We start from the raw sequence: 72,089 nt of genomic DNA, 5'->3' as shown, positions 1-72,089 counted from the left end.
AGTTGTTCAAAATTGAACTTTGACATCTTACAAGAAGAATCAAATATTCCTGGTGGTGCTCTTCTTTATCTATAATTACCTGTACAGCACCCAACTTATTGTTATGAGTAAATGGAGATGTTTTCATTCAAGTACCTGTTAAATCTTAGTTGAGCCTTTTCCATCTCTCAGTTCCAGTGCCAGACTTGGAAAGAGGGGTTGAACTCATTGTATAAGAGTCAATTGATTTCACATTTGTTCTTTCCTACTGATATTGTAAGTTTGTATTTGTCTTCTTTCTTTATTATTCCCTTAAATTGCAGTGGCCACATTGGTTATGGAAATATTGCTTGAAGGTTAAAACCATTTCAGAGTTGTCTTCGTGTTTACATCATGTGGTATAGTGCTTTGCACAGAATTCAAAATTATCATATGAATAATTTTAGAAAAGATTAAGTGCTAAAATAACTTGTCAAAATTTGCTTTTTGCTCATTCTGACAGGTCTACCCACTGTCACAATACTCAAAAGACCATTGTTTCTGTGAAACTCATTTCCCAGGAAATGATGTAAGACAATGGGACCAGGAATGGTGTATTCATCGGCCTTACCACTCTTTCCATCATCCTGATTCAGCTGGTTTACTGAGCAATAAACTTTTGGAGACTATTTTGTAGTGCCCACCAGGTGGTAGTAGTTTACAAATCCTGGCAAGGTTCGCCAGAAGTTTTGCTATGCTCTGAATCAGCCTCCAATATAGGATGCTATTTCTCTGATAGTATTCACTATTACCACAATGACACACTTGCAAAATAATTTTTACTCCTGATCCATACATTGTGTACTCTTTTTGTTTACAGACTTTATTTGCCAGAAATGGAATTCTTCCACTTACAAACACTACAACTTTTCAATTGAAATTGAAGTTAAAACAGCAATTTGGCCACTTTAAACTTTTTGTCACACCTTTGAGACATTGCACTAACTTGGACAATTAGGTTATGAGAAATTGGATTACTATTCCATAGTGTAGGTAGAGTACATCTGGAATTTAAGATCCCTTGTTGATCTGTGCTGTGACTGAATTCAGTTTACACTTTCAGTAACACAATCAAGGCAAAATTAATAATGAGCTTGAGGAGATGAAGGAGGGAGAGGAGGATTGGAAGGGAAAGAGGGAGAGGGCTACAGCTGGGATACACGTGAATGTATAAAATTATTTAAAAATAAAAAATTATTAGTAAAAAAATAATGAGCTTGAATTTCAAGAATGATGAATTGATTCATATCAATGGGGAAAGAACTATGGCCAACTGATGCATGCACTGAAGGCGAAGGAAATTTGGAATAGGTAATAAAACGTGTTTATAATTCCATATGACCAGATACAGAAATAAGGAGTAAAATTGTCATCATATTTTCTCCTAAACTTGATATGAATGTTTTGTGCATGTATCAATTTTATCTTCCATCTTATTCCCTTATCAAGTACCATAATAAGTTGACTTTACAACATAGTATTTAAGTACTTTAAGTAAGCTTATGTCATATAATTTAAGCTAGAGGATATCAAGAAAAAAATGGGGCTATGGAGATGGCTCAGAGGTTAAGAGCACTGGCTGTTCTTCCAGAGGTCCTGAGTTCAATTCCCAGCAACCACATGGTGGCTCACAACCATCTATAATGAGATCTGATACCTTCTTTTGGCGTGCATGTGTACATACATACAGAACATCATATAAATAAATAAATAAATCCTTTTTAAAAAAGAAAAAATAAACATCCCTTGAAAACTTAACTTATTCATCAGCATATTTTCAGTTTTGTACCAGATAATTGTGTCACATTGAAGAGAATTATGAGCATGGGCTTTCTATACTTGAAGATTAAATGTGAGTTAAGAAGATCTTACGGGTGCCACAGTTGCAAAGGGTAGATTTGCAATAAGTAATTATATGCATAACTTTGACTGGGCCATGGGGAGCTCAATATTATTCAAAAAGTATTCTGGATGTTTACATGAGGGTGGTTTGGGATGAGATTAACATCTAAATCAGCAGACAGAGTAAAGTATGTTGCCCTTACCAAAGTCCAGGAAATGCAGACAACTTAAGTTTCCCTCAAATAATGAATACAAAATATAGTACAGATAAACAATGGAATATTATTCAACCTTGGAAGATGAATGAAATCCTCTTCTTTTGGATAACATGATTGGAAAGAAAAATTATTTTGCTAAATGAAAGAAACCAGGCAGAAATACAAGTACTACACAATCTTGCTCCAATGTGGTATATAAACAGATGGAACTTAGACAAGTTGGAGATAAAACAATCACTACTAAAACTCAGGGGAAAAAGTGGAGCTCAAGAGTTAGGAAATGAGCTGAGCATGATGGTACACACCTTTAATTCCAGCACCCAGGGAGACAGAGACAGGGAGATCTCTGTGAGTTCAAAGCCAACCTGATCTACAAAGAGAGTCCAGGACAGCCATGGATACACAGAGAAACCTTTTCTGAAAAAAATGTTGGGAAATGTCTGACTAATGGATATGAATCATAGTTAGACAGGGAACAAAATGGTTTTGAGGTTACCATGGTGATTAAAGATAATCAATGCGTGTCATGCATTTCAAAAACTCTAGAAGAAAGAATGTTGAAAGCTTAAAAATAAAGTATTAATGAATATTTAAAATAATGTTTAACATGTGAAATGTATTGTATGTATAAAATATATTATGCATATAATATACACATACATGTAATTATAGCATATAAATTATGTTATACATATAATAATTTCTATTATACATATAATGTATAAAACATTATATGGTACCTCACTAATATGTACTACTCTTGTGTTTGGAGAATCATTTAAAAATTTAAAAGTAGAGATCTACCTCTGCTAAGAGCCTCAGCTTCTCCTTCAAGTCCACCTCTATCCATCTGGGACTCAGTCTCTTGGGGCAGACCCAGGGTCCCCCAATTCTTCTTTGCCACCCACCTCAACCACTCTTCCTAGATGTATCCCATTCCTTTGTGACCCACAGAACTGCATTCTACCAGGAATCCCACAGCCACCAGACTCAGATAAGAACTATATATGCTACCTGCACCCTTTTTCCCCTCCCCAACTCTGTTTGCCCTACGGTATTTTTTTTCTGGACAAGGTTTCTCCATGTAGCCTGGGTTGTCGTGGACTTGCTTTGTAGATCATGCTAGCCTCAAACTCACAGAAATCTGCCTGCCTCAGCCTTCCTGAGGGCTGGAATTACAGGTGTGTGTCCCTCCCAGCTTTTAGGGTAGTCTTACTGTGGCCACAGATGCATGTTTTAACCTCTCCTACCAATCTATCTTTTTCCCTTCAGACCTTTTACAATCAATGGCCTAGGCCAGGGCATCACTAGTTCTACTTCTGCCATCCTTTGTGGAGTCAGACCCCAAGTTCTACTTGAGAGACCTCCCAAAAAATAAAAAAGAGACCTCCAAAGTCAGTCTCTCTTCCTTGCCTGCTAGCCTATTACCTACTCCACCCATTGAACTAATCAAAGACCCATGTGGTATGAACTTTAAAACTCAGTGTGGCCCCAAGACTGAAAATCAAGCATCATTCTTTTTCTGGTTATAGTCTGTCAGACTGGAGTAACAGCAAACAAAGACTATAACACGCAGAAGTTAGCATCCAAAACATATAATGAACTGAAAGCCTGGATATCAAGAAAACAAAACAAAACAAAACAAAAACCCAAATAAAAAATGGGGTATAATTAGAGGCCAAACTAATGTCTCATTTCAACATCTTTTAACATCCTGACTCCAAGTTCAATTGCATTCTTGGGTATTAGATGTTAGAAGTTCAGCTTGTGAATTATGGGGGGGGGGGTCAAAATTTGGCCCTAAACATGGGCTTTTTTAGTGAAAAATATTCAGAAAATAAATGAAGACACAAGAAAGCTTCTGGGTGTGAATGCTCTCAAAGCCCAAGTTGATCAACATGGGAAGAAAATACAGGCCAAGAGAGTTCTGTTGCTCAGTACAGAGCTGGATGCCTGACCACAACAGTGCTTTGTTATTAGGAAGTTCCCACTGTTCTTACTATCAGAACTCTTATAGGTAAGAGTGGAATAAGGTACAGATCTGGGATTTGAAACTACTGTAACAGATATAAAGGCCATACTCCTACTTCTAGAAAATGCTAACAAGAATTAGAGTCCATACAGAGCAAAGTAATTAAAGGCTGCTTCTGAATCTTATGTATGAGCAAATTTTGAAGCCTGGAAGAACTCTACAGATAGTAAATGAAGTCAGATTGGAAACAGCATTGAAGTATAATTTTCAGAAACATCAAAAGCACAATGTTCTCATGAGTACTAACAGCATGCATGTCTGCATAACAGCATCCAGAAACTACAGGGGGGTAATATTGGGTTGAAGGAGAGTGGAAATGCCAGAACCATGCATTTTCAGTAAAAGAGAAAGTGTCAAAATAAAGTTGTTAATTAACTATAAAGCTGGCTAATGATTACATTGTTATAAAATAGTTGTATTGCCCTACAGTATGGGACAGAGACCATCTGTAGCTTCCTCCTAGTCTCTAGAAGTTAATATTTAACTTTCAAGAAACTTTGGTCCAATCAAAAGTAAACAGTGAACCAAAAGCATTTTATTATACTAAGGATGTTACATGCAATATGATATCTAAATATAATGTGGCTTTTAAATTTTCAAACCGATTTGATTAAATTTACATATGCTAAACAAGAAAATGGGGTATAGAACTAAACAAGGACCATGCATGGGCTGAATTTAGGCCCCCTAAAAAATGGACAGCTTAGTCTTCATGTGCATCTTCAAGTAAAGAAAGCAGGGACTAGATTTGACATGGACTCACTTGCTAGCTTTTTGATCACTACCCCCTGGCGGGACTGCCTTACCAGGCCACAGGGGAAGATGACACATTCAGTCCTGTGATGAGTTTGGGTGGACAGGAAGTTGGGGCTCTCCTTTTCTGAGGAATAGGGAAGAAGAGAGGAGGGAGGGATGGTGAAAGGGAAGGAGGGAGGGAGACAGGCAGGAAGGAAGGGAGAGTGTGACTGGGAGGTGGGGTGGGATGGGGCTACAAACAGGATGTAAAGTAAATTTAAAAAATAAATAATTTTATAAAAAGAACTAAACAGAGAGTTCACAAAATATGAAACACAAATGGCTAAGAAACGCTTATACTAGTTAGAAAGGTCAAGATCAATAAAACAACTTACAGCCCATGATGGAGAGGATGCAGGGAAAGGGTAACACTTATCCATTGCTGGTGAGAATATGAACTTGTACAGCCACAATATAAATCAATGTAACAGTTCCTTTATAATCTGACAATAGATCTACCTCAAACCCCAGCTATATCACTCTTGGGCATATACACAAAGAACTCAATATTCTATTCCACAAACACTTGGTCAGCCATGTGCATTGATGCTCTATTCACAATAGTTGGGAAATAGAAACAATATAAATGTCCTTCAACTGATGAATGAACAATGAAACTGAAGTACATACACACTATGTAATACTATCTAGTTGTAAAGAAAAAATGAAATAATGAACTTTGCAGATTAATAGATATAATAAGAAAAGATTGTGTTGACTGAGGTAACCCAGACTATGAAAGAAAAATGTCTCATGTTCTCTCTCATTGGAGGCCCCTAGCTCCACATCCTCAGAGGTACTTACATAGCTTGGAATAACTAAGAAACTAGGAAAGTAAGAAGGGACCATTGCCAGGATAGGGAGGTTGGGGAGCCATAGAGAGGGGAATAATAGGATACAATTAATCTGATAGGGAAAATGGGAAAAGAGGGTATCCCTAGGAAGCAGGAAGGAGGTAAATATGTAAGAAGGAGGGAGGAAGTAAAATAGCAATAAGTATGTATAAAAAAGCATGAGGAATCATACTATTAACTACCTTTAAAACCTGTAATGCATATAATTGTGTTTATAAATGCACATACATAGTTTTAGTCTTTATTAATTTTTACTTTTTATTTTTATTAATTATAGTTTATTCACTTTGTTTCCCACCTGTAGCCCCATCCCTCCTCCCCTCCCAACCCACCTTCTATTCCTTTTCTGCACCCATGAACCTCCCCCAATCCACTGATAAGGGAGGTCTTCTTCTCCTTCCTTCTTACCCTAGTCTATCAGGTCTCATCAGGAGTGGATGCACTGTCTTCCCCTGTGGACTGGTTAAGGCTTCACCCCCCGCCCCGAGGGGAAGGTGATCAAAGAGCAGACAAATGTCAGAGACAGTCCCTGCTCCTTTTATTAGGGAACCCACTTGGACACTGAACTGCCATGGGTTACATCTGTGCAGGGGTTCAAGGTTATCTCCAAGAATGGTCCTTGGTTTGAGGAACAGTCTCAGAAAAGAACCCTATGCCCAGATTTTCTTGTTCTGTTGCTCTCCTTGTGGAGCTCCTGTCCTCTCCAGGTCTTACTATTTCTACTTCTTTCGTAAGATTCCCTGCACTCTACCCAAAGTTTGGCTATAAGTCTCAGCATCTGCTTTGATACACTACTGGGTAGAGTATTTCAGAGGCCCTCTGTGGTAAGCTCCTGTCTTGTTCCCTGTTTTCTCCCTCTTCTGTTGTCCATCCTCTTTGGCTTTCTGAATGAGGATTGAGTGACTTACCAAGAGTCTTCCTTCTTGATTAGTTTCTTTAGGTGTACAAATTTTATTTAGTATGATTATTCTATATTATATGTCTACTATCCACTTATGACTGAATATATACTGTGTGTGTCTTTCTGCTTCTAGGATACATCACTCGGGATGATCTTTTCCAGTTCTCCAACCATTTGCCTGCAAATTTCATGATTTTCTTGTTTTTAATTGCTGAGTAGTATTCCATTGTGTAAATGCACCACAATTTCTGTATCCATTCCTCAATTTAGGAGTATCTGGGTTGTTTCCAGCTTCTAAATATTGTGAATAAAGCTGCTACAAACATAGTTGAGCAAATGTCCTTATTGTGTACTTAAGCATCTTTTAGATATATGCTTACGAGCGGTATACCTGGATCTTGAGGTAGCACTATTCCTGTCTGAGAAAGACCAGATTGATTTCCAAAGTGGTTGTACAAGTTTACATTCCTGCCAGCAGTGGAGGAGGGTTCCCCTTTCTCCACAACCTCTCCAGCATGTGTTGTCACTTGAGTTTTTGATCTTAGCCATTCTGGTGGGTGTAAGGTCAAATCTCAGGGTCGTTTTGATTTGCATTTCCCTGATGACTAAGGATGCTGAGCATTTCTTTAAGTGTTTCTCTGCCATTTGATATTCGTCTATAGCAAATTCTCTGTTTAGCTCTATACCTAATTTTTAAATTGGATTACTTGATTTGTTGCTGTTTAACTTCTTGAGTTCTTTATATATTCTGGTTATTAGCCCTCTGTCAGATATAGGGTTGGTGAAGAACCTTTCCCAGTCTGTAAACTGTCATTTTGTTCTGACAACATTGTCCTTTGCTTTACAGAAGCTTTTCAGTTTCATGAGGTCCTATTTATTAATTGTTGAGCTTAAAGCCTGTTCAGAGGGTGTTCTGTTCAAATTGTCTCCTGTGCCAATGAGTTCAAGACTCTTCCCCACTCTAAACCTCTTCTAAGAAGTTTAGAGTGTGTAGTTTTATATTGAGATCTTTGATCGACTTGGACTTTAGTTTTGTGCAAGGTGATGAGTATGGACCTATTTGCATTTTTCTAAATGTAGACATCCAGATAGACCAGCACCATTTGTTGAAGATGCTATCTTTTTTTCCATTGTATGGTTTTGGCATCTTTGTAAAAAACCAGGTGTTCATAAGTGTGTGGGTTTATTTCTGGGTCTTCTATTAGATTCCATTGATTCACCAGTATGTTTCTTTGCCAGAACCATGCAGTTTTTTACTACTGTTGCTCTATAGTACAGCTTGAGATCAGGGATGGAGAGGATCTTTCATTGTAGAGGACTGTTTAAGCAATTCTGGGTTTCTTGTTATTCCATATGAAGTTGAGAATTTTTCTTTCAAGGTCTGTAAAGAATTGTGTTGGTAATTTGATGGTAATTGCATTGAATCTGTAGATTGCTTTTGGTAAGATGGACATTTTTACTATATTAATCCTGCCAAGCCATGAGCATGGGAGATCTTTCCATCTTCTCATATCTTCTTCTATTTCTTTCTTCAGAGACTTGAATTTGTTTTTCATACAAGTCTTTGATTTGTTTGGTTAGGATCACGCCAAGGTATTTTATGTCCTTTGTGGCTATTGTGAAGGGTGTTGTTTCCCTAATTTCATTCTCAGCCCTTTTGTCTTTTGCGTACAGGAGGGCTACTGACTTTTTGAGTTAATTATGTATCCAGCCACTTTGCTGAAGGTGTTTATCAGCTGTAGGAGTTCCCTGGTAGAATGTTTGGCGTCACTCATGTATAATATCATATCATCTGATAGAGTGATAATTTGACTTCTTCCTTTCCAATTTGTATCCCCTTGATCTCCATTAATTGTCTTATTGCTCTATAAACGACTTCAAGAACTATGTTGAACAGAAAGGGAGAGAGTGGGCAGCCTTGCCTTGTCCCTGATTCCAGTTGGATTGATTTAAGTTTCTCTCTGTTTAGTCTGATGTTGGTTATAGGCTTGCTCTATATTGCCTTTACTATGTTTTGGTATGTGCCTTTCATCCCTGATCTTTCAAAGTCTTTAAATATGAATGGGTGTTAGATTTTATCAAATGCTTTTTCAGTATCTAAGGAGATTATCATGTGTTTTTTTTTTTCTTTCAGTTTCTTTATATGGTGGATCACATTGATGGATTTCCATATATTGTACCATGCCTGCATACCTGGGATTAAGTTGATTTGGTCATAGTGGATGATAGTTTTGATGTGTTCTTGTATTCGGTTTGCAAGTATTTTATTGAGTATTTTTGCATCAATGTTCATAAGGGAGTTTGGCCTGAAATTCTCTTTCTTTGTTGGGTCTTTTTGAGGTTGGGTACCAAGGTGACTGTGGCTTCATAGAATGAGTTTGGTAGTTTTCCTTCTGTTTCTATTTTGTGGAATAGTTTGAAGAGTATTGGTCTTAGCTCTTCTTTGATGGCCTGGTATAATTCTGTGCTGAAACCATCTTTCCCTGGGCTTTTTTTCAGATGGTAGATTTTTGATGACAGCTTCTATTTCGTTAGGGATATAAGACTATTTAATTGATTTACCTGGTCTTGATTCAGCTTTAGTAAGTGGAATAAATCAAGAAAATTGTCCAATTCATTTAGATTTTCAAATTTGTGGCGTATAGGCTTTTGAAGTAAGACCAAATGATTGTTAGAATTTCCTCAGTATCTGTTGCTATGTCCCCCTTTTCTTTTCTGATTTTGTTGATTTGGATAGTTTCCCTCTGCCTTTTAGTTATTTTCCCTATGGGTTTTTCTATCTTGTTGATTTTCTCAAAAACCAGCCCTTGTTTCATTGATTCTTTGAATTGTTTTATTTGTTTCTAATTGATTGATTTCAGCCCTGAGTTTGATTATTTCCAGCAGTCTACTCCTCTTTGGTGTGACTGTTTCTTTTTTTCCTAGGGTTTCTAAGTGAGCCATTAAGTTGATTGAATAAGATGTTTCTAATTCCTTCTTGAAGGCACTTAGTGATATGAACTTTCCTCTTAGCACTGCTTTCATTGTGTCCCATAAGTTTGGATATGTTGTGCCTTCATTTTCATTGAATTCTAGGAAGCCTTTAATTTCTTTATTTCTTCCCTGACCCAGCTGTCATTGAGTAACAAGTTGTTCAGTTTCCATGTGTGTGTTGGCTTTTTGCTCTTTCTTTTTTTATTGAAGTCCAGCTTTAGCCCATGGTGGTCAGATAGGGTATAAGGGATTATTTCAATCTTCTTCTATCTGTTGAGGCTTACTTTGTGAGTATGGTCTATCTTGGAGAAGGTTCCATGAGGTGCTGAGAAGAAGGTAAATTCTTTTGTGTTTGGGTGAAAGGTTCTGTAGATTTCTGTTATGTCCATTTGATTCATGACCTCTATTAGAGTCATTGTTTCTCTGTTTAATTTCTGTTTTTGTTGAGCTGTCCTTTGTTGAGAGTGGGGTGTTGAAGTCTCCCACCATTAACGTGTGGGGATCTTTGTGTGGTTTAAGTATTATTAATGTTTCTTTTACAAATGTGATTGCTGTTTTATTTGAGGCATCAATGTTCAGGATTGTGATGTTTTCTTGGTGGAATTTTTCTTTGATGAGTATGGTTACCTTCCTTATCTCTTTTGATAAGTATTCATTGAAAATCTATTTAATTAGTTATTAGAATGGCTACTCTTCCTTGCTTCTTGGGTCCATTTGCTTGGAAAACCTTCTTCCAACCCTTTGCTCACAGGGTATGTCTATCTTTGTGACTTAGGTTTTTTTCTTGTATGCAACAGGTTGTTGGGTCTTGTTTATGCATCCATTCTGTTAGTCTGTGTCTTTTTATTGGAGAATTGAGTCCACTGATGTTGAGAGAGATTAACGACCAGTGGCTGTTAGATCCTTTGATACTGATTTTAGCTGTGGTAGTCTGTTTGTGTGCTTGGTTACTTTTAGTTTTGTTGTAGTGACGTTAGTTATTTGCTGTGTTTTCCTGAGAGTAGTTTTCTTGGGTTGTATTTGTCCTTTTAGTATCTTCTGTAATGCTGGATTTATGTGTAGGTACTGTTATAATTTGTTTTTGTCATTGAATATCTTCTTTTCTCCATATATGATGACTGAGAGTTTTGCTGGGTATAGTAGCCTGGGCTGACATCTGTGTTCTCTTAGGATCTGCATGATATCTGTCCATGCCCTTCTGTCTTTCATAGTCTCTGCTGAGTAATTAGGTGTGATTCTGATGGGTTTGCCATTATATGTTACTTAGCCTTTTTCTTTTGCAGCTTTTAATATTTTTTTCTTTTTTCTGTACACTTAATGTCTTGATTATTTTGTGGTGGGAGGTTTTTCTTTTCTGGTCTAATTTCTGAGGTGTTCTGTAGTCCTCTTGTATGCTTATAGGCCTCTTCTTTAAATAGGGGAAATTTTCTTCTATGATTTTTCTAATATTTTCTGGGCTTTTGAATCTTCTTTTGCCTATATTCATATTATTCTTAGGCTTTGTCTTTTCATGTTGTCTTGGATTTCTTGGATGGTTTGTGTCAGGAATTTTTTAGATTTATTATTTTCTTTGACTGATACATCAATTCCTTTTATTGTATCCTCCACACCTGATATTCTTTTTTTCCATCTCTTGTAGTCTGTTGGTTATGCTTAAATTCTTCCTCTCCATGATTTTCTCCATTTTTGTTTTCTTTAATTTTTCCAATTCTATCTTCAGATCTTGAGCCGTTTTATTGATTTCCTTCACCTGTCTGACTGTATTTCCCTTTTTTCCTCCAATTAATTACTTCAGCTGTTTGTTTGAACAATCCTCTGTTTCTTTTATTTCTTTCAGTGACTTAATTATTTTCCCTCTGAAGGCCACAAACTGTTTGACTGCATCTTCCTGTATTTCTTTATGGAGGGCCCTAATCTGTTTGACTTTATCTTCCTCTAGTTCTTTATGCATTTCATTTGTTTCCTCAATTAACCTCTTCATAAGCATAGACATAAGGTCACCTTCTTGAATTTCATTTATGTTAGGGAATCCAGGGCTACTTACCCCTGGATAACTGGGTTCTGGAGATGCCATATTGTTTTTCCTTTTGTTGGTTGTGCTTTTATGCTGGCTTTCTCAGGTGTTGGCTGTTAATTTATGGTGCCTGCTGGAATCCTGGGGTGAGGAGAATCCCCTCGGCAGTGTTCTGAAGGAGGCCTCATCAGCTTTTTGGGTATGGTCAACTGAATGGCAGGACTCCTCAGGAATTGTCACAGTTCACCTCAGGTGTATGGTCCAGTGTGATAACTGTGGTGTTCAGGAAGGCTCTCCTCTCATCAGGAGAAGTCCTGGAGTTGGCTACACTGCTGCTGGTTTTCTTGCTCTGAATTTAGTGAGCTGCTGCTGCTGTTTTTATGCTGTGTTTGCTGGGCTCAGCCTTCTTGAAGAACCAGGGAGCCCTCTGGTATGGTAAGTTTAGTTATAGATAACTGGTCGCACCTCAGAGCAGTATCTGAGGGCTGCTCCAGTGGCTCTCAGGCTTCTGTAAGTCTGCGGTTTGAGCTGTGTGTCCCAGTACCCTAGCAGTAGTCAATGGCAAGTGAGCATGGCACTCATGCATGCAGTAGGAGACCAGAGCCTAGAGCCTCTGGCACCCAGAAACTTTTCTGGAACTGGGTGTTCTCAAGTTGGACCTGATGTTTTCCCCACAGTGGAGTTTCCTCCCAACAGGACACCCAGTCTGTGGTGGGGTCCACAGTTCCGTCTGGGATGGCAAGTAGAACATGGAGGCCTGTGGCTCCACCTTGCTGGCAACTAGGTACCTGGTTGCCTGCAGGAATCTGGGAACTTTTCCAGAGAACTTTCTGGGGGGAGTGTCGGCTGAGTGCTAGACCTGCTGTTCCCCACACTGGGGTTTCCACCTGATAGAGAAACTCAGTCGCTGGTGCCCTGGGGCCCTCAGTTCTGTCTTGGATGGTGAGTCTGTCTCTCAGGCAGGTCTCTGGGCTGGCAGCTTAGCATTCCACTCTGGGCTGGCCGCTGAGAGCCTGCTGAACCCTGCGTCCTTTTCTAGGGATTGTCTGGGTGACCTGAGGTTGGTCCCGATCACTTCCTGAACTGTGGGGTTTTCTGTTGACTGGAAATCCCATTCTCTGGTGTTGTGAGCCCACAGTTCTGTCTGGGACAGTGATCAGAGCATGCTGGTGTTTGGCTCTAGGCTGGTGACAGAGCACCTGGTAGGACCCTGGAACTCTTCCTGGGTGACCTGAAGCCGATTGAAACCCATGCCATGGAGTTTCCTCTCCCCTGGGAAACACAATCGCTGGTGTTTTAGGTCCCAGAGTTCTGTCTGCTGGTCACTGTGCAGACCCTGTTTGTGCTGCTGGTCAGAAATTGTCCTCCTGGCACCGCTATCTTGGATCTCCCTCATGTACACAGTTTTAATGAACTTTTTCATCTGGGCTGATGGTGGTCCCTCAAAGAGCCAAACAAAATCCCCAATACTGAACATGACAAGCTCTATTTTGAGTTTGTTGGTCAGGGTTATCCAAGAGACTTTCAAAACACACAGCCTATTTCTGTTTCCCTTGGTTGTCCCCAGAGGCAGAAGGAAGTCTCTATTGCTAATGATGCCATGAACTTTAGAAATAGAGCCAATGAACCCCTGTCTGAAACTGACTGGAATTCTCCCTTCAAGAGGACTAGCTTTCATGAAACCAGAAGGGGCCATTCAAACTTCCCAATAGTTTTACTCAGCTATGACACCCATGAACCACATCAATGATTAGCAAGGCATGATAACCCTAAAAGTACAGTAATAGTATACACAGTTTCTAATTGTAAATAAGACCTGCTCAACAAAAGAAAACCATGCCTGGTACTGGAAACCTGGATAACTACTCGGTGCTAGTGAAGTCATGGTTATTGGAAGAGAATCTATAACCACGTTATTAAGCCACTATAACCCCTAACAACAACAACTCATAAATATTTGTTCTTATACCTACAGATACTGCAGACCTCACCCCTTGACAATAACACTTTTCTATGTAACAGAAAGAGAGCATTGCAGAAACCCATGACAATAAAAATCCAGAGTTTTGGTGCCAAAGTTTAATAGATATATCTACAAACCACTACCACACCAAAAGCTCTGGTAGCATTAAGGTAGAGGGCATGGAAAGATTGTAAGGGTCAGAGGATCAAGAAGTTTTCTGTGAAACTGTGTCTCCTAGAAGTATCAAAAGGTATACCTATGAAGTCTCATCCACATGACTGCCCAAATGTGAACTGTAGACATGCTAAAGTGAATGAGAAAAGCCCTTTTTGCAAGGAAAAGCCTTGCAAAGACCTATAAGTAAGTGAGGAAATCTTGGACAAGAAGGAGTGGCCTTCACCAGAGAAGAGCACACCAGTTGGATGCCCCTGAAAAAAAAAAAAACATACATACAAGTAACATTATACATAAGTGCATGCAGTAACAATTAATGAAAGAAGCCATGAAACTGAAGGAGAACAGGAAGAGGTATTTTAGAGGGTTTAAGAAAGGAAAGGCGGGAAAGAAATATTATAATTATAATCTCAAGAATAAAAGCAGTAAAAGAAATGATAGAAAGAAATGTATGTACACATTGTGGCTGGAGAGATCACTCGGTGGCTAAAAGTACTGGATGCTCTTACAGAGGACTCAGGTTCAATCCTCAGTACCCATATAGCAACTCACAAGCTTGGGTAACACCAGTCCCTGAGGAACCAATGCCCCCTTGTGGCTTACATAGGCACTGCATGCTCATGGTGCCCAGACATACAAGCAAGAAAAAAAAATATTAAAAAAGAATGAATGGCACAGCCAGGCCTAGTGGTGCATGCCTATAATCCCGGCACTCAGGGAGGCTGAGGCAGGAGGATCTTTGTGAGTTTGAGGCCAGTCTGGTCTACAAAGCAAGTCCAGGACAGTCAAGGCTACACAGAGAAAAAAAATGGCACCTGTTTTGTAAGATATATTCATTTTTAGAGAGACTCTTGTATAATTTAATATTATAAAACCATTTTTACATTCGTTAAGTTTTTTCAGCCTTCAACAAAGTAAGTTTCACTGTCACATATTCATACACAGGTATCAGTATACATTGTCCTTATTCATCCCCTTAATGTTTCCTGCTGTGCCCCCAGCCCTGCCTTACTGGTACCCTTTTCCCTCCAAGAAGTTCCCTCCTTCTGTTTTTATGGATACACACACACACACAGACACACACACAGACAGACACACACACACACACACACACACACACACACACACACACACACATATATATATATTCATTATCCCATTTAGACCTCTTCTCTCCTCTCATACTCTCCTTCTACTTTCATGGTCTATATACGTGTGTGTGTGTGAGTGTGTGTGTGTGTGTGTGTGTGTGTGTGTGTGTGTTAAATCTGGATTCTGAATATAAAAGAAAACATGCTATTGTTTCTATTTGAGTTGCCTTGGATTCAAAAGCTTCAGTATGATGTCTTTGTTCTAGGAACAGAGGCCAAATGGAATGAAAGTTTAGATAAGATACAACTGTATAATAATTTTCTAATAGTTCTAAATAAGAAGAAAGTCCCTTTTCTTTCCTAATTAATCATCACCAATATTCTTAAAATGTATAACAGATAAGTTGATTAATCACTTTATTCTCAGCTAAGCCAAGGTGACTTCTTAAATTCTCTCATAGTTTTTGCAGTTATTTGTGTGCACTCATTGTGCATCACAACACTGCTTTCTCACATGGGTAATTCCTTCTATTATTTTGTTTTAGGGAATGCTGCTTGGTTGGCATAGACTTCTTTCCCAATATTCTTGAACTACACAGGACTGTATACTTAATAGAAAGCTTCAACAATTAACATAATGAATGCATGTCGACATTAATTCAGTAGTGTGTGTATGAAGCTGTCAACGCCTCTTGCCAATTTTCTCCATGCTAAGAGAATTTTTCATCCTGAAAATGTGTCTGTCAGCGAACATAGTGTACTTTAGCTAAGAGAATAAAAGCTGTTCATTTAAAAATCCATTTGAAATTCTTTAGTTATTAGTTTGTGACTCATACTCCATGCCAGGTGTCTTTGGTAATAACAGCTACGTTCTGCTTTCATTCACTCTGAAAATTAGAATTTGCATGCTAATGAACACTGATTTCACCAGCAAGGAGCACTTTAACATTTTCTGCTTGCAATTATCATCCTCTTTTATCTCCTCCATCTTTCATTTGTCTTCTCCAAGTACCTACTGGTCTGGTCCTTTTCTGCAAATTTCCATGTTATTTTCAGCCTTCTGTATGTCTTTGCTTTTCAATAAATGACAGATTCTCTGAAGTTTTCATATAATATTTGCAGTATGGTGTTACAAGCAAAACACTTTGAAAGAATAGAAAAGGGGCTCTTCAATCAGTTTCCTGTTGCATGTCACAAAGACCCTAAGAATGAAAAATTGGGGGCTGACAGGAAGAAATTCTGTTTGTGTGAAACTGTTCAAATGTCCTAATTCTCAGCTTTACCCTCAGTGCAAGAATGGTTCCAATTACAGAAGAAGGTGCCTAATGGACTCTAATCAGCTGTAACTGTTGCATTTCAAAGACAGTCTGAATTAATGAATACACAACAGATGAATTTTAAAGTGGGTATGTGGTTTATCCTTAAGGGATTAAAAAACTGATGATACTGAATGGAGAGATAGACAAAACAGGCGTTGTGAGAGAATTACAAGTGAATTATTGTTCATGAAAAGAAATTCAAAAATCTTACCATTAATTACTGGTTCCTCACTGAAACCTGTTTAGAGAATTTTTTATTGCTATAGGCAAGCTTATCTCTCCTGTATGTTTTATTTTAATAAGATTTGGTTCATTTATTTTTTGATATATTGAGGATTAACATTTTCAGAAATGGTCAAGCAAGAAATATCTGCAATGTTTCCTAAAGTCGGGACCAGGGATGGAGGAAGAGGAAAGGAGAAGACACAGAGTACCACCAACAAGCATCAAGATTCTGAAGCCTCTAACTCTCCTGTACATTCAGTCGTTTAACTGGGTATGGAAAATCTGATTATTTTTAAAGATCATACTGTTCTTAAAGTCAGATGAAAATTAGACAGCAGTGCTTTTGAATTAGAATCATGCTTTCCAAAATAAATTTAAATCTAGAACTGTTATACAGAAAGCACCTACCATCTATTCACAGAAAGATGAATACCACATTTGCTACAGATAATCATGTTCAACTTCATTTTCCAGTATTGTCAAAACCTAAAAAGAATTAGAAATTAATTGAAACTTGTCTTTGACCACTAGCCAAATATGGCAAGGTGGAGAGAATGTCAGGTTACAAGAAGGGCTATAGTGGGCTGGAGATATATCTCAGTGGTTAAGAGCACTGATCTTCTACAGGTCCTGAGATTAATTACCAGCAACCACATGGTAGCTCACAATCATCAATAATGGGATCTGATGCTCTCTTCTGTATGATGTTCTCTTCTAGCCTGCAGGCTTATGTGCAAATAGAGTGCTCATACACATAAATAAATATATTTTTTATGGAAGCTTGTAAAATGCAATCTTTAGAGCAAGACACGCCAGTATAATCATGAACTTGCAACAGCTGAGAACAGCTGCAGTGGATCTTCAGAAGATTGCACCTATCTGCAGTCATAAATGTATGGAGGAGGATCTTACAGGGTTTTCTGCCTCACTGCAGAACTATTTGCTACTTACATATTTGCTGCAGACAGCTCTGATAAAGCTACATGGATCACAAAACTAACCCAAATAATATCATCCTTTGAAATTGACAGATAGAATTGAAGTAGACTGATAGGAATGAGAGGACAATAAGGAGGGTAGATGGGCACAAAGTTATCAGAACACATTATATGCATGGATGAAATTGTCAGATAACAAAATTAATCAATACAAATTCAAAGAAACCCAAACCTATAGCTATAGTTTGTCTTTGTAAATACTGTTTTTGAATTATTGTAGCATATTTTTGATTCAGTGTGTGAGCCTGAAATCTGTTTTGTTTTCTTTTTTCTTTTTATTTATATATTTTTATTATTAGTTACACTTATTAACTCTGTATCCCAGCTGTATCTCGCTTCCCTCATTCCCTCCCAATCCCACCCTCCCTCCCTGATCTCCTCCCTGCCCCTTTCCAAGTCCATTGATTGGGGAGGACCTCCTCCCCTTTCATCTGATCCTGTTTTATCAGGTATCTTCAGGACTGGCTGCAAAGTCTTCCTCGGGGCCAAGCAAGACTGCTCCTCCCTTGGGAGATGGGGAGGACAAAGAGCCTGCCATTGAGTTCCTGTCAGAAATATTCCCTGTTCCCCTTACTATGGGAAACGAATTGGTTACTGAGCTACCATGGGCTTCATCTGAGCAGAGGTTCTAGGTTATATCCATACATGGTCTTTGGTGGAGTGTCAGTCTCGGAAAAGACCCCTGTGCCCAGATATATTTGGTCCTTGTGGAGCTCCTATCCTTTCCACTAACTCCCCCCTTTTTCATATGATTCCCCGCACTCTGCCGAAGGTTTGGTTATGAATCTTAGTATCTGCTTTGATACACTGCTAGGTAGAGTCTTTCAGAGGCCCTCTGTGGTAGGCTCCTGTCCTGTTACTTGTTTTCTCCTATATCCAATGCACATCCCATTTGTCTAAGTGAAGATTGATCATCTTACCCTGGGTCCTCTTTCTTGTTCACGTGTATAGATTTCATTATGTTTATCATATCTTATAGGTCTATATGAGTGAGTATATACCACGTGTGTCTTTCTCCTTCTGGGATACCTCACTCGGAATGATCTTTTCTAGATCCCACCATTTGCCTGCAAATTTCATGCTTTCCTTGTTTTTGATTGCTGAGTAGTATTCCATTGTGTAAAAATACCACAATTTCTGTATCCATTCCTTCATTGATAGACATCTGGGTTGTTTCCAGGTTCTGGCTATTACAAATAAAGCTACTTACTACAAACAAGGGTGAGCAAACGTCCTTGTTGTGTACTTGAGAAAATTTTGGGTATATGCCTAAGAGTGGTATAGCTGGGTCTTGAGGAAGCAATATTCCTAATTGTTTAAGAAAACGCCAGATTAATTTCCAGAGTGGTTGTAGAGTTTACATTCCCACCCGCAATGGCAGAGGGCTCCCCTTTCTCCACAACCTCTCCAACATGTGTTGTCACTTGAGTTTTTTATTTTAGCCATTCTGATGGGTGTAAGGTGAAGTCTCAGGGTTGTTTTGATTTGCACCTCCCTGATGACTAAGGACGTTGAGCATTTCTTTAAGTGTTTCTCTGCCATTCTATATTACTCTATTGAGAATTCTCTGTTTAGCTCTGTTCTCCATTTTTTTAATTGGATTGCTTGATTTATTGGTTTTTAACTTCTTTAGTTCTTTATATATGTTGGATATCAGCCCTCGGTCAGATATAGGGTTGGTGAAGATCCTTTCCCGTTTGTAGGCTGTCTGTTGTTTTGTTCTGATGGCAGTGTCTTTTGCTTTACAGAAGCTTTTCCGTTTCATGAGGTCCCATTATTGCTGGTTTGGAGGATTATCTTGAACTCTTTGTCCTCCTGCCTCCACCTTCCAAATATTGAGATAGTAGGTGTATACCACCAAACCTGGCTTTTTACTACTCATAGTTAACTGATTTTTATTCCTGGATAGTGATTTCAAATTGTGCCGTTACTAAATAATCTTAGCTTCTTAGATTCTTAGATTTAGATTAAAATATCTTAGCTTCTTCTTGGAGCAAAATAGGGTCATCTCTCATTTCATAAAAGTACCTAGGTGAATCTTATAAATTATAACATGAAAGATACAGTCTAATGTATGTGTGTGAGAGAGCTAGAATGAAGAAACATCTTGAAATACAAATACAAAGACATTTGGAATGGAATCATTTTCCTTTCTCAGTAAATCACAAATACAGTAGCAGGCATCGGCATTGCTTCAAGAACATTCCAGCTTTAAAAAAAATAATATTCCAGCTGAATTCAAAGCTAGGGCCATCCTTTTCAACAACAACAAAAAAAATTGCCTATTTGGTATGCATGAATGCCTCTGAAAGTTTCTAATAGCAAATGCAAGGGTTGTTGCCATGGTGAATTTTTAATAACCTCTTGCTCATTCGTCCTTTTTTTATTTTTTTATTTTTATTTTTTGGACAGAGATATTTCTAACTTAGTACTGTCAACTGACTGGAAAACTTAGCAAAGTACTGATTTTGGTCTGTAGACAGCTATAAATATGAAGTATAGGCATTAATACAGAAATCATACTAAAATATTTAAATATCTTAAAAATGCTGATTTGCCACATGGAAAAGAAATGTAAGGAGACATAAACAAATATAGTGTGGGGTCTTGGAATAGACAAACGTCAAGAGACACAAATGCCAAAACTAAAAAACCAAGATGCTCCACTCTGTAATAGTTAGACCCTAACTGCTTTCAGTGGTTCTCAGTCTTCCTAATGCTGTGATCTTTTAATGCGATTCCACAAAATTATTTTCCTTGTTACTTGAAAACTGTAATTTTGCTACTGTTATGAGTCATAATGTAAGTATCTGATATTTAGGATATCTGATACACAACCCCCAAATAGGTCATGACCCACAGGTTGAGGACCACTGGTATAACCTAACACAGTGACTTATGGTGGCTTCTAAAATAATTAATAGTCCCTTCTACAAAATAATTGGAGCTTAATTCTTAAATATCCCTGCTACTTTATTCAAATTGCCTACTTTCAGGAAGTACAAATGGTGCTATCAAAAGTTCTGATCAATGAGATAGTAGTGTGCTGCCTTCCTCTTAGCTGTTAAAACATAACTCTCAACAGATGCTCTGTGCGGCAAGGCTAGGTAACTTATTTTTAACTCCATTTCCTTTCAAATGCTCTTACTTACTTGCTAGCTCACTCACTCTTGCTCTCACTCTCTTGCTCTCTTGTTCTCTCCCCCCAAAAAAATTCCCACACTATTTCTGACCACAGTATATATTCTTCAATAAAGTTTGTATCATGAGCATGGGAGATCTGGATCTACCACTCCCATGCAGTGGTATGGGCAACAGAGATATACCTTCCTGCTCCTTCAACCCTCACCACCTGCAACAGGCAGAAGACCTGCCCCTGTGGCCATGAGAGAAGGAGAGCTGACCCTGCTCCTCATCAGCTGTAACACTCTGCAGAGTGGGCCCTGCTGCTCATCTGGGCAGCAAAGTAAAGCTGACCCTGGTGGAAAGGAGCACAAGCTAGACAGTCCCGAGGACATGAGCGTGAGGGGGCTGGCCCTGCCTCTTGTCTGCTGTGCAGTGACATGAACGAGAGAAATGTCCTCTTCTACTCACTCCTTGCTACTTGACTCTGAGGTAATCAGAGGGCAAGAGTTGGTCCTGCCCTTTACCTTCTGCATTACTCCAGAAAGCAGGCCCTGCACCTTGCCTGGGCAGCATAGTATAGCTAGCTTTGGATGTGGGGATTGTGAATGAGCTGGCTGGAGAGGGCATAAGCATCGAAGAGCCAGCCCTGTGAGGTGGCACTGATAAGGGAGAGATCCCCTCTCCTCCTTTTTGCCTTCACCACCAGCATCAGGCAGGAAAGCTGGCCCCAACAGGGTCACGAGAGCCAGAGAGCTGGCCTTGCCTCTCACCTGCTGCAGCGGTTGGGTCAGTGGGCCCTGTACCTCACATGAGCAGTACAATAGAGCTGACCCTGTTGGTGGGGCTGTGAGTGAGCTGGCCCCAAGGGTGTGAAAATAAGAGAGCTGGTCTCCCAACTTGTCTATCATGTGGCAGCATGGTCAAGGGAGAGATGTAATCCTCTCCAACTATCATCCCTTTCCACCTATGGCAGGCAGGAGAGATGACCTTTGGAGTATGAAAGTGGGAGAACAGTCATGTCTCTCCCTAGTGACAACACTCTGGAGAGTGGACCCTGAACCTTGCCTGGGCAGCAGTACAGAGTTAGCCCTAGATGTGAGGGGTTGCTGGTGAGTCAGTCCTGAGGGCATCTTATAAAAGAAGGGGGAGATGAAAGACTTTGAAGGGACAGGAGCTCCACAAGGAGAGCAACAGATCTAAAAAATCTGAGCACAGGGGTCTATTCTTAGACTGTTACTACAAAGAAGGACCACGCATGGATCAGCTCAGATATCTCTAAGACACAAATTCCAGGACTTTGGATTGGCCCATTCCAACATCTACTACATTGAGGAATTGCTAGAGTTCATAAAAAGGGATTGCCATACAAAATCAAAACTACAAGATATGCATGACATACGGCAATAACAGGATATCTGAAAAGAGTCCCACTGAGGTTCCAGTATTGATAGGGTAGCAGAAGCCAGAGCATGATGTGAAATTCACAAAGAACACATAAAAAGTCTTTAAAAGATAAATAAAATAGGTCACATCAATTCTAGTCTGGAAAACATTTTTATTCTTACAGCCTGGGCTCATTTTTTTCCAACAACCCTCAAAAGGACATTATATAAAAACAAAGAAATCTAGATGAAAATTATGGAGGAGGGAAAAGTATTCCATGCCACTGATGCAGCCATATTTTTATGATTATACTCTATGTGTATTTACTATCAAGGACTGTAATGAATTTTTAAAAGTCCTACACCCATTTTCAGGGCATCTCCATACACACGTCAAACCTCAGCCACCAAGGCACTCCATACCACATAGAATACAGCTATTATGGGAACATCTCCCATAGATGCTTTGTTTTCAAGTAGCTAAGCACTTGGTTCATGTCCTACCTACAACTACAGTCTTCATCCAGATTCTAATAATATTCTTCACAGGACAAGAAAAATACTTTCCAGAAATTCATATGGAAATGAAAACGATACTAATAACCAAAAAATCTTAACCAGAATGAATAAAGGTGAGAGATATTATACTATCTAACTTCAAACTATACCACATATCTATAGTGATGATGACAGCATAGTACTGTCTTAGCAGACATCTAGACCAATAGAACTGAATATATGGCCAAGAAATAGATATATGCACCTGTAACAACCTAGTTTTTTTAAGACATACATTGAAAATAAAAGATAACCTCTTCTCCAAATGACACTCAAAAAAAAAAAACCCTGAATATTCACATGCTGAATACTTAAAATAGATTTAAAACTCTTACTGTTCACAAACATCAATTCAAAGCCCAAAGATTTTCATATAAGACCAGAAATTCTAAAAATATTAGAAGAATACATAGGTAAACCCCTTCAAGATATAAATATATTCAAGAACTTTCCAAAAAGAAATTTAATAGAATAAGAAATATCAAATGATATTACATAGAATTTGAAAGCTTCTACATAGCAAAGGAAACTCTTCAGAATAAAAAGACAACATATAGAACAGGAGAACATCTTTGCTAGCTACACCTCTGGGAAAAGGCTAGTATCCAGAACACATTAAAAAAAAAAAAACTCTAAAAATAACACCACTCTAAAACCTGCTATTGATAAATGTGCTAATGAATTGAATAGACAGTTCTTTTTTTTTTTTTTTAATGCAGTTTATTCAGGAACATTGAACAATCCTCGGACCCCGGGGAAAGCCAGCCCACAGCTTAAATAGCCTCTGGGTAGCCAACCCAGGCGTGCCACGGGGGCAATGCAGATAGGTCCACATACATGGAAGCAAGCCAGATCCTCGGCCTTAGCCAAATGTGGAGTTGTTCGTGACAGAGAGCACTCACCATCGGGAAGGTGGAAGGCGGAAACCAGCTCCATCTTTAAGGCATAGCATTCCGCAGCTCTCTACAGTTCCCCATTTTTGTTTTAGACGCATCAGGCAAGAGTAGAGGTCTGATCTCTGATATTAGAAATAAATTGGGACTTTGTACAGATGTTCATTTAGGTGTCATCCACCCAAAGAGCATCAGACCCGGAATAGACAGTTCTTTAAAAGGAGAAAAGTAAAAGAAAAAAGAAACACAGATGGCCAATCAACATTTATAAAAGCATTCAACATTTTAGCCCCCAGGAAAATACAAATTAAAACTATTTTGAGATTCTCTTTTACCTGAGTCAGAGTGACTAACATCACAAAAACAGCAACCCATGTTGGCAAAGATGTGAGGAAAGAGGGGACTTCAATCAACTCTTGTGGTGATGTAAATTAGTTTTCTTACCAAGAAAATCAGTATGGAGTTTTCTCAAAAATCTAAAAGAATCTGAAAAGACAACTATGATGTAACTAAGCTATATCACTCTTGGATTTCTACCCTAGAGATAGTGCACATCTATGTCTATTGCCGAACTAATCATAATAACTAGCTAATGTAGGAAGGTCCAGGCTTCTGTGGATGGTACTAACCCTAGGAATGTAGGCCTGGGTTTTGTAGGACAAATAGCTGCACATACCAAGTCAAACAGGTCAGTAAACAGGATTTTTTTTTCATAAATTTTGCTTTAGTCCCTGCCTACCTGTTCCTCCCCGAATTCCTGCTTTGATGTACTTCAATGATGGACTATAATCTGTAGGTTAAAAAAAAAAAATAGCCTTTTCCATCTGGTATTGTTTTTAGTCAGTGTTTTATGACAACAACAGAAAAAAAAATTAGAACAAGTAGCAACTAGTGTCAGAGTTCTCATATTATTTTCATAATAGCCCTATGAAGTAGGAGTCATATATTTATTTTGTAAATGAGGAAAAAATACCATAAATGGCCTAACAAAGGTTACCCAGCTAGTCTAAGGCAGAACTAGCATTAAAACTCTTCTTGTCTGCTTAAATAGTAATAAAATTCTTTGTGTGATCAACCTTAGTGAAGATACTAAAACTTTTTGTATGCTTAACTGTATAATTCCTAGTAAAATTGAGTTTCAGCAAGAATCCTCCACTGAACACAAGACACTAAATGTGAAACTTTGAATCACATATCTTTACTTCTGGATGATTCCACTACTGAGTCATTACTCCAGAAGACAGTCCATTAAGGCTTATAAGGATCAATTTGCTCCTTAAGATTGTGATAATGACTAGAGCCCACACATCTTTGCAAAGTTGTTTCCTGGAATGGAAGTTCTTCCTGCCTTCTATTTCTGAATATAGATTATTCTCTAAGTTCCATGACTTGAAGTTGCTTTTTTGTTTGTTTGTTTGTTTTTGTTTTTGTTTTCCTGGCTCGCTGTAATGTCTCTCTTCTCTCTTTATTGCATCCTACTTTTCTTTATGAAAACATTCTCTTTTAAACTTGTGATGACTCTATATTCTTTCTTTTCTGTCAGCATATTGGAATATAATGCACAGTTCATAATTGCTTACTAACTATTCTTCAGTATAAACTAAAGTTATATAGTAAAAATTCTAATTAGGGTAAAACTGTTAGAAATTATCAAGCAAAAAGTCCCTATATGCAAAATATATAGAGAATGATAAGATGTACATTAAAAAAGTAAGTTTCCAGGTTTATGTTTTGTACAAGAAAAATGTAAGTAGTATTTTTTTAATTTATTTTTTTATAATAATCACAGGTTATTTATTTTGCATCCCAGCCATAACGCCCTCCCTCATTCCCTCCCAATCCCACCCTCCCTCCCCCATCTCCTCCCTGCCCCTTTCCAAGTCCCCTGATAAGGGAGGACCTCCTCCCTTTTTATCTGATCCTGGATTATCAGGTCTCTTCAGGACTGGCTGCAATGTCCTCTTCTGTAACCTAACCAGGCTGCTCCTCTCTCAGGGTTGAGGGGTGGGTGGGTCGAAGAGCTCACACTGAAGTCTATACACCTAAAGAAGAAAACAAGAAAAAAGACCCGGGGTAAGATGATCAATCCTTACTTAGAAAGACAAATGGTAAGTAATTTTTAAAAAGAGAATTATTGACTAATAGGTGATTTAAAAAAAAAAACATACAGGATAAGAATAAAATGAAAAGAAAGTAAAATAAATAAATAAAAAGAAAGTAAAAAAAACTGTGAAAAAAATAAAAATGAAGGTAGTACAAAAGTTTTCAAGAGAAAAAAGTTAGAAAGTTTTCCTTTATTTTTAATGTTATTGAAGAGCACGTGAGTTCATTTATAGGATTTTTGTAAAATTAGCCTTAGTTGCAAGATTGCACACACATATAAACTTAACCCTTTAGAGGCTGTGGTATGAGAGGATTATAATTTCATGGTCAGTCTACTCTGAACACAAAGACTTTATATAAAACAAACAAACAAACAAAAAGTCTTAGTATCAATGATACACATATGGATCTAGAAATTGATCTTAACATTTAAAAAAATTTATATATTAATTACAGTTTATTCACTTTGTTTCCCAGCTGCATCCCTCTCCCTTATTTCCTTCCAATCACACCCTGCCTCTCTCATCTCCTTCCATGCCCCTATCCAAGTCCACTGATAAGGGAGGTCCTCCTTCCCTTCATCTGACCCTAGATTATCAGATCTCAACAGGACTGGCTGCATTGTCCTCCTGTGTGGCCTAGCAAGGCAACTCCCCCCTCACGGGGAGGTGATCAAAGAGCCAGACACTGAGTTCATTTCAGAGACAGTCCTTTTTACTCTTCCTAGGAGACTCACTTGGAGACTGAGCTGCCATGGGCTACATCTGAGCAGGGGTTCTAGGTTATCTCCATGAATGATCCTTGGTTGGAGTATCAGTCTCAGAAAAGATTGCCTGTGCCCAGATATTTTGGTTCTGTTGCTCTCCTTGTGGAGCTCCTGTCCTCTCCAGGTCTTACTATCTGGGGAGATAATCTTTCATAAGATGCCCTGCACTCTACCCAAAGTTTGGCTATAAGTCTCAGCATCTGCTTTGATACACTGCTGGGTAGAGCCTTTCAGAGGCCCACTGTGGTAGACTCCTGTCCTGTTCCGTTTTCTCCTTCTTCCAGTGTCCATCCCGTATGTCTTTCTGAATGAAGATTGATCATCTTACCCAGGGTCCTCCTTCTTGCTCAGCTTCTTTAGGTGCATAGATTTTACTATATTATAGGTCAGGTATCCACTTAAAAGTGAATATATACCGTGTGTGTCTTTCTGTTTCTGGGATACCTCACTCAGGATGATCTTTTCTAGATCCCACCATTTGCCTGCAAATTTCATGATTTCCTCATTTTTAAGTGCTGAGTAGTATTCCATTGTGTAAATGTACCACAATTTCTGTATCAATTCCTTAACTGAGGGACATCTGGGTTGTTTCCAGCTTCTGCTATTATGAATAAATCTGCTACAAACATGGTTGAGCAAATGTCCTTGTTGTGTACTTGAGCATCTTTTGGATATATGCCTAGTAGTGGTATAGTTGGATCTTGAGGAAGCACTATTCCTAATTGTCTAAGAAATTGCCAGATTGATATCCAAAGTGGTGGTACAAGTTTACATTCCCACCAGCAATGGACAAGGGTTCCCCTTTCTCTATATTAGCCATTCTGATGCTTGTAAGGTGAAATCTCAGGGTCATTTTGATTTGCATCTTTCTGATTATTAAGGACATTGAGCATTTCTTTAAGTGTTTCTCTGGCATTCTATATTCTGCTACAGAGAATTCTCTGTTTAGCTCTGTACCCCATTTTTCAGTTGGATTACTTGGTTTGTTGCTGTTTAACTTCTTGAGTTCTTTATATATTCTAAATATTACCCCTCTGTCAGATATAGGGTTGGTGAAGATCCTTTCATAGTCTGTAAGCTGTCATTTTGTTCTGACAACATTGTCCTTTGCTTTACAGAAGCTTTTCAGTTTCATGAGGTCCCATTTATTGATTGTCGACCTTAGAGCCTGTGCTGTTGGTATTCTGTTCAGGAAGTTGTCTCCTGTGCCAAAGAATTCTAGGCTCTTTCCCAATTTTCTTCTAACTGATTTAGTGTGTCTGTTTTTATGTTGAGGTCTTTGGTGCACTTGGAGTTTAGTTTTGTGCAGGGTGATGAATATGGACCTATTTTTTTTTTCTACATGTAAACATCCAGTTAGACCAGCACCATTTGTTGAAGATGCTGTCTTTTTTCCATTGTATGGTTTTGGATTTTTTGCCAAAAATCAGGTATCCATAGGTGTGTAGGTTTATTTCTGGGACTTGATTAAATTGATCCAACATTCTGTTTATCTGCCAGTATCATGTGTTGTTTTTTTTTTTATTATTATTACTTTTGCTCTATAGTACAGCTTGAGATCATGGATGGAGATACCGCCAGAAGATCTGTTGTTATACAGGATCATTTTGATAATTTTGGGTTTTTTGTTTTTCCATATGAAGTTGAGAGTTTTTCTTTCAACTTCTGTAAAGAATTGTCTTGGTATTTTGATGGGAATTGCATTGAATCAGTAGATTGCTTTTGGCAGGATGGCCATTTTCACTATGTTAATCCTATTGATCAATGGGCACTGGGATCTTTCCATCTTCGGATATCTTTTTCAATTTCTTTCTTCAGAGACATAAAGTTTTTTTAGAACAGGTCTTTCACTTGTTTGGTTACTTTATGTCTTTTGTAGCTATTATGAAGGGTGTTGTTTCCCTAATTTCATTCTTGTCCCTTTTGTCTTTAAAGGAAGGCTACTGATTTTATTTATTTATTTTTTTGAGTTAATTTTGTATCCTGCCACTTTGCTGAAGGTGTTTATCAGGTAAAGGATTTCTCTGGTTGAATTTTAGTGGTTTCTCATGTATACTATCATATCATCTGCACATAGTGATACTTTAACTTCTTCCTTTCCTATTTGTATCCCCTTGACCTCCTGTAGTTGTCTTATTGCTCTAGGTAGGACTTCAAGTGCTATGTTGAAGAGATACAGAGTGAGTGGGCAGGCATCCTTGCCTTGTGGGTGATTTCAGTGGGATTTATTTAAGTTTAATTTAATTAGCCATTTAATTTGATGTTGGCTATAGGCTTGCTGTATATTTTCTTTACTATGTTTAGGTATATGCCTTGTATCCCTGATCTCTCCAAGACTTTAAACATGAATAGTTGTTGGATTTTGTCAAATGCCTTTTCGGGATCTAAGGAGATGATTATGTCTTTTTTCTCCTTCAGTTTGTTTATATGGTGGATTACATTGATGGATTTCTGTATATTTTTTTTGTTTGTTTATTTTCAATGCAGTTTATTCAGGAACCTTGAACAATCATCTGACCCTGGGGAAAGCCAGCCCACAGCTTAAATAGCCTCTGGGTAGCCAACCCCAGCGTGCCACGTGAACAATGCAGATAGGTCCACATACATGGAAGCAAGCCAGATCCTCAGCCTTAGCCAAATGTGGAATTGTTTGTGACAGAGAGCACTCACCATCGGGAAGGTAGAAGGTGGAAACCAGCTCCATCTTTAAGGCGCGGCATTACGCAGCTCTCTACAGTTCCCCCTTTTTGTTTTAGACACATCAGGCAAGAGTAGAGGTCTGATTTCTGATATTAGAAATAAATTGGGACTTTGTACCGATGTTCATTTAGGTGTCATCCACCCAAAAAGCATCAGACCCGTCCAATACCTTTTCCTCAGAGGCGGGACCTGAGGCATCAACCCGCATGCAATCAGACATGCTCTTCTCTGGGTCCAAAGCGGCTGACCCTGAGTGCAGTGCTTAGCCTCGCATCCTGAGCATAACATTTTAGCTTTTTATGGTAGCCAACCATGCTTGTGGGAAGACTGTCCTGCTTCAATGGCTGTAAAGGCCTGAATGGTCATGGCTGCATTAGCCTGTTGTGAGACTCTGATCTTACGTATATACCACAGGCAAACCAAGGAGACCAACACCTTAGAAGGCCTGCTAACGCTCCCATGCCCACCCATTCCTTCAGATGATTCATGGCTGCAGCAATCCATGATGATAATCCTGTGGCTAGTCCTGTGTCCACTCTGGTAGAATTTACCGTGACAATGGCCACTCTCAGCTGCTCCATCGTAGTATCGAATTCTCCAGTCCAATTACCTAAAATATAGCTAGACAATTGTTTAGACAGATTTGCAGCACAGGAAAAATTCTCATGTATGCTAGTGACACAAAGTCCATTATACTTTCATTGACAGCCAAGTTGAGCAATTTGCCATAGGGTATCAATTTGCTCCTGCACGAGGTCAATCCTCTGATTGAACACCATCAAGTCTCCTTTCAGTTGAGCATTAATTCCTTTTTGTACATCTAAGGCATGAGCTACATTGGCTAAAAGATTATTCAGGGTCTGAGTAGTCTGCACAGTATGACTCATGGCTAATTCCGTGGTGGTAGCTCCAACAGCCGCCAATGAGATGGCAGTAACAATGGCGGATTTCTGTATATTGAACCACCCTTTCATGCCTGGGATGAAGTCTACTTGATCATGTTGGATGATAACTTTTATGTGCTCTTGGATTCAGTTTGCCAGTATTTTATTGAGTATTTTTGCATCAATGTTCATAAGCGAGATAGGTCTGAATTTCTCTTTTGTGTTGGGTCTTTGTGTGGTTTAGATATCAAGGTGACTGTGGTTTCCTAGAATGAGTTTATAATGTTGTTTCTGTTTCTATTTTGTGGAATAATTTGAAGAAAATTGGAGTTAACACTTCTTTGAAGGTCTGGTAGAATTCTGTGCTAAAACCATCTAGCCCTGGGCTTTTTTTGAAAGGGAGACTTTTGGTGACTACTTCTATTTCCTTGGGGGTTATAGGACTCTTCAATCTTCCTACCTGATCTTGAGTTAATTTTGATAAATGGAATATATCAAGAAAATTGTCCATTTCAATTAGATTTTACATATTTTGTGGCATATAGGCTTTTGTAGTAAGATGTGATGATTGTTTGGATTTCCTCAGTGTCTGTTGTTATACCCCCCTTTTCATTTCAGATTTTGCTGATTTGGATAGTTTCTCTCTGCCTTTTGGTTAATTTGGCTAAGGGTTTGTCTATCTTGTTGATTTTCTCAAAGAACCAGCTCTTGGTTTCATTGATTCTTTAAATAGTTTTATTTTATTCTAATTTATTGACTTTAGCCCTGAGTTTGATTATTTCCAGCTGTCTACTCCTTTTGGGTATGTCTGCTTTTTTTCCCCTAGGGCTTTCAGGTGGGCCATTATGCTGCTTGTGGGAGCTGTTTCTTCTTGAAGATACTTAGTGCTATGAATTTTCCTCTTAGCACTGCTTTCATTTTATCCCATAAGTTTGGGTATATTGTGCCTTCATTTTCATTGAATTCTAGGAAGTCTTTAATTTCTTTCTTTCTTCCCTAACCCAGCTGTCACTGAGTAGCAAGTTGTTCAGTTTCCATGTGTATGTAGGTTTTTTTGCCATTTCTTTTGTTGTTGCCGTCCAGCTTTAGTCCATGTTGGTCAGATGGAATACAGGGAATTATTTCAATCTTCATGTATCTTTTGAGGTTTGCTTTGAGACCAACTACGTGGTCTATTTTGGAGAAGGTTCCATGAGGTGCAGAAAAGCAATTATACTCTTTTTGAATTTGGGTGAAAAGTTCTGTAGACATCTTTTAGGCCCATTTGATTTAAGACCTCTGTAAGTGCCTTTATTTCCCTATTTAGCTTCTGTCTGATGATCTGTCCCTTGGTGAGAGTGGAGTGTTGGAAGTCTTCCACTATGTAGGTGTTGGGACTGATGTACAATTTAAGCTTTAGTAATGCTTCATTTACAAATGTAAGTGCTGTTGTATTTGAGGCATAGATGTTCAGAATTGTAATGTTCTCCTGTTGGATTTTTCCTTTGATAAGAATGAAGTGCCCCTCCTCATCTTTTTTGATTACTTTTGGTTGAAAGCCTTTATTTGATACTAGGATAGCTACCTCTGCTTGTTTCCTTCGTCCATTTGCTTGAAAAACATTTTTCCAGCCATTTACTCTGAGGTAGTGTTTATCTTTGTTGCAGAGGTTTGTTTCTTGGATGCAGCAGAATGTTGGACACTGTTTCTGCAACCATTCTGTTAGTCTGTGTCTCTTTTTTTTGTTTGTTTTTTGGAGAGATGAGTCCATTGATGTTGATAGATAAGAGTGACCGATGAATGTTAGTTCCTTTTATTGTGGAGTTGGTGATCTTACTGTGATTCATTGATTGTTTTCTTTTAATTTTTTTGTTGTGAAGTTAGCTATATCCTATGTTTTCTTCGGTGTAGTTGTTTTTGTTGGATTGGAGTTTTCCTTCTAGTATCTTCTGTAGTGCTGGGTTGCTGTGTAGACATTGTTTAAGTTTAGTTTTTTCATGGAATATTTTGTTTTCTCCATGTATGTTGATTGAAAGCTTTGCAAGGTATAGTAGACTGGGTAGGCATCTGTGGTCTCTTAGAGTCTGCATGACATCTGCCCAGAGCCTTCTGGCTTTCATAGTTTCTGTTGAGAAATCTGGTATGATTCTAATAGGTCTACCTTTATATGTTACTTGTCCTTTTCCCCTTGCTGCTTTTAATATTTTTTCTTTATTCTGTAAGTTCAGTGTTTTGATTATGATGTCACTTGAAGACTTTCTTTTCTGGTCTAGTCTACTTGGTGTTCTATAGGCCTCTTGTATTCTTATGGACAGCTCTTTCTTTAAGTTGGGAAAATTTTTCTTCTATGATTTTCTTGAAAATACTTTCTGGACCTTGGAGCCTGGAATCTTCTTTTTCATCTATTCCTATTATTCTTAGATTTCGTCTTTTCATGGAGTCCTTGATTTCTTGGATATTTTGTGTGTGGAACTTTTCTGATTTTACTTCTTCTTTGAGAGAAGTATCAGTTCCTGCAAGTGTATCTTTAGCATCTAAGATTCTCTCTTTCATCTCTTGTATTGTATTGGTGATGTTTACCTTTGTGTTTTTTGATCTTTTCTCTAAGTTCTCAAGGGTTTTCTCTGTTTGTGTTTTCTTTATTAATTCTAATTCTGTTTTCAGGCTTTGTACTGTTCCTTCATCTATTTGAATGTGGATTCTTGTCTTTCTATGATGGCTTCTATTTTTTTTTTGGTTGTTGTTGTTCGTTTCTTCTTCATATGCCACTAATTTTGCCTCTCTTTGTTTCGCTGTATTTGCCTGTATTTCTTTGAGAGCTTTGTTAGTTTCTTCTTTATTTTCCTCCACTTTTGTGGCTATTTCTTTGAGAAATTTGTTCATCTCCTCTTTATGTGCCTCTATTTGTGTGGCTGTTTCTCTGAGAGAGTTGTTCGTTTCCTTTTTTTGTGCCTCTCATAACTGGATAAGCATCGCTTTAAAGGCATTTTCCTGTGTTTTGCATTAATTGAAATATCCATGACTTTTGGGGTTGCTGGTGAAGCCACGATGTCCTTATTTTTGTTGGGTGTGTTCTTATGCCAACCTCTGGCCATCTGCTTATCTGTAATATTCACTGTTTGTTCTTGGAGTCTGTACTTCAGATTGGTTCCATCTTTCTCTGGTTTCTGGCTCATTCTTCAGGAAGATTACAGAAGTCCACTGGTTTGAGAGTGTGTGTTGGTATTTCAGCTGTACCAATTTCAGAGTTTCAGATTCTCTGCCTCTCAGATAAGGTGTGCATTGGTTGTCCCCTCTTGGATCCTCTAGAATCTGATCTTTTGTTAAAATGATAGAGCTGTCTTGATTCACTAGTCTGTATTAATGTGTTTAAATTTTTTTTCATATAATATACTTTGATCCCTTATCCTCACCTCTCTACCCACCCAATGTTATGCTCTTTTTCTCTTTTCTCCAAACAAAAACAATATTTAAAAGGTCTTTATTAAGATTTGTTTACTGGGAACATTATCAATATGTGGCCTCAATTCAACAAACTAATCTTTGAATAGCTTTCACTGTTAAAGGTATTACTTTTTTAAAAAAATTACAAATTAACACTGATTTAGAGGCTTAAAACAATATAATATCATTGTTCTCAAACCACAGGTACATGTGTAGAATGACCCAGTTGGAGTGGCTGGAGAGACAGTTCAATGATTAACAGATTACCTATTACTCTTACTGAGGATCTCAGTTCAGTTCTCTGCACACATTTCAGGAGGCGTATAATCACGTATAACTCCAGTACAGATCCAGAGCCCTCAGCTGGCCTCATCAGACACCAGCATATATGTGCCATATACTCACTCAGGCACACATACATATACATATACAAAAAGAAATCTTAAAAAAAAATGACTGACTTGACTAGCCAGGGAAATAGGTAGGATAACTGTAGATCTTCACCTTTCTGTCCTCTCCTCTAAATCCAATCCTCCAGTCTCACTGGCAGCTCAGTAGCAGACCCTCTGCTGCGGCCTCCTCATGATCTCTGCCCCCCATCTCCAGTAGTTCATGCATATCTTCTCTTTCAAACTTCTTCACTACCCATACTGTTTTCAAGCCCTTGCCACCATCAGGAATTCCGTGGTAAAACATCAACGGAACCTGCAATTAGGCCAGCAAAGCATATAAGCAAGCTTCTGATCTTCACTCTCCCTCCTCCTCTCCATATCCAATTTCCCAGTATCATCTTCAGCTATGTAACAGATTATAAGGTGTGGTGTCTTCTCACTTGTTTTTCCCATTCCTATGGAGCCAAGAAGATCCTGTGGACTCCTTCAGTCCCCCTCTCCTAGCCCATCTCAAAGTCTAAGTGTCAGCTCCCAACAGAGAGAAACATATTTACTATGAAACTACAGTGGCCAGAGCTAGCAGGATCCCAGATTTTTCACACCCACCTAAGAACCAAGGAGAGCAACATAAACCACGGAACAAAGCATCCACCCAACAGATTCAAGGCCAGATTATCAGTGCCTAAAATTACAACCTTCCCAAACCCAGATGCCAAGACACCAGTGTAAAAACACAATAACAGCCAGGGCAATATGCTACAAACTAGCAACCATAACACAGCACGTCTTGAGTAGTCCATGTAGCTGGAGCACAACTAAACGGCCTTATAACAGCCTTTATTAACATGATAAAGGTTTTTAAAGAGGATACAAGTAAATCCTTTAAGAAGTATATGAAAACACAAACAGTGGAAAGAAAAAAAAACAACTAAGACATGAAAGTGGAAACAGAATCAATAAAGAAAACCTAAACTGAGAAATATCTGAAAATAAAAAAATTAAGAATAACAGTAACCTTAGAGGCAAGCTTCACCAACAGAATTAAAAAGATGGAAGAGAGAATCTTAGGCACTGGAGACACAATAGAAGAAATGGATAACTCAGCGAAATAAAATGTTAAATCTTAAAAAAACGAAAAAACAAAAACAACAACAAAACAAAAAACTCCTGCCACAAAACATCCAAGAAATTTGAGCTATTATAACAAAACAAAATTAAAAAAAAATAGGTAGGGAAGAAGGAAAAGAGACCTAGATGAAAAGCCCAGAAAATATTTACAACAAAATTATAGGGCAATTTTCCCTAAAGAAGGAGATGCCTATCAAAGTACAAGAAGCTATAGAACACCAAATAGACTGGACCAGAAAAGAAAGTCACCTTGACACATAATAATCAAACACTAAATGTACAGAATAACAGAATATTAAAAGCTGCAAGGAAAAATGATGATGTAACATAAAAGCAGACTAATTAGAATTACTCTTGACTTCTGAATGGAGAAACAAAAAGCCAGAAGGGCCTGGAAAGATGGTTTACAGACCCTAAGAGATCACAGAGTATCACAACTATATAAGAGACTATTATAACAAAAAAAAACTTTCAATAACCATAGATGAAGAAAATAAGTGCATTTCATGAAAAAAAATTAAGGAATACCTAGCTACAAATCCAGCCCTACATAAAGCTATAGAATGAACACTATAAGAATGAACACTAAGGAGGTTAAGCACAACCAAGAAAGTACAAGAAATAAATAATCCTAGACCAGTAAATCAAGAGAGGAGAAATACACACACACACACACACACACACACAAACTTGCATGCACATGCACAAAGTGTGCACACGTATACACACAGAAAGAGAAATACAGAGGGCTTTAAGGGAGGGAGAGAGAAACCTACCACAACTACAAAATGACAGAAATTAACAACCATTGATAATTGATATTTCTTAATATCAATAGTCTCAATTCCCCAATAAAAAGAAACAGACTAGCAAAATGAATGCAAATATAGGATCCACCTTTATGGTTTCATCTATAAAAGCTCAGAATTCTACCAGACTTTCAAAGAAGAGGTGATACCAAAACGCTTGAAACTATTCCTCAAAATAGTAACAAAAGGAACATTGCCAAAATCTTTCTGTAAGGGCACGGTTACCCTGATACCTAAGCCATACAAAGACCCAACAAAGAAAGAGAAATTCAGACCTATTTCCTTTATGAGCACTGATGCAAAAATACTCAATAAAACACTTGCAAACCAAATCTAAGAAAGTATCAAAAAGATCATCCACTATGATCAAGTAAGCTTTATCCCAGAGGTGCAGGTTCAACGTATGAAAATCCATCACTGCAACCCACCATATAAACAAACTGAGGAAAGAAAAAAACATATAATCATATATTGTATTAGATGCTAAAAAGGCTTTTGACAAAATCCAACACCCCCTTCATGTTAAAAGTCTTGGAGAGATTAGAGATTCAAGGCACATATCTAAACACAATAAAGGCAATATACAGCAAGCTAACAGCCAACATCAAATTGAATGGACAGAAATTTAAAGCAGTTCCACGAAAATTAGGGACAAGACAAAACTGCCATAGCTCTTCAACATAGTTCTAGAAGTTCTAACTAGAGTAATAAGACAACTGAAGAAGATCAAGAGCATAAAAGCTGGAAAGGAAGAAGTTAAAGTATGTCTATTTGAAAATAATATGATAGTGTACATAAGCAACCATGAGAATCCCACTTACTTTAGATCCAATTCTGGAGATATGCTACACCCTTCCCCTTAACTCTGTGAGATGAAGGGGTAAACCACAAAGTTTGTGGAAAGGAAAGTTCACATACTTCTCAAACAAAAATTAAAAAAAATAAAAAGAGCTAATAACTGTACACACTGCACATGAAATGAACAATCCCCTTTTGACAGTGCCCAAATTTCTCCGGCTTCTTGGGCTCAATCATAGTCTAAAGTTAAGAAGCCAGCAATAGTGTGAAATCACAGGCATCATTAAGCATGTAGAGGGGCTCCAGCACTTGGAAGATGCTCAGGTACAGTCAGTATCCTGACACTCTTTCCCTCTCAATAAGACTCAGGCTGCTTTGGCCTCATCTTCTAGCTCATTGAGAAAATGATCTTGGGCATAGAAGGTATAACCATAAATAGCTAATATCAGAAGGCCAATGCCCAGGAAGGTAACGATGTTCTAGGTCCACTGCCATAGCAATGTTTTCTGCCACTGTAAAAGTTTTACCTGTCACATAAACTGTTGTAGAGCAGGGGTCAGTTTCTCCCATGACAGGTTGATGCCCTGAGCGAACTGGACATTTCCACTCTTAGCATCCAGAGGGTCACCAGCTCCAGGGGCCTCCTTGTTGCTGCTTCTTTGTATTTTATTTTACACACACACACACACACACACACACACACACATAGGCACACAGGCACATGTGGTGTTTAAAGACACTGATATCAGCACAAGACAATCCAAGATCCAGTTCTCAGCAAAAAGGATATTTATTTGCCCCAGAGGGACAGAGGGCAGGGAATAAGAAGAAAATACAGGAGATAGAGGACAAAGGAGAAGAAGGAAACAAAGGGGAGGGGAGGGGAGGGGGATGGAGTATTTATCTCAGAGGGAGACAAAGGACTGCCTCTGGATAGAGGAGACGGATGTGATCAATAGGCAAATGACAGTTTATAAAGGCACAAGAGGAAACCCTGTGTTAAGACGAGGTATTTAATTTTAATTGGGCATGTTACGTAAGTGAACCAAAGGGGTCTTTTGATTGCTGGACTTCAATACTTTTGAAAGCTGGACCTTGGTAATGAGACTCAGGAGGAGGAAATGATCAAATAAGGAAACAGACCTTGGTGGCGAGCTTTAAAAATATAATCTAACAGTTTTTAGCAAGGCAGAGAAAATGGGGGAGAAGGGCAAGTTCTGGCAGAGCCGTTGTTCACCATGCTCAGCTGGCTAGTCACTTCAGTGTTTATGTGTTTCTTCTTTCACTTTTGTTCCTTTAGCGAACCCTGACCAGTACACCTTGTTTTGTGCCCCAAGTACCGCAAACAGAATGAAATATGTAAATCTAATACTTTTCTATCTCTTAATAAATTTTTAAAATTCAATCAATTGGTAATATATGTAAAACACAATACCCAGAGCATGGAACATGTCCTGTCAGCATTATTGTTATGTGAGAATTCCATTTTAACAGGCTTAAAATATTTTTATTGTCCTTTCTGACATTAAAATCACAACATGCATAACATGATTCAAGTGACATACTAACTAGTGTAAAAGAAAGCAAAAATCATGCCTTCCCTATGATTTGTTGTTCTTATATGTAATTTTAAAGTGATTTAACAATTTTAATGGGCAAAGTGGCAGAGCTTCCTTGAACAGTTCTATTTTCATCTGATCCAAGACTATATAGAATGCTTTTTAAATAAGGTCCACGATACGCAGTTGTTCCAGTTGTATTTTACTCTTGTAATACTGGAGTCTTATTGATGTAATGGCTATATAGACATATATAGGAGAGGCATTGACAGTTATATTACTTTAGGTTTGTGGATGTAAAGCACAACTGTTACTATGATGCAATTATGAGATAGTTTATTTAGGACCATATATATAAATGAACATGACACTGGAATATAGATTTATGCTACCTTGAAATGGCATCTTCCACGGTAGAGGTTACATGAACTTCTATAGTCACAGAACAAATTAAATTTGATGTATTTACCAAAATGATAACTTGATTATATGGATTATAGCAGTAAAAATACCTCTTCTATAAGTTTAAGATTTTATTTTAAAACATCCTTAGCTTTAGATTTAGTAAAAGCTAGTTGTCTTCTAAACAGAACAATGTTTCCCAAAACTTTTACCTAATATATGCAGAGCTATTAGAACAAATATGGACACTGGTAGTAAAGGTTTCTTAAGGGTAGTAAATATTTCTGGCTCTTTATCCATACCATTTCACAATCCCAAAGTTTAATTCAGCCAGTCAGTCTGCAGGATGTTTAACACCCATGTGGATTCTTCATTTCATTTCTCAATCTTTTAGTGATCTGGTACAGACTATCACCTTCCCACCCCCAAGCAACACCCTCACCCTCACTCCCTCACACACAGTCGCATGAGACAGGAAATTGTATATTTCTTCTTCCAGTTTGCTAGGGTTTGTGTAAGCTTTTTTTGAGGCCTTGTTCAGGTGAAAATAATACTGTTGACACTTATCAAATCACTATTGATTTCTTCCCCTGGTAGAAATCAAATCTTGTTCTTTCTGGGAGAACCTGGTCAGCCTTCTGAAGTTAAAACTATGTATCTCATGCAAGCATAGTATTTCCTGCAGTCATTCTCAAACTGCCCACAATTCAGCTTTCTCCACCCAGGTATGATTCCACACAGATTTTCAGTATAGTAGCTGTTATTTAAATTTGCCGATTCTTCAAATCTAGGGAAAACATTGTGATCTCAATTGTCTGTTGGATCTAAAAATAATTATTTTCTGTTTGATCACCTGTTAAAATATTATGAGAATGGATGCCAGTTGTTGGTGGTGTGCACCTTTAATCCTAGCGCTTGGGAAGCAGAGCTGGAGGGAGAGAGAGAGAGAGAGAGAGAGAGAGAGAGAGAGAGAGAGAGAGAGAGAGGAAATGACACTCAGAAACTACTTACATGACAGGCTGGAAACTACAGTTCCAAAAGGGACTGTGAAATAGTGGTATTTAATTTGGCCTCAGGGTTTCTCCAGGAATACTTAGAAATGAAGAAACAAATGATACCAAATAAAGTAGAGAGGTTATTAAGCACCAGTTTAGGCAAATCCAGGTTTAAAACATATAGCCTTTATTTTGTCATTTGGTGACTTTGATCATAACACTTTTTTATCTTGAAATACTAGTATCCATCAACTGTTCCTGAATATTTCAGCATTAAATATATTATACAAAAAATAATGTAGAACAGGCACAGGTTCAATCAACTATAATTAGGAAAACTGAACGCAGAAGTATTTGGTGATGAAATGGAAGTGTTGGGTTAGATAGTATGAAGAAATGATGGAAATATGATTTTGTAGTTAAGAAAAAGTATTTCCAGATTAAGATCACTAAGATTTGACAGTTTACAATGACAATTAGAAATTATCCAGGTGAGATACTGGTGTCAGGTCTTTAATACAAGAGAGTAGCCATATGTAAAATTTAATTATTAAAGCAATAGGAAGAACACTGCAGCATGTTTCATCAGAGTGTTATAGACTCTATGATAATACTGGAGTCCATTACTAATATTTTCCTGGAAAATTGTCAAAGGTTTTCAGATCATTTCCTGGTCTCCTGTATAACAGCCATGTGGCCTTTGGGTGATTCACTTAGCTCTTTACCAAGAAAAATGTCTTAAAGAGAAGTAAAATTCAAATTATTTTTATTGAATTCAAGTAATCTTTGCCAGGCATTGTTAATTTTATCTGTAAATGAGTGTAATGATGTTCTGCCCTGCACATGTTAGAGGATAAGAAACAGATCTTAATTCTTCCCAGCTTTTGGGTCTGAGTTTCTAGTATTCTGTTTCATTGGCTTTCTTCTCTATTTTTAGTTTCAGTGTTTTTCTACTCCAGGAAGTGCCACTATAACATATAATAAGGTTTGACCTTTATCCTTCCTTAAGTCTCTGGAGCCAAACTAATCTATTGTGAGCATATAAAGAAAGGGAAGATTACAGTAAAAATACTTTGTTTTGTTTTTAAAAAAGACTGCAATACCATAAGCCCAAGTAAGAACAGGAAACACACACAAACAATTAGACTTCATTAAAATTAGGAACTTTTGTGCATCAAAAGATGCTTTAAGAAAACAACAACAACAAAAACACTAAAAGGCAGAAAATATTTTGTAAGTATAGATCTGATAGGGAATTAATATCTAGAATATATGAGAATTCTAGAAATAGATATTTTCCTTAAAAGGAGAATGGGGAAGGGATGTGAGGGGGTAGAGGAGGAGAGGAGGGGGCTGCAATCAGGATTTAAAACGAACGAACGAACGAATGAATAAATAAATAAATAAATAAATAAATAAATAAATAAAATTAAAAAGACATACAGAAGACACCCTTGCTTAAGTACAGACTATATATTTGACAAAGTCCAACACCCATTCCTGTTTAAAGTCTTGGAGAGATCAGGGATACAAAGCACATATCTAAACATAGTAAAGGCAATATACAGCAAGCCTATAGCCAACAACAAACTCAATGGAGAGAAACTTAAATCAATCCCACTGAAATCAGGGACAAGTCAAGGCTGCCCACTCTCTCCATACCTCTTCAACATAGTACTTGCAGTGTTAGCCAGAGCAATAAGACAACTAAAGGAGATCAAGGGGATACAAATTGGAAAGAAAGAGGTCAAAGTGTCATTATTCACAGATGATATGATAGTATACATGAGCGAACCCCAAAATTCAACCAGAGAACTCCTCCAGTTGATAAACACCTTCAGCAAAGTGGCAGGATACAAAATCAACTAAAAAAAAAAAAAAAAAAAAAACAGGAGCCCTCCTATATATCAAAGATAAAAGGGCTGAGAAAGAAATAAGGGAAACAACACCCTTCACGATAGCCACAAACCACATAAAGTACCTTGGGGTGATACTAACCAAGCAAGTGAAAGACCTGTTTGAGAAAAACTTCAAATCTCTGAAGAAAGAGATTGAAGAAGATTACGGAAGATGGAAAGATCTTCCGTGCTCATGGATTGGTAGGATTAACATTGTGAAAATGTCCATCCTGCCAAAAGCAATCTACAGATTCAATGCAATTCCCATCAAAATACCAACTCAATTCTTTACAGACCTTGAAAAAAAGATTCTCAGCTTCATATGGAGAAACAAAAATCCCAGAATCTCTAAAACAATCCTGTAAAACAACAGAGCATCTGGAGGTATCTCCATCCCCGATCTCAAGTTGTACTACAGAGCAATAATAATAAAAACTGCATGGTATTGGCATAAAAACAGAAAGGAGGATCAATGGAACCGCATAGAAGACCCAGAAATAAACCCACACACCTATGAATACTCGATTTTTGACAAAGAAGCCAAAACCATTCAACAGATAAAAGACAGCATCTTCAACAAATGGTGCTGGTCTAACTGGATGTCCGCATGCAGAAAAATGAAAATAGATCTATATTTATCACCCTGCACAAAACTAAAGTCCAAGTGGATCAAATACCTCAGCATAAAACCATATACTCTAAATCTGTTAGAATAAAAAGTGAGGAACAGCCTAGAACTCATTGGCACAGGAGACAACTTCCTGAACAGAACACCAACAGCACAGGCTCTAAGATGAACAATCAATAAATGTGACCTCATGAAACTGAAAGGCTTCTGTAAAGCAAAGGACACCGTCATCAAAACAAAACAACTGCCTACAGATTGGGAAAGAATCTTCACTAACCCTTCATCTGACAGAGGACTAATATCCAGTATATACAAAGAACTAAAGAAGCTGAAAAGCAGCAAACCAAGTAATCCACTTAAAAAATGGGGAACAGAGCTAAACAGAGAGAATTCTCGACAGAGGAATATCTAATGGCAGAGAAACACTTAAAGAAATGCTCAACCTCATTAGCCATCAGGGAAATGCAAATCAAAACGACCCTGAGATATCACCTTACACCCATCAGAATGGCCAAGATGAAAAACTCAAATGACAACACATGCTGGAGAGGTTGTGGAGAAAGGGGAACCCTCCTCCACTGCTGGGGGGAATGTAAACTGGTACAACCACTCTGGAAATCTATCTGGCGCTTTCTAAGACAATTAGGAATAGTGCTTCCTCAAGACCCAGCTATACCACTGCTAGGTATATACCCAAAGTTTGCTCAAGTACACAAAATGGATACTTGCTCAACCATGTTTATAGCAGCTTTATTTGTAATAGCCAGAACCTGGAAACAACCCAGATGTCCATCAACGGAGGAATGGGTACAGAAATTGTGGTATTTCTACACAATGGAATACTACTCAGCAACCAAAAAGGAGGAAATCATGAAATTTGCAGGCAAATGGTGGGATCTAGAAAAGATCATTCTGAGTGAAATATCCCAGAAGGAGAAAGACAAACATGGTATATACTCATTTATATAGACCTATAAGATATGATAAACATAATGAAATCTATACATCTAAAAAAGATAATCAAGAGACTGGACACGGGGTAAGATGATCAATCCTCATTTAGAAAGACAGATGGGATGTGCATTGAACGTATGACAGGAGTCTACTGAGCGCATCTGAAAGACTCTAACTAGCAGTATTTTCAAAACAAAGACTCATGACCAAACCTTTGGCAGAGTACAGGGAATCATAAGAAAGAAGGGGAGTTAGTCTGATGGGGAAAGGATAGGAGCTCCACAAGGACCAAATATATCTGGGCACAGGGTCTTTTCTGAGACTGACATTCAACCAAGGAACATGTATGGATATAACCTAGAACCTCCACTCAGACATAGCCTGTGGTAGCTCAGTAACCAATTGGTTTCCCAAAGTGAGGGGAACAAGGACTATTTCTAACAGGAACTCAATGACTGGCTCTTTGGCCTCCCCACCCCTCAGAAAGTCAGGAAAGTCAGGAAAGTGAGGGAAACGTTTCTGTACAGATGTTTGAGTCTGCACCTCAGTTATTTTGGATATAAGCATAGGCTTGGTATGTTCTGTTTTTTTTTTCCAGTTTATTTACTTTACATTCCAAGGGTGCCCCTTTCCTCCTCACTTTCCAGTACCCCCTCCACCTCCTTCACCTTTCTCCCCCTGCCCCATGCCATATCAGGCCTTCCCAGCATATCAAGTCACATCAGGACTGAACATACCCTCATCCACTGAGGCAAGGCAGCCCTGCCAGAGGAAAGTGATCCAAAAGCAGGCAATATAGTCCATGTTGGAAAAAGCCTTCACCCTCTCCACTCACCAGGCAACCCACATGAACACCAAATTGCCCATCGGTCACATATGTGCATGGGGCCTAGGTCCAGACCATGCCTGCTCCTCAGTTGATGTCTCAGTCTCTGTAAGCCCCCAACAGGTCTGGATTAGTTGTCTCTGTTGGTCTTCTTATGAGGTTCCTGTTCCTTCCAGGTTCTTCCATCTTTCCCCTGATACTTCTACATGATCCCCAGAGCTCCACTCTATGCTTGGCTGCAAGTCCCAGCATCTGTCTCAATCCACTGCTGGCTGGAGCCTCCCAGATGATATTCAAGTTAGGCTTCTGTCTTGCAAGCATAGCAGAACATCATTAATAGTGTGAGGGGCTGGCTTTCTACAGTGGGGTGTATCTCAAGTTGGGCTAATTTTTGGTTGGACATTCCTCAATCTTTGTTCCCTCTTTATCCGTGTACATCTTGTAAATAGGGTAATTTTTGGAGCAAAAGGTTGTTTTTTCCTCTTTCCCCTAGTCCTGCCTGTCTAGGAGGTGGTCTGTTCAGGCTTCATGTCCCCTGTTAGGAGTCTCAGCTAGAGTCACACCCATATCCTCCCAGGAGCCTAGCCTGTCAAAGGCCTTCAGCTTGAGAGAGAGATGTCCCCCTCAGTTTCCCTTCTTGTTCCCAGCCCTCTCACCTTCCACATATAACTTCTTTTCTCCCCCACATCTGATTCCCACCCTTATTTCCCTCCCATTTCCAACTCCTGCCCAGTTTCCTCTCTTCATCCACTTCTGCTGTCTATTCTATTTCCCCTTCTGAGTGACATTCCAGCACCCTCCCTTGGGCCCTCCTTGTTACTTAGCTTCTTTGGGTCTGTGAATTGTAGTATGGTTATCCTGTACTATATAGGTCTAATATCCACTTATAAGTGAATACATACATGTGTGTCTTTCTCAGTCTGGGTTACCTCACTCAGGATGATCTTTTCTAGTTTTATTCGACTGCCTGTAAATGTTGTTTTAGTTTTTTGTAAACTGCTGAAATGTTTTAAAGATATGTATCAGTAATTGTTATTGATATAATCCAGGAGATTTTAATGATATGATTCTACTTATGGGAGCCATGTAAAATAAGCAAATGCACAAAGACAGTGTGTAAGTTTGAGGAGAGAAGATGGAGGAGGAAAGGGGATACTGTTCAATGGGGCATGAGGTTTTTATAGAATCTACTGAAAATGCTTTGTTACAGATAATAATGGTGGCTGCACAGCATCATAAATACAGTTAATGCCACTGAACTGTACTTTTATAAACGGTGAAAATAATAGATATTTTCATGGTTATTTAACTATGGTAAATGTAAGTAACTTTGCTGAATGATGACAAGTTCTTCTTTCCCTGACTGTTTCCTTGATCTGCTAAATAAGAGATTACTAATTTTGTGGCCTGCTTTGTGTTAAACAGTAGAATGTTGTAGCAATTTGAATGCTTCTTAAGATCTTGATTATTTATTATAATAAATATAATTACTAAATTAAATGGGAGGAACAGCCAGAGTAGAAATAGCAATGTAATGGAGGCCATATGATAATAAGAATATGAATAAACCAAATGTGCCTGTATCCAATGGGACAATATAAAATGGGTTCTATACAGAAAAAAGTTTGGGGCAGGAAGATGACACAGAAGAGTGAGATTTCAGGAACACTATTCTTAGAACAGCTGGAAGATGAGTTAAAGTATGAAAGATTAGAGGAACAAACAGAAAATAGGAAAACCAGTAGCTGTGCTGTTATAACAATGCACACCAAGTGTGGATTCAAATATTTGAAGTGATGATGGGAAGAAACAAAGAGAGGCATTCCATAGACATGAACAACAAACAGTGATCACTTAAAAGCTGCAGTGGACAAGGGTAGAAGGAAAGCTAAGGTAAACTTGGGAAGAACTATGTCAATGACAGAAACTGGAAATTCAAAGTAAACATCCTTGGCTAGTGAGAAAAGTGACCTTTAGTGGTGCAAAGTGTGAAAGCTTAGAATTGAAAAATTTGAATTTGAAATGTTTGTACACAAATAAGATATTCTTCAAACAATTTGAAAAGTAAGGCTAACCTCTAAAAAAAGTTTACAGTTTAAACTTGGCCTGGCTTATATAATTTTTGAGTATTCTCATCAAAACATAGAAAATGACACAAAGAAAAGAACTGCCAGGCTGGGAGAAGATGCAGAGGAACTGTCAATGCATAGTGCTAGAAGAAAGAAGCCAACCTGAAAAGGCTTTTTGTTCTATGATTCCAATTATTTGACAGGCTATAAAAAAGGAAACATCATGGTGGTATTTCTCTTTAATGCTGATTTCCAAGGTGTTGGAGGTGGGGGGAGGAATGAATACCTGGAGCATAAGGTAGATTTTTTTATGGCAATAAATCTATTCTAGGTGATAATATTGTTGCAGATTATAAGTCTGTCAAAGCCCATAGAAAACACCTTACATCCAGTGTGGTCTATGGACTTGGAGTGATACTGATAAATCAGAGCTGGCTTACTGATTATCACAAGCACATCTTGCTAGTGCACTGCAGTGATGCTAGGCCAAGCTGTGAATGGACACAATTCTGCCACAGCCTATGAAAAAACAGGATAAATGTCATTTCTAAGGAATAATAGCTTTAAAGTAATTAAATTATTCTGGACTACAGGTAGCATGCTTTCTGATAGTGTCATGTAATGTTTGCAATGTGGTAGATAGTGTGCATAGAACTAGATTCTAGTTCCAGCTTTACCCAAAGCTTTCTCAAATTTTGTCTTTCTAGAAACCATATTTTTCTAAGCAAAGCGAGAGAGTTGAGTTAGATCATCTCTAATTTTACTGTTAACTTGAATTTTACTATTCTTTAAAAACACTGACAGTGCATAATGAATTGCTTTGTTTCCCAAGATAATACCCTTCTATCTTTCCTACCAGAAAGTAACTGAGAAATAGAGATAGTTTTGCATTTGGCAGTGGAATTTAAATTCATTGCAATATTTTGAGGTTCCTCTACACCAAGAGTTGGCAGTGAGAAGGTACAAGTTGTTCTATCTCAATTCTAATTTCCTTCTAAATCATAGAATTTGAAGTTATTCATACATCCCTACCTAGATAACCTGGTACAGAGATCAAAGCTTACCCAGAGGGAGAATGAGTTAAGCCCTGCTGTCGTTTTCAGCGTCAGCAACAGGCTGAAACTATCTTTGAGTTTATACTCAGATTTCTGTTTTGTTTTTCGAGACAAGTTTCTCTGTGTAGTCCTGGCTGTCTCAGAACTCACTCTGTAAACCAGGCTGGCCTTGATTCAAAAGTCTGTCTGTTTCTGCCTCCCTGGTACTGGGATTAAAGACATGTGCCCCTATTGCCATTCTTTTCAACGTCAACCACATCTGTATGCTATGAGGACTGTGCATTCTTTGGTCAGAAGAGTTTAGGATTCTAGAGTTCCAGTGCTTACATTTTATAACCCTATAAGACTCTCCATTTCTTTATTTGTAAAAAGAAAAGAAATGTATATCCCCTGAAGATGTTTTGGGAGAGTAAATGGAGTGATGCACTAAGATTATTTAGCAAGGCCTAGAATATGATACCAACTAAAATATGTAGATTTCTTCCATTTCTCCCTTTTTGTCTCCTTTCTCCTCATTCTTTCCATTCATCTCTACCTTTGTCATTTTATTTCTTTATGTCTCAGTCTGTACTTTAGAATAAAAGAATCTAATCATCTTAGTAAAGACTTTTTACCCACTTGGGCCAGTCTTATTTTCTCAGCCAAATTTAACATCATGTCTTATAAACTCAAATCAAACAGATATTTGAGAATACTAGGAACAGTCTTTGACATTTTCTCATGCTCACATATTTCATTTTCATATTCACTTCATATTCTATAATCCAATTTGCAGAAATATTCTTGCCCTGGCCATAGAATCCATCCCACTCTGACAAATGCAGGATTACATAGCCGGAATGGTATTTTGATATTGAAAGTGAAGAAGAGGACATTGATTATGCCAAAAGTAATATGTTGCCAAGTAAAAAATCCAGGGCCAAGAGTGATATAGTTTCTCTGGAGTTGTTGGTCATAGGTGTTCCAGAGATCCCCAAAACAATGTAGACTATATTCACTGTTCAGTTTGCTCACCCATGCTTGGTGATAAGATGTTATTGCTGAAGATTCCATATACATTGATCACTATACATGAAGAAAACTTGTTGCTCTAGCCAGGAAACATTTTCCTTTCCAGCTAACTTTCATAATACTGGAAGGTACTATGCAGGCTGCTGAGGTGTCAAGGAAGTAGTCATCAACACTCTTTTTTAAAAAAATACTTTGCTTTTTGTTATTCATTCAATGATATATTTTGTCAGTTTCTACAGTCTCTTGGCTTAATGTATAACTATCTATATAGCTACTTATACCTATTTATGCTAGCCTTTAGGTTATTTCTGGCTACTTTGGTTTTCTTGCTGATGAAGAGGTCCTAAACCACTTCATACTGACAGAAGCCAGAAAGCAGTATTAGACTTGTTTTCTTGTTCTAAATTGTTTGGGCTCTGCTAGTCTAAAAATGACTGATTTTGATTAGAAATCTGAAAATGACAATGAGGATTTCTGAGCATTTCTGAAACCAAATAAAATAAAATAAAACATTGACAAAGACTTACATTCCATTTACTAGTGTTAACGCTGAAGACCATTCATATTCCCACAAAGGGTAACTACAGGTGAGGTGTTCAGTCAATTAATTACCTTATCTAGAAACACAACGTTCTAAGGAATATTCTGAGTGTTACTTCCACCACAAAAGGGGAGATGATTTTATAGTTGTCTCAGGTGCTGTAATACATCTACTGATACTCCCAGCTATTTCACTAAATTGGAGGCCTGTTCCAGAATCCAAGTGAGGCTTGGTTTCTCCAAATGTGTGTACTTATGTATTCTGCAACATTCTGGATGTGAACAATATATTCCCCTAGGACTCTTGTCAAAATTTGTGATAAACTTGGCACTATTTTCACAGTCTTTAATATTTTTCATCATTAGTCTTTTTCTTGGCTGGAACTACCTGGGAAAGGTCCATATCCTCAATGGAGTCCAATAAATCTGTAATGTGCATCTGGCAAGTGACTGATTTCAGATGTCGAAGCACACATTCTTCACGCTGGTCAACCACATTCAGAAGATTATTATTTTACTGATCAAAGCTGAACTATTACCATGAAGATGACACCAAGAGAACAGGTTACTCAATGTTCCCCTGAGTAGTCCATAGTTTATAATGACCTGTGCAACCTGTTTATAACCTTGATTGAAACCCTGTTGAAGAGTAACTGCTTTACCAGCATCTATTCCATCTCTGTAACCTTTATAGACTCATCTGTTTCCTTGTTAAACACTTCCTGATCCCCAGGGCTCGGGATCTCAGAAACTGCTTGAACCCAAAACATCATGTAGGAAACCACTCATCAACACTCATGTTATCAAACTGCCCTTTAAATTTTATCTCTCTCCATGTAGTTTAGTGCAGCTCTCAGGCCACATCAAAGAAATTTCTTTGTGCAGCAGGTGGTTATTAATGGCAGAAACTCACAATTTGTCAAAAACACAGATGATAAGTGGCTAAGGAATGTTCAGCCACAAATGAGACATTAGTGTTACACACAACCCCAAGGCTCAGAGACTATTCCTGAAAATGAGGTAGAGCCAGAGAACTTGGAGAACCATACTGAAATAGTGTCTTTTGACACTGTTTCAAAGGACTATTGTACCCACAAACTCATAACAACTGTGATTGTCTGCACATGATCAAACCAGGCAACATTCTAGCATAGATTGGGAAGGGGGTCATGAACCTGAGGAGCTAAGAACAACTGATAGTTTCTAGGGTAGGAGAGTCAGTTTTCTTTAAGGGTGTTACTCCTGGTAGATCCACCATTCTCCACGAGATGGCCCCACATCCAGAAGTACGTGTACAGCACAACATAATAGGTAATGGGTGTGATAGCTAGTTTTATGTTAATTTACCGCAAGCTATAGTCATCTGAGAGGAGAGATCTTCAATTAAAAAATGCCTCCACAAGATCTGGGTGCAGGCCAGTCTAGAGAGAATTTTCTTAATTAGTGATTGATGTGAAAGGGCCCAGCTCACTGTGGACAGGGCCACCTCTGGGCAGGTGGCCCTGGGTGCTATAAGAAAATGGGCTAAGAAAGCCATGGGGACCAAGCCAGTATGTGTCACCTCTCCATAGCCTCTGTATCAGCTCCTGCCTCTACATTCCTACTTGATTTGAGCTCTTGCGCTGGTTTCCTTCAGTGATGGACTTCAGTGTTGAAGTGAAAGCCAAATAAACCCTTTTCTCTCCAACTTGCTTTTGGTTATAGTATTTCATCACAGCATTAGAAACCCTAACTAAGATAGTTGGTTATTGAAATTTTAAAAACAGGGAATAAATTGGTGGGGCACATCTGGGAGGAGTTAATGGGACAGGTTGCAATGAATATGATCAAAATGCAGGATAATGATATACTCAAAGAATTCATTAAAAATTCAAAACAAAAAGAATTTAAAACATTTTAAAATGAATTAGACTCTAAGATTCAGACCATGAAGAAGTAGGGGATCAGGGGCGGAAATAACAGGGACCATACTGTAAGCTAAAACAAACAACAAAAATAATAAGAAATAAGAGGGTTCTTTGAAAGGCACTATAACATTTACTCACAATGGTCAGAGTAAGACTACAGAAAATTTTAGCCACAGTAAATCTTGAACCAAAATTCTGTAGCCAATAATCTTGTATTATAATCTTGTTTTCTATTTAGATCTTAATAAAATGATAGAATGCATAGTCTTATCTAAATAGATATCTCATTATAAATTAATGTCCAAAGGTTTCCACATTTATGTGGATAGGTATAGCCAAACTCTTGTGGGTTTATCTTCTGGACACCATCATATTTAAGGCTTAAACACAGATTTTACACCATAATGAGTTAAGCAACATAAATGTCACTTGCAATCTTTTTAATAGCTAAATAGGTTTCTTCTGGTAACATCTTAAAATGATATATGTCTTCTTTTAAACTTTCAACCACCATGAAATAATTAGAATCACAATTTAATTATTCTTTGAAAACAGAGGCATGTGAAGTTATATTAAGATCAGATTTAAAACTGGCCACAGAATGCTACTTATATTTTGATATTTGGTTCTTCTCTATCCCTAATGGTTCTTCTAGTCTTTAATCTGTTAATCTGTGGACACTTTTTTTTAAACTTTGCTAGTAGAGCAACTCCATGCTTTATGTTTGATTGGTGAATTGTTTGTCTGCTTCCTATATGAAAAGAGTAAATGTTCAATTTGTTTTCAGCCCCCCCCCAAAAAGTATTGTTATCAATATATTAATTCTTACAGAAGCTTAGCTATAATATCAAGTGTTGCTAAGCATAGAAGTGTGTAGCAAGTAATTAATATTTTGTGGGGTTTTTTTTATCACATAGTCCCAGGCCTGATGCATGACACTTATGTATTTAGGTAGGGAATTTATTATCCCTTTCTGTAATGAATGGTCTCTACTCTCGTGGAGCTTACAATTGTCTAGTGAGAGAAATAGAGCTCAATCAAATTCAAAATGGTTATTATGGATTAGAATTAATAATAAAAGATCCTAAAAGTTACAAGAGGTTGTTAGAAGATCATGACCTCTTCTAGATGATGGGCTGTTAGGTATTTTGCAGGAATTTTTGAAAGAATAAACAAATGATTAATTACTTGACTAATTACAATTTTGTTGAATTCATGCTCTATTAAACTGTCTGTAAGGCTTCAATTCTTCTCTTACTAACTAGCCTGCCCTTCTATAAAGATAGACATTTTAACTAAATGGATGGTTAACAAAGAAGCAAATATATTATTTCCAAGATTCTCTTGAAGACAAGGTTCTTGACAATATTATATGAAACAAAAATGATGTGTAGAAATTCAAAGTAGTGTATTCTTGTGAGTTTCTCTTTCTCTTTTGTGATAGCCTCTGGCTACATAGTTCAACCTAGCTTTGATTTCTGATTCTGTCTTTCTAGTTGTTGGGATCACAGACATGTGCCACCTATCAGAATTCAAAACATTGTTCTTTTAAGAGCAAGAGATGAGTACTCTCCTTCTCCCTGTCATTGTAAAAACAGAGTGCTTGCTTCAAAGGTTATAAGATGTATTTTATTCTGGAGTCAAATATGAATGAGTATAGCTTGGAGACAGATTCAGATAACTTCAAATTTAACTTGGTAACAGTTTCATGCAGTTTTTAAAATAAGTAAACAAAGAAAAGATAAATCAAAGTATTTTTCAGATGCATTTGTAAACATATCAGGTAGGTGGGCCATCAGAAAAGCAAGAAAAGGTCAACTAAAGGCCTCAGATTTTAGCTGATAACATCTCACATAGTTGAAACTAGTGCTGTTTGTACATCGTACATCCCAAAAGATTTACCTAATAGTCACCAAGGTGTTAGGTAAACTATTGAGAAGACAATGACTAGCTACTGAGGGAGACTAAAGCTGGATCAACATAGTTTTACTCTGAACTTGTAACATGCCAAACTACCTACAACCATTGAACCAGCTACTCAGTTACAACTCCATTCAGAGAATTATTGTTCACATTCCTGTGGACTTTAGTTCTGGTGTGGTTATCATGGACCAGGAAGGCTGAAGAAAATGTCACAATGGTAGTTGAGTCCCAAAAGAAGCCATAGCTTTTAACCTCTTTATAGAACTGAGTAACACTGCAGGTTGGAGTTGACTTTAAATTTTTACAAGTGAGAGATACTTCTATGTTGTTTAAACCATTATTTTGGGTTTTCTTTCATGAACTTATTAATCTTGTGAATCCTATACATGCTTGTTCAAGCTCACTTAATTTTCCTCATGGTACACTGTAAAATAACGTGGCTTTGAAACAAGTAAGCTTGCCATCTTACTTCTTTTACATAAATTCTACAAGTATCTTGAGCATCCTTAGCCTCCATTTCCTCATTGGGGAAATATATGATTCATAGTTAAAAAAGATAGTCCTTCTACTAGATTTCCTACTGGTATGTTCAAAACAGTTTTTAAAATCCTCTTAGAAAGGATTCTGTTCCAACCCATTTCTCTCCATAAGCAAAGAGATGATTATAGGTTTGTATACTGGAGAAAAGATGATCACTATATGATCTACTTGTCTTCCTTCTCACAAGTCTCTCCATATAATGCCATAATCAGTTTGCTCACACAAAAGGAGAACCACAGAACTAGCTGTTCTACCTAAGTACAAGCATTGAATTTTGGAAAGAAGAATTAAAAATGTATACTGTGGCCAGATGTGCAAGATGCATTCTTTGAGGCAGTTTTAACAATAATAAAATTGATGTTGCCATGGTCTCTTTGTCCAAATCTTATGTTTATCTTCTAACTATCTGAATTCACAGTGGGATCCTAAGGTGTGAAGACATCTCAGAATTCAACAAGGTATTTTGTAAACACTGAAATTAAATGATAGATAGAAGCATAGAGCCCTACATTTGGAGTTCAATAAAAGATAATATATCACAAGTGGTACTTCAGTCTAAGTGGCATAGGAGCACCAGCTTCTTATGAGTATTTCTGAGGTTGAATGAAATAGAACAACTAAAGTACTCAAAACTGTGCCTAACATTTAAGAATTGACATTGAATAATACATACATATTTAAGTCAAATTATTGTCGGTAATACTGATTCTTTTCTCCTCAAGATTCTAATATATCAGCTGCTTCGACCACCAAGTTCTCTCCCATTGAAGGGCATAAAACTCGTATTTCCTCACATGTTTCTCATTAACCTGAACACATACCTTCTCTCAAATTCAGTACTTTTGCTTTTTTTTTTTTTTTTTTTTTTTTTTTTTTTTAGTATTTTTGCTCTTTTAGAATATTTATCATTAGACTTCAGAGCAATTTCAAACCATGTTCCAGAGAATCGTATGATTCTCAAGGTTTTTCAGGGGTTCTACAATCATAAATATTACACTGTATATAAATGGAGTAGCCAATTCATTTCTTTTATGTGTTTCATAGAACAAATAAAAATGTATTTCTCTTCTATTTCCATTAATGAAAGTTTGAGACACAGTTACTTAAAACAAAACAGTGATTCCCACAGAATTTCTGTTCAAATATAATGGCTATTTTGGTAAAGTAACAATAATTACAGCTCAGTTTTTTTTCTCTTTTTCTCTTTCTTGAAACTATAGTAAAATATGAAACAAATTTGAAGGTCAGAACCTTGGTTCAATCCACAGCAACACACAAACACACACAGGCACACATGCGTGCATACATGAACACGCATGTACACATGTACATGCACACTCACAAGAAAGAAAAAAAGAAAAAAAACAAAGAAGGGAAAGAGGGAGAGAAAGAGAGAGAAGTAGAAAACGGTTTCATCCACTAACAGTGAAATTAGATGTTTCCACTCTAGGTATGAGATAGCAAATGGGTTGCTTTGGACTTTTCCAATGCAGTTAACTTTCTTGTAAGACTTTTTAAGGCCAAGACATTCTTTACTTTTAGGGCTATTTAGCCACTGAACAGTCTTACTTCTTTTGAAGATTTTCATACTTTAGGAGGAAATAAGTAGAGCAATAGAACATATATGACATGGAAAAAGAAAAGAAGTTATTGAGGGTGAAAAGGGTACAAGGAAGAATGGGGAGATTGGGGAAAGGGAGGAGAATCAATTAAAACAAAACGTTTGAAAATGCCATAGTAAACCTTAAAACATTGTACACCAATTAAAATTAATAATGTAGCCAGGCGTGGTGGTACACATCTTTAGTCCCAGCACTGGGGAGGCAGAGGCAAATGGATCTCTGCGAATTTGAAGCTAACCTGATCTACATAGTAAGTTCCAGACCAGCCAGGATTACATTTGCATGGTGATGTCTGTCAAAAGAAAGAAAGAAAGAAAGAAAGAAAGAAAGAAAGAAAGAAAGAAAGAACGAACTAGAAAAAATGAAAAGAAATATTTTTTAAAAGTAAAAGTGAGACAGATCAGAGGAATCAAAACCCCCTATAAGGACATTTGGATGGAAGCTAGATAAAACTGTTAGGTACAGTGAAGAATTTAATTTTGTGTTGGGTCTTTATTGTAATCATGCTTGTTTGTTTGTTTGTTTGTTTGAGACATGCTCTGACTAGTCAGCTCTGCCTGTCCTGGAACTCACTAAATAGACTAGGCTGGCCTTACAGAGCGACTCTTGTCTCTATCACCTGAAGTGCATGGATTAAAAGTGTGCACCATCCTAAGGTTGGATACCATAAAAAGCTAAAATGATACGCTCAGGATGCGAGGCTAAGCACTGCACTCAGGGTCAGCCGCTTTGGACCCAGAGAAGAGCATGTCTGATTGCATGCGGGTTGATGCCCCAGGTCCCGCCTCTGAGAAAAAGGTATCAGACGGGTCTGATGCTCTTTGGGTGGATGACACCTAAATGAACATCTGTACAAAGTCCCAATTTATTTCTAATATCAGAGATCAGACCTCTACTCTTGCCTGATGCGTCTAAAACAAAAAGGGGAAACTGTAGAGAGCTGCGGAATGCTATGCCTTAAAGATGGAGCTGGTTTCTGCCTTCCACCTTCCCGTTGGTGAGTGCTCTCTGTCACGAACAACTCCACATTTGGCTAAGGCCGAGGATCTGGCTTGCTTCCATGTATGTGGACCTATCTGCATTGCCCCCGTGGCACGCCTGGGTTGGCTACCCAGAGGCTATTTAAGCTGTGGGCTGGCTTTCCCCGGGGTCCGAGGATTGTTCAATGTTCCTGAATAAACTGCATTGAAAAAAAAAAAAGTGTGCACCATCATGCTCAACTATTGTATGCATCTTTTAACAGTTGATTTTCTTTCAATAAGCTAAGGAGTGGGATTTGATTTTTTTTTGATTGACAGCAGTCAGACCCTTCCATTGTCTCTGGTTACTTTGATTGGAAAGCTGACAATACAGCAGTCAGTCTTTTGGAAATAGGCTGGATGTCATAGCAACCTGGCTGCTTTAATTAGCTCATGGCACTTTGAGGAAACTACACTACAAGTCTATGAAACCATAACTGATGCTCAAGTCAAGATTCCTAATTAGGAGGTCTTGTTTTAGTCAAAACTTTTTCTAGGCAACTTATATTGGTTTTAGAACACTCATTCTGGGCAAAACAAGCCTTGATAAACTCTATATTACCATGCTTTTCCTCACTTGGGAAAAGAAGGGGAGCATTTCCACAATAATGTAGCAAAAAGCTTATGACTGGTGCTAAGGCCAGGCTTGTGATTGGTCCATAGGTAAGATTTGCAATTAGCTATGCACATGCAACACTGGAAATGATGAAATTACAATCTATATACAAACATGCCTTGTAGAGTGTTTTGATTTCTTTAAGATCCTAGTTATGTTATGTGAATATGTTTTGTTTTAATCTCCTAACAGGAAGTAGTCTATAGAAGTCTACTTCCTCTTTCTTTTCTAACCTTCTTTCTTTCCTACATAGTGTTAGGGGGTTAGAAGGGATTAGGGTGAATAAGTGTTAGAAGGGAGAGGTAGAAGAAAGCAATAAAATTTAAAAAGAAAGTAAATAACACCAACATCCTGCTTTTGTTTTTGCTATAAAATCAAGATGTTCATTACATATTGTTTTTAGATTAATCTGACAGGTTTTGTATCGTACACTACCCACCCCTACTCCATACTCTTGGTATTACAACATCAGGCTCAGTAATGACTTCTAAATAGACGGGGTTTATATATATTTTTTATTATTCAGATTTTTATTTTTTTGAGATTTCATACATGAGTACTGTATTTACATCATTTCCAGCCCTCCCTTTCCCCACAACTTCTACTGCATCTTCCCAACTCCCTCTCAAAAATTCATGTTTTCTTTAATTATAATTGTTACATATATTTATTTACATACACATGTGTACAAGGAAATAAAACCTGCTGTCCATTTAGTATAAGTCATATGTATGTGTGTTGACTACTTAGGATCGGATAACCTCTCAGCAGCCTGACCCTGACTAAGACTGATTCTGCCTCTCTTAGCAGCCATTAATTGTTGTTGTTCTTCATCTAGTGGTGACCTTGTTGATATTTCCCCAGTCAACTCTGGCATGACAACTGATATTGTCATTGTGTTGAACTTGTTTAGGTGGCCATGTTGCAGGGCTCACACTACTTGAATGACAAACTGTTTACAGGATGAAGTAGAGTTTGCCTGAACTTCATTCTGATGATGGAGAGTGGGTGTTGGTAGAAAAAAATAGAGACAACAGTTACAGAGACTGCCATACTTTTATAATATTGCATTGATGTAGATAGTGCTAGCTGGGGAACGCAAATACTCAAGAATCATAGCAGATTATCACTACAGTGTAAACATAATTCTGTATATTGTTCATGTCTGTTTGACATCAGATGTGGTTCTCTGACCTTTCAGAATTTTTTTAACCAATTACGTTTATTTTCTACAAAAATCAGTCAGAGTCAGATTCTTCTTTTGCCAACAAGATACTTACAACTATAAATACAATTATTTATAAACATCTCTTTCACTAAAAACTCAAGGCGACTGAGCCATATAGTTGTTAGCTACATCTTATTTGGCCGATGAATTTTTCTATGTTAACAGTTTTTTAGCTCTTAACACCAACAAATCTGAGAGATTTCATCCTTTTTCCCATTATTTTTTCTATTAAATTATATCTGAGTGAAAGAATAGTAATTTGAAGAGCAAATGATAGTGTTTCAGAAATAATTTTAAACCAAGAATATGTCAATTGGTGACAGAATAAAAGTAGCTGTAAGTGGTAGTACAAATCCTCGGTTTAAAAAGTTGGCTTTGCAGCTAGTCCTGAAGATACCTGATAAAACAGGATCAGATGATTGGGGAGGAGGTCCCCCCTATCAGTGGACTTGGAAAGGGGCAGGGAGGAGATGAGGGAGGGAGGGAGGGACTGGGAGGGAATGAGGGATCGGGACACGGCTGGGATACAGAGTTAGTAAAATGTAACTGATAAAAAAAAAAAAAAAAGAAACATAAAAAGTTGGCTCTATTTCTAGAAGATCCAACTGTAGACAAGTGCATCACATGACCAGTCACCAGAGCACATCTTCTTAACTTTTGCAACTATGCAAGATATTCACTACATCACACAAAGGCTGACCTCTTCCCTACAGGGCACATGGTGCAAGAGACCTGAGTAATACTACAAATATGCCAGAGGGGCTAAGGCTAGGACCTACGTAAAAATGAGCTAATATAAAGACTAAACTGGTATACGTAGAGTATGAAAATGATAACGACTATGAGAACAGCACATAAATGAACTTTGGGGGAACTTTTTTTTTTTAAAAAAAACATCTAAAATGTGTTGCATCTTCTATGTTCAACTGACCTTTAAAGCAGTTAGTGACCAGAGGGTATCAGAAGTGCTATACTGAAAGACAGTGTAAGATTGTGTTTCTACTGTGTGATCATACATGTAGTAGTGTGAATAAATGTCCAAGCCATAGAGCTACCACCACTCAGCCTTTCTGTCCTAGACCATAATTAATTTGGAGTTGGAAAATGGGTTTAACTACAAAATAAGTGAAGTATGGAGAAGATGGCTGAAAATTAGCTGACATACTGTTTAGGCTATCTATAAATTGTGGGAAAGAACGTGAACTGCATGGAGAAATATGGAATTAATTAGCTCTAGAGGTGATCAGATAAAAATCATATGGCATTTGAGAGACAAGAGAGAATACCAATTATTGAAAGCTCTCTAGACCCTCTGAAACTTTGTCTACATTTCCTTTAGAACCAGTTGAAAAAAAATAATTGTAAGCTTAAAATGCTCACACAACCACACCACTGACACATGCACATTTTTTTTTCTCAAGCCACTTTATGTGGGTTTTAGTTCTTTGCAACCTAAAAAGACCTGACTAAAAAATGGATTAAAAGACGATGAGAACAATAAAGGTTTGTGGTATAAAATAAAGGAAAGACAAAGCTATCAGACTATTTGATTACTATAATACTTTTCTTAGAGGTGATAAAGATCCTCTAAAATGAGCACTAACAAATTCTTTTTCTTCACTTGTGTGACAGTCTTCTATAATTCAGTCAATTATCTTAGATCCGCAATGTTTTCATTTGAGAATGAATACTCGCTTTCGACCTGTTTAGGGAGTCAGATGATGAATTTCAGGGTTTTTTAAAATTGTTTTCTTGTTTTCCTTCCAGAAAAACAAAACACACTCACACCCTGTCCAAAAAAACATAAATATTGGAACAATTGATAGGTACAGTCAATTATTTGACTAGTCAAACTAAATTAACACACATATACTTACACAAAGCAAATTTGCTCATCATTCTCTTCTCTACTTATGGTTGCATTTAATTCTAATAAAAGATATTCATGACAGTTTTTAATGGCGCAACTGCTTATGACTGAAGTAATAGCTATGATACATGTCCTTACTATCTTTTTCATGCAAAAGCAAATTGAGTGCTAAGCTTTTTATTCTTAGAAATAATAGTCATACAATTGATTGCCTAGTTTCTATCAAAAGTCCTTAAAAATTTTGGAAAATTTTCGGTTGACCTTTCTATGAATCTCCTAGAGAACTGTTGTCAACTTCTTCCATTTGGCATGGTGAAACATTTGCAAAGCACATTCACACTTCCTACTATAATCTCTAGTTCAGCAATACAGAGTTTTATGTAGGTGGATGCAAATAGCAAGGGACATAATGAAGTTCAATGTGTGTTACTAAGAAACAACGTGGAAGCCATGGCTTGATATTTCTCAACACATTTAATTTCGTGGTTATATTTAATTGCATTCACTCCAGAAATATACCTCTACTATCTATACTGATGTACACCTTTACTCAAATGGCATCTACTCCACAGTCCAAAGGTCAGTAGAGAGATAGACAGGAATGATGTGTAAGAACAAAACCAACAAAGGTTCAAATGGTTATGAGAGTAGTAGCATTGTTCAAAATTATAGATAACACTCAAGAGCCTAGAGTGGTTAATGTGTCTATTTCTAAAGGATACAGTTGACATGGGAACAAAGGAGGAACACTGTTTGGGGGTTTGTATTTCTTGGGTGATTTTTAAGTGTCACGATAGAAAACATATTCAGTGTAAGATGTCCAGATCCTGTCATCTGTTTGGTCATGTGTGACAGTGCAGGTGCCAGTAGAGTTGCATGCTACCATGTGGAAGCCAGCGTCAGCTAGTTTGTCGAAGGCTTGCTCCAGAAAATTGAATTTGAGGTAGTATCGAGAAGTATATCGCTCAGGAGGGCGGTCGGGGTCTCTGCTCTCATTCAGAGTGTCTCCAAACACCTCTTTGGCTAATGAGATCTTACCACACACCATGATTCTGGCCACACGGCGGAATTTGGCATCTGTTTGGCTGTCCCTGCCCAGAGTATAGGAGCCTCGATAGCCAATAGTGATGAAGCCGGCCTTCTTGAGCTCAGAACCAGTGGTAGTTGTCAGAATCATGGGATTATCAGGGCCACTAACATGGATGCTATTTGTTGAAGAGAAATTAAATGTGGTGTCAATGCTGGGTGAAAGCTCTTCTAGATCAAACTGACATGAGTCATTGCCAACTGAGCTGAGCTTGTTCATTTTAGCAGCCAACATCTTGGCCAGTTCTGGCAACTTAAAGTATTCTGCTTCTCTACGGAGCCGGCCCCACTCTGGAAAGTGATCCGGAAGCACTACTTGCAGGTCTCTCATGTAGTCTAGGACATAACGAAAGAGAAAACCATCTCGATCTATGAAGAATCTCCCTTTGTTGTCCTGGATCAGAGAGCAAGGGTTCTTTACACTGAACATTTCCCAAAGCCTGGAACCAGGAATGCTAATCAAAGTAGGATAGCGAGTTATATATACCTGGCCACCTACATTAAGTTCAATAATTTCGGGAAAATTGCTGCAATCCTCAGTTGGTTTGATACAACATGACTTCTCTGTCATGGCCATATTGACCTGCAAAAACAAAAAAATATTTTTGAGCAAGACTGTATAGTGTGGGGAGCCTGTTCATAAGCATTTGCTTTCTGCATTCTGTATTTCAAGAACCGCAAAGCTTGGGTGACTGCTCAACATGTAAAAACATTAGCCTTATAAGCCTGATGATCCAGTGTAAGATGGATCATGTTACAAACCTATGTCAGAATATGAATATAAACTTATATCAGAATATGACATACAAACCTATGTCAGAATATGAATTCAGTGCCATATACCTGCAATTTCAGATGCTAATAAGAGGTGGGGACAGAAAAATTTCCCAGAAATTCACATGCCATCTAGTGTAGAGTGCGTAGCCCAGAAGAAACAAGATAGATTCTATCTCATTAATGTGAAAGGAGGAAACTGACTCCTGAATTTTGTCCTCTGACATCCACATGTTGACTATGGTGTATAAATATACACACATACACACCCCACATTTATTAACTGACTGAAACAAAGTTGTACAAATGTATATCCATGAGCTAGGTTAACTTGAGACTGGCAGCCTAGAAAACTACTTCATGGTTTCTCTTTGCAGTCTTTTCTCCAGTTTTGAGGGCTTCTGTCACCCTTGGCAAGAGCTCTACTACTGAGCAAAACCCTAGCCCCAAACACAGATATGTCAGGCCGTATTTCTCATTTCATGGCAGGATACTGTAGTTTATGAAAGACCCCCTTTCTGCAATGTTTCTGATTTTCTACTTTATCTTCTCGGCTCCTTCACATTCCTTTTCCTGACCCTAGCACGGACAACTATGTCAGTTCATTTAGTGTGCGTTTTCATTTGTATGCATTTTTACAAAAGGAATTTTATGGTTTTAAATATGTATGTTATTATATCATATTACATTACATATTTCCTCTCTAAAGCTTTTGCTTTCAATACTAAATTATTCAGATACCTTTTCTTGATAACATCATGGTATGTTCGTCCACTATGTTTTACCAACCGCTCCCAGTGGCTGCAGCCTAAGTTGTTTTACCTGCCTGCTCTAGTACACATCCCTATACATGTTGGCTATGATTTCCAAGACAGGCCTCTTCCTGTCTTCTAACCTTCAGCTCCATTTTCGCAGCTCCTTACTGACTGCTTTGGTAACAAGTTTATTCTAGCAGGCTGGAAACAGTCTTTATGCATATGAAAGTGGTTTTCTTTTTTTTTTAAAGAAAAAAATAGGATTCATTATTATTTGTCTCCATATTTCCAGCCCACATTTTATGACTTGTCCTATTGTTAGAAGAACCACATTTTGTCATCTACATTGAAATTCTAAATCCCAAGTCATCTTGTTGACATCCCTCTTTCTTATCCATATCTGTTACTAACCTAGAAACCATTCCTTTGTGAGGTTTCTTAGACACACACTGTTCCTGCTGACACTTTTTCTATATTGTGCACTTACGTAATCCCCTCCCAACTACTTTGTCTCTCTTTGGTTGTTACATATTCATGTTTATCTCTCTTACTGTCCAATACAAGCTACTCTAAATTCTGCTCCTAGACCAGTTGCTATGTCATCTTCTCTGCTTACTACTATTAAATGTTCCAATTTATCAATATATTAAATCCAAGTCCCTTACCTGGAAATGCAAAACTATAAGCTAGTTGCATCTCCTCTTTAATTATAAGAATATCTAACACTATATAGGACTTATGTGTTGGGCATTGTTCCTAGTTGATGAAGTGGTTATTTTATGACCCACAAACTGTTAACAGATTCAAAAGACTTTGCCCAACATAAACTGAAAAGTAGTTATGCTGGTATCTAAACAAAAGCAGAAGACCACAGAGATTTTTATTTATTTTATTTTATTTTATTTTATTTTATTTTATTTTATTTTATGTTTCTGTTTTTTTTTCTTTATTAATTACACTTTACTCACTTTGTATCCCCCCTGTGGTTCCTTCCCTCCTCCTATCCCAATCCCTCCCTTCTTCCACCCTCTGCCTGCATGCCCCTCCCCAAGTCCACTGATAGGGGAGGACTTCTTTTCCTTCCTTCTGATCCTAGTCAATTAGGTCTCATCAGGAGTGGCTGCATTGTCTTCTTCTGTGGCCTGGTAATGCTGCTTTCCCCTCAGGGGGAGGAAATTAAAGAGCAGGCCAATCAGTTCATGTCAGAGACAGTCCCTGTTCCTATTACAATGGAACCCACTTGGATACTGAACTGCCATGGGGTACATCTGTGCAGGGGTCTTAGGTTATCTCCATGTGTAGTCCTTGGTTGGAGTATCAGTCTCAGGAAAGACCCCTGTGCTCAGATGTTTTTAGTTCTGTTGCTCTCCTTAGCTTTTTATTAATTACTTCATCCTTTTGATTATATCTGCTAATACTTACATATATGAAAAAAATGTGTATATCACTGTTGGCTGTGTTCTTTTTCGTTTTATTTATTATTTGTTTATATACCTTTGCTCAGACTTTTTCTCCCCACCCCCACAAGCCTTAGTTCATCCTTCTGATAGTCATCATATCCCTAAGAACAATTTAGTTTCCAGATAAAGAACAGAAATGTTCAAATATTCATTTACTTTTTCACTCATAGGGTTTCTACACTTTCATCTAATATAATGATAATGTGGAATGTATATGCACCTAACATTTAGGAAATACTGTATGCCAGTCTTCTAATCTTTTTTTTTCCTGTGACAACTCAGTTAATTTTATAACAATCTAGTGAGGTTTATATTGTTAAAATCCCCATTTCCTGGAGAGAAGCAGCTGCATAGTCTATTAGCTTCTTTACAGGGACTATTGTTTTCAAGTCTCTGTTTACACTAGAATTAGAACTACCTGACTAAAATGCCAAACTGACCCTGGCTATTTCTACCAAAGCTTCCTCAAAGTCAAGATAAGAAAATTCATTCAAATTAAATAAGGCATATGAAAATTCCCATAATGCAATTCACCATTTTTTTACAATGAACACATGTCAATAATATAAACTAAATTAAATTTAAAAAATGGACTGGTGGTGGTGGCATAAGCCTTTAATCTAAGTACTTGGAAGGCAAAGACAGAAGGATCTTTGTGAGTTTGAGGACAGTCTGGTTTACAGAGTGAGTTCCAGGACAGCCAAAGCTATGCAGAGAAACCCTGTCTTGAAAATCAAAACCAAACAACAAAGAAAATATAAAAAAAATGAATCTGAAAGCTATGAGAAAATAAAATGAAGGCAGAAATATCAGCTCCAAAATTCTATAAGCTAGCTACCCTTTGTCTTGTTCTTTGTTAATTCTAGTTCTCTTTTCCTTTGAAGGAATGGAAATATTAGCCACACTGAACTTAAACCCAGTTCCTCAAGCCCATCTATTTTTTTATGTCCATGTACCTAAAACTTACTATTCTGTAGGCTTGTCCTTTTGATTCGTTCTACTAATTCAGTAACTATCTGTTCCTTCTTGTAAAATAATACAAGAAAGTGGTAGGTTTGAATTAGAATCCTGACTCTGCCAGTTATTACCTGCGTAATTGTGAGCAAACTGTGTGTTTTCTTCTCTGAGCCTCAATTTTTTTTATCCAGAAAATGGATATAGAAAAAAAAATCTGATTAATAAGATGAGAAGAAAATTGTATATGAGTCATATAAGCACTTAACACACTATTTGCTACCAGATGATAAGCAGTAATAACCAGATGTTAGTTGCATTAGCTTCCAGAGCTTGGTAGTTCACAACCTTCCTAATGCTGCAACCATTTAATATAGTTCCTCATGTTGTGGTGACACCAACAGCAAAATTATTTTGTTGCTATCTTGTAACTATAATTTTGCTACTGTTATGAATTGTAATGGCAATACCTGATATGCAGATGATCTTAGATGAATCTTGTGAAAGGGTCAATCCCAAGGGGTCATGACCCACAAGTTGAGAACCACTGTTTTAGAAAAACTGGTGAAATATTGCTTTCCACTGAGTTATTTATGCTACTCAATGTGTCACCGTATTCCATTGAAAGATGCTGCTTAAATGAACTATCCTGTCTAATTTTCAGTACCATCCTTTATATTCCACGTTACTGCTACAGTTTAGAAATTATTATATTGGGACACTTAACAGCATTCTGGAATTGCTTATTTATGTAGCTGTCTGTGGCTAATATATGTTCAGAAACAATGTAATCTTGATTATACTTCTTTGGATCAGTACCACAGTGAGGCTTGTAAAAATCAAGGGAACAACTACTGAATGGTGAGTAAATCACCAACAAACACGTTATAATTGATTTCATAATCCCAGAGCAGATGAGTAGAAATGCATTTACAGGAGCCCATTTTCGCTGCATGCATGTGAAAAAGAAATGTAATCAATTCCGCAGATTTCTGCATGCATGTGAAAAAGAAATGTAATCAATTCCGCAGATTTCTGAATACAAAAGGTGCTATTCTTCCAAAACAAACAAACAAACAAAACAAAACACTTTCAAAAGCTGAAGATGTCTTTCCTCATTATACAAACAGATAATTTTGTAGCACAATTTTTAAAAAGCAGTGTAATTTTCTCCTTATTGCTTCAGATATAGTTCTGTACAAGTCAACTTGAAATTGGTACTTAGAAACCACTCCTGCTCAAGAAGGATTGGCTCATTGGGCCCACACATTAACTGAAACCATTTGAAAGTTTGGTGTCTCTGCCTTCATTCTGTGTCTGTTTGCCTCTTTTACTTTAGCTGAAGGTACTCAGATAAATCATTTTCTTTAACCTTTTCTCATGAATCACCTTGAATTCCAGGAATGGCATAATAGACCATCCTCCAGGAAAGGGGAATAATCCATAGCAGTATATACTGGAGCATAAATAAAGAAACACAACATTGGACCCTCCACACAAAAAGGGTTTCTTCAGGTCATCTTACTGGACCAGAGCTGAAATGTTCAAGTGGACAACATCTTGACTAGGGCTGCTTAATTATACATGTTTTTATAATTACTTGTCCTTCTGTCATAATGGTGATGTTATAGTTTAAGGGGGGTGGGGTGGAGAGAGGCTGTCAGAAACCAGACTTCTGACCTGAAAACTTCAGTTATAACCCAAAGATCCAAAATCATATGAATCAGTCTAGGGCAGTGTTTCTCAATCTGTGTGTCACAACCCCACTGAGGGTCATATATCAGATATCTTTCATATCAATTATTTATATTATGATTCATAACAGTAGCAAAATTACAGTTATGAAGTAGCAATAAAAGTAAGTTTATGGTTGTTGGTCACCACAACACAAGGCACTGTATTAAAGGGTAGGAGCATTAAGAGGATTAAGAACCACTGCTCTAGAGGGTCAAATTGGGTAGCCAGTTTTGTCACTCATGTCAACAAAGCAATGTTAGCTACTTTCAAAAGGACAGAGCCTTTATTCTGGGAGAAGAAATCAGAACAAAAGTCAAGGCAGAGCTGCACTGAGACTTCAACCGTTGCTTTTCTCAAACATGTTTTTAAACATAAATAGAAACTTTACTGTGAAATGCTGCTTGTGACACGATTCCTCATAGGTAGGAATCTCAGTGTGTGATTGTTTGTTTGTTTTTTGTTTTGCTTTGCTTGTTTTTTATTTTTTGTTTGTTTGTTTGTTTAAGAAAATGGAAGTAGTTTCTTTAATAATGAACCAATCTACTTCAAAACAGCCCCTTGTACATTTTAACATGCTGTCAAGAAGACCATGCTTCCCAAACAGGAAGTTGTTTATCTGTTTGGTTATATTTGCAATGTAAAAAATTCTTTTATACATACAAAGCTTCCTGCATAACTTCTTTCTCCCTTTCTTCAGCCCAACTTTCTCTGTTGAGGTGGTTTTGCTCATGGGGAAACAAACAAACAACAACAAAAAATAGTTCTCTTAATCTAAACAGCAGCTAGTTTTTGAAATGCTTTCTTTTTCTGCATTGTGGAGATGGGGGGGGGGCGCAGAGGATAGTTTTTTAAAAAAAAATCCTGAAATCCTGAATCCTCTTTCATGAGTAAACCCAAGGCTGATAAAGGTTAGTTTAGTGCCCTCAGTTAATCAAAGAAATAAGAGTCCCTGAAAGAGGGAAGAAAATGAGGTGACATTTAAACCAGGCTAAAGAGAAATCAGATAAAAGCAGATGTATACCAAGCCCAGAAGAATTGAGTTGTATATTCTAGCGTTTCAAAGGCAGTGAGGAAACTAACCCGTACTGGCTCTGAATAATTCTACCTGTAACCAAGATCCATGTTTTCCAAAGACAAAAAAGTCAGCTATCCCATACTGTTAAGCTCGTTAAAATGATATTTGACTGCCTGAAAATGTGCAGAAAGACATTTCTGAGAAAACCAGACACTTTACAAACAACCAGTTTCCAATTGTATTAAGCTCGGAATCCCTATGTCCTAATCCCTTTTTCCTACCGCCCTCCATTTTCTTCTGGAATCTTTTACTTTTTTTTCTGTTTCCCTTGGCTTCTGTCTCTCTCCTCTTTTATACCAGTGTTTTAAATATTCACTTATTTCTAAGAACATATCCACACATTTAAATTAAAAAAGTGATTCTCACCTTTTATGCTGCTCCAACTCGGAGATCCAAGAAATCAAAGTAGTTAGCAGCTAAACTGAAAGTGTAAGCAAAGGGAGAAAACAACTTCAAGTAAGAATTAAGAAATGGTTGTTTGCCTCAGCAATATTCCCTTTCGCTTCCAACTAGCTTGTATCTGTGACTTTTTATCTGCTCAGAAAAGAAACTGTTAGCCCGCAGATGCATTAAATCCAATCAAAATGCTTTTAAAAAATAACCAGATGCTGAAAAGCAATCTGAGTTTTCTGAATCCCACTTCAGAAAGATCTTCGGCTGCTTTTGGAACTCTAAAGTGCTTTCTAGTCACAGGTTTCAAGGTAGATCTCCTCTCAACAGAGAAACAGAGGTGCCTGCCCGCAGCTCAAATGCAGTAGCTCCGGAATTCCGGAAGGACTGGAAAGAAAAGACAAGGATGTTAATAGAATAGTTACATACCTTGAGTCTACAGCCACTGAGGTAGGGCCAAGGCAAGCTTCAGTGCCTGCCTGCCTCACTGGTCTGAGGGCTCAGCTCCACCGAGGAATGTATTTGTTCTTCCTCTCTCTTGCCGTGTGCTTTGGTGCTTAATTTGAGTTTTCCTCTTTAAAACTAGCAGTCCCGTAGACCCTCCTCCCCTGCTATGACATACTTGATTTCCTCTCCAGCCTGGGCCGGCCTCCCTCTCTATTCTTCAGCCCGAAAAAGAAGCAAAGCAAAGCAAAGGAGGGAGAAGCCAAAGAAGGGGGAGGGGTGAGAAACAAAGGTGATGGTGGCAGTGAGAGGAGAAATTTTTCTCATCTTGGGTACAGCTCTGCAAGTAAACATTTTGCAGTCACAATTACATGCATGGTTTATAAGGGTTTGGCTGGGTGGCTGTTCTGAAATAGGGCCTTCTTACATACCCCAGGCTAGCCTTAAAATTTACATCCTTCTGTGTTAGCCTCTGGAGTGCTGGGATCCCATATATGGGCAACTACATCCACTCTGAATAAATTTTTCAATGAAGAACTGGTTAGATTCTGAACCTAATATTAACTATGTTTACTATAACACCCATAATCCTGTATGTCAGATAGTATGCTAAGATCTGAGAATAAGTAAATTCTAGACACATTTTTCTTTCTTGAGAACAAAAAAAAATTACTGTAAGTGTTTAACTGGCATGGATGAAAAAAGCTTAGTGTTGTAGGAACAAAACGGAAGCATTCCAGGTTTATCTAGGGAAATCTGCAGGTTTCCTGGGGGATTAACCAAACTGAGTTTTACCAGATGAATAAGAATTAGCCACAAGAAGAAAGATAGAACTAGTTATGCAGGCAGAAAGGACAGTGTCAAAAAGGACAAAGAAATGTGAAAACGCACACCAGCTATTAGGCACTATGCTCAACTTTTTTAGAAAAAATGCTGGAGTCAAGAAAGTAGGCTACCTCGTTCCCCAAATCCAAGCAATATTTTAGTGAATCCTTATTCAATAAGGATTCACTTTTTAGTTAAGTGAATCCTTATTCATTTAAGTTATTATTTTTCTCTTTCTATGAACTAGTGAAATCACTGAATTTAAATGTAGATTTCTTTTTAAAAAATGGGTCATGCTTCTCTAAATATTGAAGTTCTTTCTCAATCAAATAGTAAAATAGATTTCTGAGAGGTGGGTTTAAAATGGTTTGATTTAGAGTGAGGCTATATTTGTATGTAGAAAGCAGAAAACCAGAATGAGTAACTGAGTAATATGGGGATATATATATATATATATATATATATATATATATATCTTAGGTCAGTTTTATCTCTGATAATTCTACTAACTGAAATAATTAATTAAATATTATCTCATTAATATGTTTAACTATCTGTCCTGATTGTTTTTGTCAACTTGGCACAAACCAGATATATATAGGAAGAGAAAATCTTAATTCAGGGTTTTTTTTTTTCAATGCAGTTTATTCAGGAACCTTGAACAATCATCTGACCCTGGGGAAAGCCAGCCCACAGCTTAAATAGCCTCTGGGTAGCCAACCCCAGCATGCCACGTGGGCAATGCAGATAGGTCCACATACATGGAAGCAAGCCAGATCCTCAGCCTTAGCCAAATGTGGAGTTGTTCGTGACAGAGAGCACTCACCATCGGGAAGGTGGAAGGAGAAAACCCAGCTCCATCTTTAAGGCACGGCATTATGCAGCTCTCTACAGGTCCCCCTTTTTGTTTTAGAGGCATCAGGCAAGAGTAGAGGTCTGATCTCTGATATTAGAAATAAATTGGGACTTTGTACTGAGGTTCATTTAGGTGTCATCCACCCAAAGAGTGGCATGCATGCAGAGGGAGGAGGGAGTGTGGGATTGGGAGGGGAGGAGGGAGGGGCTTATGGGGGGATGCAGAATGAATAAAGTGTAATTGATGAAAAATTAAAAAAAAAGGGGAAAAATAATTTAAGAACCTTAAATGACTTTCAAAAGTGGAGGAAAACATGGAGTTAGTCAATTTACATGGAGCACGTCTCGCCCCTGGGGGCAATGGTCTCCTGAACCTACTCAGACCTCGGACACCACCACTGCTAGTTCTAGAACTGATGCAGAATGTTTCAACGAGGGGGTTAAGGGTTTTTCTACATAAGATTGCCCTGTACGAAAGTCTGCATGGGCATTTTCTTGATTAATAACTGGTGTGGGAGGGCCCAGCCCACTGTGGGTGATGGCACCCTTACACAGGATGGTCCTGGGTTGTATAAGAAAGAAGGCTGAGGAAGCCATGAGAAACAAGCAAGTAAGAACTGTTCCTCCATAGCCTCTGTTTCAGTTCCTGCTTCCAGGTTCCTGACCTGACTTTCTTCAGGGATGGATGTTTATCTGGAAGTGGAAGATGAAATAAACATATTCTCCCCAGGTTTCATTTAGTCATGGTCTTTATCACAGCAGTAGAAAACTAAGACACTTTTTTTTAAACATGTAAACAACTCCCTTCATGCTCACCAAATGGCTTTAGGAGCTTCACATATTGTACATATGTAACAAATTCTAAAGTCATAGAAGAAATTTAAAAAACTGTATTAACAGTCTAAGGCAGCTTTGTCTTTAATTCTGAGATTAAATGACCTATTTTTAGATAGACATTTCTTTTTAAAGTTGTTGTCGATTATTATTTTTTTATTATTGATTTTTCTTTTTTCTTTTTTTCCTTTATTTATTATTATTATTATTTTACACTTTATTCACTTTGTATCCCCCCATAAGCCCCTCCCTCCTCCCCTCCCAATCCCACCCTCCCTCCCCCTTCTTCATGCATGCCCCTCCCCAAGTCCACTGATAGGGGAGGTCCTCCTCTCCTTCCATCTGATCTTAGTCTATCAGATCACATCCAGAGTGGCTGCATTGTCATCTTCTGTGGCCTGGTAAGGCTGCTCCTCCCTCAGGGGGAGGTGGTCAAAGAGCAGGCCTATCGGATTGTGTTGGAGGCAGTCCTTCTTCCCATTACTATGTAACCCACTTGGACACTACACTGCCATGGATTACATCTGCGCAGGGGTTCTAGGTTATCTCCATGCCTGGTACTTGGTTGGAGTATGGGTCTCTGGGAAGACCCCTGTGTTCAAATCTTCTAGTTCTGTTGCTCTCCTTGTGGGGTTCCTGTCCTCTCCATAACCTACTATTTCCCATTTCTTATATAAGATTCCATGCACTCTGCGATTTATCTTTTAGTTAATCAGTGGTTATTCCTAAACTAGCTGTATACCCAAATCACCACACAGAGACTAGGATTTATTTAATTAACCTAGAGCAAAATTCTGGGCAATAGTTACTCCATCCTAAGCCTCTAAGCCCATATAGCTTCCTACCATTCAGAATTTCCAACATTATACTTGCTTTTAGTGATATCTTAGGACCAGTTCATCTTTCTTCCTGGTTCCAAGTCCTGTCCTGCTTATCTGTGCTCTCCTCTCCTCCCACTCACTTCTTTTTCCTCCCCTCCAAACCAGGATGTCCCACCCTATTTTCTCCAGTGCTCAGCATTCTGGCTGGTTGTTTTATTGACAATACAGAGAACAAATGGGGGCATGTTTACATAAATTTGAGACAAGTGATGCTTAGAATAAGCTTCACAATGCAATGTCCAGATTGAAACCAGATAGTGGGGTAGAGAAATCAGCATTTGAATGAACAAGGGTAAATTGTATACATTCCACAAGAACATTATACTAACATGAAGTAGTAAAATGGTTCTCCAAATATTTACCTGTATTCCCAAACATTTCTACAGATCATATTTACCTTGACTATGTTATATGCAAAGAACACATAATATCATTAGCTAACTCTATTTGAATGAATTCTCTGGGCTAGGAAAGATACAATTTTCTCTGATGAGTATGATGGGTGAAATCTGAAAATGTAATCTAAGACCAAATTTCCATTTGACAGCTAAGTAGATAATAGTGCACATATATGTGCAGGTATGATCGTGAAAATGATGTCAGGTGTCCTAGTCTGTTACTCTGCCTTGTTCCTTTGGGAAAGAATATGTTGCTGAACTTCAAGACTCAGGCATGGGGGGAGGCAGTAAATGAACTTCATATATCTGGGAAAGATGAAACTTTCAAGATTCAAGAGGTCTTCTCTCCAACATTATAGAAGCAGTAAGCAGCAGCTAGGGAAGGACAGAGACCTGCTAAGCTGCAGAAAGGAGGTCTTCCAGACTCATTAAACTGACTGCAAGTCATGGTCTGTTGTGAGTACATTCTCTCTGTGTGTGTCTCTCTATGTCTTTATCTTTGTCTCTGTCTCTCTGTCTCTCTCTCTGTCTTTGTCTCTCTCCCTCTCTCTCATGCTCTTGGTGTGTGTGTGTTTCCCCT

The 72,089-nt window shown here is 37.9% G+C and overlaps 1 protein-coding gene and 1 pseudogene across 2 annotated transcripts; both read right to left on the bottom strand.

The window, feature by feature from the left end:
• Nucleotides 1–48,457: 48,457 nt before the first annotated feature.
• LOC110540989 (protein YAE1 homolog) lies at nucleotides 48,458–49,086 on the bottom strand (annotated as a pseudogene).
• A 7,358-nt stretch (nucleotides 49,087–56,444) lies between these two features.
• On the bottom strand, nucleotides 56,445–68,220 carry LOC110542945 (BTB/POZ domain-containing protein KCTD12-like). Of its 2 annotated transcripts, XM_021629415.2 has the most exons (3): nucleotides 67,702–68,217; nucleotides 67,249–67,303; nucleotides 56,445–60,710 (listed from the first exon to the last, which is right to left on the bottom strand). In XM_021629415.2, exon 3 carries the CDS (start codon nucleotides 60,702–60,704, stop codon nucleotides 59,823–59,825), a length of 882 nt encoding a protein of 293 aa, XP_021485090.1. In that variant the 5' UTR covers nucleotides 60,705–60,710; nucleotides 67,249–67,303; nucleotides 67,702–68,217; the 3' UTR covers nucleotides 56,445–59,822. The 2 variants fall into 2 exon arrangements, with proteins under 2 accessions (XP_021485090.1, XP_060231422.1); XM_060375439.1 differs by lacking the exon at nucleotides 67,249–67,303 and having other exon boundaries at nucleotides 67,702–68,220.
• Nucleotides 68,221–72,089: the final 3,869 nt, after the last annotated feature.

The sequence above is a fragment of the Meriones unguiculatus genome, chromosome X, assembly GCF_030254825.1.
Source record: "Meriones unguiculatus strain TT.TT164.6M chromosome X, Bangor_MerUng_6.1, whole genome shotgun sequence".
Classification (NCBI taxonomy): Eukaryota; Metazoa; Chordata; class Mammalia; order Rodentia; family Muridae; genus Meriones; species Meriones unguiculatus.
Note: the sequence above shows the minus strand (reverse complement) of the source record. Positions and strands in the feature narration are given on the sequence as shown.

What these genes read in the sequence shown, in the direction of transcription:
- LOC110542945 (XM_060375439.1), bottom strand. Translation starts at nt 60,704, where the DNA reads ATGGCCATGACAGAGAAGTCATGTTGTATCAAACCAACTGAGGATTGC.